Source organism: Suncus etruscus, chromosome 1, assembly GCF_024139225.1.
Source record: "Suncus etruscus isolate mSunEtr1 chromosome 1, mSunEtr1.pri.cur, whole genome shotgun sequence".
NCBI lineage: Eukaryota > Metazoa > Chordata > Mammalia > Eulipotyphla > Soricidae > Suncus > Suncus etruscus.
Genome location: NC_064848.1, coordinates 83,421,715 through 83,493,803, shown reverse-complemented (window position 1 = coordinate 83,493,803; position 72,089 = coordinate 83,421,715).

The following is a 72,089-nucleotide window of genomic DNA, read 5'->3' as shown; positions in this document are numbered from 1 at the left end:
AAATGAGGTCTTTGTGATATTCCTAAAAAGATGTTTGGGTACACCCATCAGATAAGGGGCTAATATCCAAAATATACAGGGCACTGACAGAACTTTACAAGGAAAAAAAAATCTAATCCCATCAAAAAAATGGGGAGAAGAAATGAACAGACACTTGGATAAAAAAAAGAAATACAAATGCCAAAAGGCACATGAAAAAATGCTCCTTGTCACTAATTATCAAGGAGATGAAAATTGAAACAACAATGAGATACCACCTCACACCACAGAGATTGGCACACATCACAAAGAATGAGAACAATCAGTGCTGGCGGGGATGTGGAGAGAAAGGAACTCTTATCCACTGCTGGTGGGAATGCCATCTAGTCCAACCTCTATGGAAAGCAATATAGAGATTCCTCCAAAATCTGGAAATTGAGCTCCCATTCGACTCAGCTATTCCACTCCTAGGGATATACCCTAAGAACACAAGAATACAATACAAAAATCCCTTCCTCACACCTATATTTATTGCAGCACTATTCACAATAGCCAGGCTCTGGAAACAACCAAGATGCCCTTCAACAGACGAATGGCTAAAGAAACTGTGGTACATATACACAATGGAATATTATGCAGCCTTCAGGAGAGATGAAGTCATGAAATTTTCCTATACATGGATGTACATGGAATCTATAATGCTGAGTGAAATAAGTCAGAGGGAGAGAGAGAGACGCAGAATAGTCTCACTCATCTATGAGTTTTAAGAAAAATAAAAGTCATTTTTGCAACAATCCTCAGACCAATCTCAGAAAAAACAATCAGGTATCTTAAAGATGTAAGAGTCTTTTAAGTATCAAGGAGCTGTCAAGTTTATGGTATAGATAGGTATAAAGTTTTCAAAGTCTTATTTTTTCTTGAAAGCTCAGATTCTATAATGAACAGCAAGTTGTTCTGGAAGTGAAAGATTTGCTTTTATAATAAAAAAAAATAAAGTTCAGGCCAGAGAGATAGCACAGTGGCATTTGCCTTGTAATCAGCCCACCCAGGACTTAAGGTGGTTGGTTGGAATCCCAGCGTCCCATATGGTCCCCTGTGCCTACCAGGAGCAACTTCTGAGCAGATAGCCAGGAGTAACCCCTGAGCACAGCCGGGTGTGTTATATGACAGTTCCAGTGACTGGTTCCTTGGGGAGCAGAAACTTGCAAGTGCTACAAGGCTGGGACTGTTGATTTTGCTTGATTTGTTTTTATTTCTTTAATTTTATTTTATTGAAACAGTTATGATCTATAGAGTCCTTCATAATTGAATTTCAGATATACAAATGAGTTAGGGTCCTTCCCATCACTAGTGTCAACCTACTTCCACCAATGGACCCAGAGTACATCCTATACTACCACCCTTTGCCCGCTGGCTTTTCAATGTAACAGGCCCATTTAAATTTAGGTTGTGAATGATTTGTTTTTATTTTTATAACAAAACCTAAACTTGAAATTACATGTAGGTGTAACATTGAAAAAATCTCAATCTAAATTTAAAGTTTGTAAAGGTAAAATATTTACAAAGAATGTATTAATATAGTGGGAATAATTTTGATTTTGTTATGAGAGAAGAACAGGGCACAAATTGTATACCTATGTAAGCATTTTCAAATGAAAACTGAAATATGAGGGTGGAATATAGAAGATAAAATTTATGCAATGCATTCTTTTTCTAGTTCGTTACATTAAATGAATAATTTTTCATAGCATGTAAACAAAACATTGACATATGGACCTGAAACAGGAGAACTAGAAGGCAGTCCTATTCCCCTGATGCTCTGGATTTGTTCAAGGACAGGCCAGATCAGCACCCATGCTCCTTAACTCAGGGGTCTCAAACTCGTGGCCCGCAGGCCATTTGCGGCCCTCCTTACAACATGTTGTGGCCCGCAGCCGGCCTGCAAATATCGCAGTATTCGCGATTATTTGCTTACCGAATAATCGCAATAAAAATCGCATTAGTAAGAAAAAAAATCGCATTAAACATTCGCATACCCTGAGCAGTTCCATTCGGGGTATGCAAATGTTTAATGCGATTTTTTTTGCGATTTTTCCCCTTACTAATGCTATTTTTTTTATTGCGAATATTCGGTAAGCGAAATCCCTTATGCGGCCCTGCTTCACCCCATCTTTGCCTCCTGCGGCCCCCCCGGTAAATTGAGTTTGAGACCCTGCCTTAACTATTACACAATATTGCAGTCACAGTTTTGATCTGTGGACTAGAAATGAAAATTTTATTTCCATCCTAAACATGGTCAGAGCTCTCTGTGTTCTAATCATTCCTTACCCCCGACTTCTCTTACTCTTGACAATTGTAATGCATTGCTTTCTCTACAAGGACATGTCCAAGTCTTACTCTTAGGTACTTGTGAATATGCTTTTATTTGGAAGTAGGGACTTTGCAGATAGTATTACATTAAGAATCTCAAAATGAGATCATCCTGGTGTCCTCATAGAAAATAGAGAAAGAGATCTGAGATATAGAAACATAGAGAAGACTATGCTAATCAGGAAAGACTGCAACCATAATTCTAGGAATCCTAGAAGCCACCAGAAACTGGAAGAGGCAAGGAAGGATTTGTCTTCTTGAACTTATAGGGGGTATATGGTTTTGCCAACACATTAACTTAGGAATTCTGACATTCAGAGCTATGAGAGAAAAAACTTTGTTGTTTTAAGCCCTAAATGTTGTGGTAATTTGTTAGTACTGCATGAAGAAACTGATACAAGAGAATAATGCTGATGGGGAAGCAAGCCTTTGAGCATTGAGTCACTCTTCTCATTAAATAAACATTTGCTGAGCTCCTATGATTTGTTAAGTTCTGTTTGGGACCTTATGGCTGAATATGAGCATGTGGCAATAGAGAAAGTTTGATAGAAACATAGGAAATGTGCTTTAAATGGCATCATTCTCCAGAAAAGAGAGTACAGCACATAGTATTTAATTATAAAAAAAATAATAATAAAGGCTGGACGAGACAGCATTCCCACCAGCAGTGAATGAGAGTTGCTTTCTCTCCACATCCCTGCCAGCACTGATTGTTCTTGTTCTTTGTGATGCTAGTTTCTGTGGCATGAGATGGAACCTCATTGTTGTTTTGCATTGCATCTCCTGATGATTAGTGATGTGGAGCATTTTTTTCATGTGCCCTTTGGCCATTTGTATTTCTTTTTTTTTTTGAGGAAGTGTCAGATCATTTCTTCTCCCCATTTTTTGATGGGGTTAGATGATTTTTTTTCTTGTTAAGTACTGTCAGTATCTTGCCATCTAATCCAGCCTTTTTGTAAAACAATATGAGATTCCTCAAAAAACTGGAAGGTGAGCTACCCTATGATCCAGCTATACCACTCCTAGGAATATACCCTAGAACAGTGTTTTTTATCTTTTTTGTGCAAAGACACACTTTTTTCATGAAAAAAAATCATGAGGCATACCACCATTAGAAAATGTTCAAAAATTTAACTCTGTGCCTATATTGTCTATATATAAAGTAGTTCTCTTGAATAGGAATCAAACACAAAGAAATTATTTTATAATTATAAATATATATAATAATTGTAAATATTTATAAATAAACAAAATTATAATTGTTTATAATTGTTTATATTTCTGTGCACTTACTCAGTGAACAGAAAACTGGGCCTGTTTGGCTGAACACAAAGCTGATATTCTGGCAGGAATCAAAGAAAGACACACGTAGATCTTCGTCAACAGCTCTCAGTCTCTCTCTGTCTTTAGTTTTTATAGAAATCAGACTTGAAAAGCTCATCTCACACAGATATGTAGTGGAAAATGGGAACAATGTCAAATAGCTTTTTTTTTTTACCAGAACTGGGAAGTTTTTTTGCAGTATCCAACCAAAAACTATCCAAAGGTAGATCAGCAAATCTTAGCTTGAAACCACGATTTTTGTCTCAGTTCAGTTAGTTCCTCTTGCTCCTATAAAGTCATGTCCTTTTCACCAATTGATGCTGAGCTATAAGGCATTCAGTGGAGACTGAAGAGAAATAAAATGACAACTTCTCAAGAGTTTTTAAATGTTTAACTATTATCTCACACAGTGCAGCAGTGTGAACACCTTGCCATTGTTTGGTGAGTGTGAACATTTCAAGATTGCCACTTTCCATATGTTGATGCTAGAGTTGCACCTTTGAACGGAATTCATTTATTTTATCTGTACTTGTAAGCAGGTTTTCATTTCTGTCTTGTATTTGTGTGTTCAGTTCATTAGAATGATGAAAAATATCGGCCAGGTATGCAGCCTTCCATACCACTTATCATTTGCAAGCAACTTTGTGTAATCTGATCTTTCATTGGTCAGAAACACTTTAAGTTCCTTATACACATGAACCAAGACCTTGCCACGCCACAACCACTGGACCTCTGTTTGAAACAGCAAGGTTTTATGTTTCGCTCCCATCTCCTCACACAAAGCTGCAAACAGGCAACTTTTCACAGGTCATGACTTTACAAAGTTTAGCATGTGTAAAACATCATCCAACAAAGGAACTAGTTCTGCTGGTAAAGTCTTGGCTACGAGGGCCTCGTGGTGCAAAACATAATTCATAACAATCACATCTGGATTTTTTTTCCTTCACTCTGCTTACAAAGCCCTTTGGTGTCCCTCACCATGGCTGCAGCTCCATCGGTGCATACACTTGTGTAGTTTTCCCCATTCAGTCCTCCTTATTCAAGGTATTCTGATGTGACCCGAAAAATTATTTCTCTTGTTGTTTTTTCTGGCGATTTTTTTTAAAGTTTTCTCTAATTGCATCACCATCCAAAAAACACACATTGGCCTAGAGTTGAGCATGTCCACTGATATCAGTAGATAGTCAAGTTACAATGCAAATTTCTCACTGATATGGATCTTTTTCAAAACCATACTTTCGATGTCTGCAGTTATATCATTAATATGTCTGAAACTTGTGTTGTGTGAGAGAGGGACTTTGGCTATTTCCTTAGCTGCTTCAGGTCTGAGCATCTCTTCTACAATAGCTGTGCAGGTGGGAAGTATTAATGTCTCTGCCACAGTGTGCGACCTTTTTTAACTTGGCTATAAGTTCAACAACTTGATGGTTAGTTTTAAGAGCTCTTTCATTTACCTTTGTGGTTTTTCTCATGATAGTTGCCTGTTTCTTTGTGTTTTCACGCAGGCAAACAAAAAGGTCTGCATTCTTGTTTTGAGGTAAAGGATGTTTCATTTGGAGATAGTGTTTAAGTTTACTTGGGACCATAGCACTGTTAGATAGCTTTTCACCACACACCATGCACAGTGGAGTTGGTTTCTTTGCATCTCCAGTGAAAGTAAATTCAAATGAAATATAGCTTGTGCTATATTGCCTTGTGTCAGAGAATTTGCTTGAGCTAACCATCTTTGTTTTCTTTTTATTGTTTGTTTGTTTTTTGGGGGGAGGGTCACACCCGGCAGCGCTCAGGGGTTGCTTCTGGCTCCATGCTCAGAAATCACTCCTTGGGGGACCATATGGGATGCCGGGATTCGAATCAATGACCTTCTGCATGAAAGGCAAACGTCTTTCCTCCATGCTATCTCTCAGGCCCCTCTTCTTTGCTTTCGTTTGATCCCCACTCATACTTGGGCTATCATCTGGCTCCGAATTTTGTTCAGAGTCCAGGTCTTTCCTTTTCAAAATCTTATTCATCACTGCAGTATCTGCTCCTGTCTCACTGTCACTTAGTACTTAATGTGCTTGTCTCCTCCAGATAGCCGCTGTCCAACACACTCAGCACTCTTCTGTGCATGTCCTCATCCAGATCCATCAGTAAGTGCTCTTCTGCTCATGTCTCCTCCAGATCCATTCCTCAGCTCTCTTCTGTGCTCCATCTTCGAAAATCATCCAGAGTCCAGATCCATAGGCACTCTTCTGTGCATCTGCGATCTACTGCGATGTCTCCTCCTGTCAATGTAACAGTGATACTGGAGCCATTTATAATCTATAAATCATTAAAATCTAATGATTAGACTATATGATTAGAATATAAATCATTAGAATATAATGATTAAAATCTAGTTATTGGTCTATTGTGAGTCTAAGCGTATGTTATGGATGAAATTAGAATTTTTCCTACGGCACACCAGACAATATCTCACAGCACACTAGTGTGTCACAGCACAGTGGTTAAAAAACGCTGCCCTAAAAACACAAAAACACAATAAAAATGCCTTCTGCAAACCTATATCTAATTATTTATATTATTTACAATAGCCAGAATCTGGAAACAACTTAGATGCCTTTCAACAGATAAATAGCTAAAGAAACTGTGGAATATTATGCAGCCGTCAGGAGAGATGAAGTCATGAAATTTTTCTATACATGGATAGACATGGAAACTATTATGTTGAATGAAATAAGTCAGAGAGATAAATATAAATACAGAATGATCTCACTCACCTATGAGATTTAAGAAAAATAAAAGATACTATGTTAATAACAAATAATAATACAGTATGTTAATAATACCCAGAGACAAGAGAGATGAGGGCTGGAAGGATTGGTCCACAATATGAAGCTTACCACAAAGAGTGGTGAGTGAAGTTAGAGAAATAACTACACTAACAACTATCATGACAATGGTAATGAGTAAGAGAAGTAGAATGCCTATCTCGAATACAGGTAGGGGTTGGAGAAGGAGAGATATGGGGGCATTGGTGGTGGGAATGTTGCACTAGTGAAGGGGGTGTTCTTTTTTGACTAAAACCCAACCACAAACATGTTTGTAATCATGGTGCTTAAACAGATATTATTAAAAATTAATAATAGTAAATCTAATATTTTAGGTATTTTATAAATTATTTTTAATAATAAGGTATAAATAATTTATACATTACATTTCATTTTTCTCCAATGAAAGTGAAGAAAGTATTGTTATTATCCCTAATTTAGAAAGTTGTATTTGTATTTTATATATTAAAATTTTTTTTAAATTAAAGTTATTTTATTTAGTCACCAAGAAATTACAAAGTTACTCATGATTGGGTTTCAGGCATACAATATTTCAATATGAATCTCTTCACAGTGTCACTTCCTTCCAACAATAGCACACCCCGTGCCATTTGCTTCCAACTTACTAGTCTAATTCTATAAAAAGCACTTTTAAAAAAATATATAAATTTTTACATTGTAGTTTTCAATACTGTTACTGATAGGGTTTATAAGTAACACTTTACCCCTTTCAGCACCACCTCCTTCTCCTGGTTGAATGCTTTCCTCTACCAATGATGTTGCCTATTTCCTTTTTTATTCCCCAACCTTCTCAAATGGCATGTTTCCTACTGAATTTTGGTTCTCAAGTTCTTTGTTTCCATGGTCTTTGGGTGCAAATACTAAAGTTATTGCAGCATCAACTTAATGAAATCTGCCTAAATCATTTTGCTATGTCATTTTTTCTTAGTGATCAATTTTATTGTGAAATCATGGTTACAATAGTATTAATATTATTGTTTTATGCTTATAATGCTGTTACTGCACCACACCCATAGTCAGCATGACAACATCCTTCACAATTGTCCCAAGGTTCCTTCTTCCTTTTCCCCACCCTAATTTGGCAACCTAAATTCTCAGTGCTATTGGCAATGTCTTGGTTTGCTTTTATTGGCTATTGCTTATTCCCTTGTTTTTCTTCCTTATACATGAGATCATCTAGTATTTGTCTAACTCCTTTTGACACATTTAACATTACACCCTCTAATTCTATCCAAATTGAAGCAAAATGCAGGATTTCATTTTTTCTCATTGCTAATTACTATTCCTTTGAGTTCACCATATCTTGAGGTACAACAGAGTGATACAAGTTGCCTTTGGATCACAGAATCAGGGCATCCATGTAACTATTTTAATAAGTAAATTATATAGTAATGCTTGTATAAAATTCAAGTAACCATACACAAGCTTCTTTTCTGAACACTTAGACTCCAATAAAATTTATTGATAGATTAAGATACTTTTGCATAATACAACTGGTTTTATCAGTAACATTAAATTAAAAACAGGTCTTAATTTTCCAATTGGTTAACTTTTCTAAATTCCATGCACATATTATATGGCACACTTAGTAATGTTAGAGAGGCAAAACAAATTATGGTGGACTTACAGATATTGATATTTATTTATAAATATCCAAAACATATATTTTCACAATTTTGGATGCTGAAAGTCCAAGATTAAGATGTCAGAGGATCTTATTCTACTGAGGTCTCTCTCTTCTTACCTTTCAGGTAACTGTTATCATTTTTTGTTGTCACATGGTTTTCTCTTATATTTTGAGGATACCATTCCTGTTGACTTATAGCCCAATACGAAGATCTTGTTTAATCTTAAGACCTCATTAAATCTTTTTTAAGTGGGATGATATTCTTTTTATTTTCAGACTTATTTAATAAATGCTAACTTTAAGGTTCAAAGTTCAGTGCTTTACTTAAGAACTAAAATTCTTAAGATCCAATTTTCTTTTTTTCTAAATAATATCTTTATTTAAGCACCTAGATTGCAGGCAAGCATGATGATTATAGCTGGGTTTCAGTCATATAAGGAACACCCCCTTCACCAGTGCAACATTACCATCACCAATATCCCCTATCTCCCTCCCCCTCTTCCCCTGCCTGTATTTGAGACAGGCATTCTACTTCTCTTATTCATTGACATTGTCACAATAGTTGTCAGTGTATTTATTTCTCTAATTGCACTCACCATTCTTTGTGGTGAGCTTCATATCATGAGCCAGTCCTTCCAACCCTCATCTCTATTGTCTCTGGATATTTTTACAATAATGTCTTTTATTTTTCTTAAAACCCATAGATGAGGGCCAGAGCTATAATGCAGTTGCAAGCTATTTGCCTTGCACGTGGCTGATTTAGGAGGGACCTAGGTTTGATCCCTGGCATCTCATATGGTCCTCCAAGCCAGGAGCGATTTCTGGATTTCTGAGCTCATAGTCGAGAGTAACCTCTGAGCATCACCAGGCATGGCCCCAAAACCAAAAAAAAAAAACCCAAACAACAAAAAAAACCCAAAACAAAACAAAAACAAAAACAAAAAAACAAAAACAAAATCAAAACCAAAAACCCCCTTAGATGAGTGAGACTATTCTGTATCTATCTCCCTCCTCTCTCCCTCTGACTTATTTTCCTCAACATAATAGATTCCATGTATATCCATGTATAGGAAAATTTCATGGCTTCATCTCTTATGATGGCTGCATGATATTCCATTGTGTATATGTACTATGGTTTCTTTAGCCATTCTTCTGTTGAAGGGCATCTTGGTTGTTTCCAGAGTCTGGCTATTGAAAATAGTGCTGCAATGAATATAGGTGTGAGGAAGGCATTGGTATATCCCTAGGAGTAGTATAGTTGGATTATATAGGAGTTCAATTTTCTTTTCTTTTTCTTTTCTTTTTTTTTTTTTTTTTTTTAGGAATGGCCATATTGTTTTCCAGAAAGGCTGGACTAAATGGCATTCAACCAGCAGTGAGTGAGAGTTCCTTTCTTTTCACATCCCCACTAGCACTGATTGTTCTGGTTCTTTGTGATGTGTGCCAGTCTCTGTGACATAAGATGATATGACATTTTGTATTTTGATTTGCATCTCCCTGATGATTAGTGATCTGGAGCATTTTTTCATGTGCCTTTTGGCCATTTGTATTTCTTCTTTGAGGAAGTGTCAGTTCATTTCTTCTCCCAATTTTCTGATGGGGTTAGATATTTTTTTCTTGTTAAGTTCTGTCAGTAACTTGTATATCTTAGATATTAGCCCCTTATTTGGTGGGTATTAGGTGAATAGTTTCTCCCATTCTGTGGATTGCTTTTGTATTCTAGGCACTATTTCCTTTGAAGTGCAGAAGCTTCTAGTTTAATATATTCCCATCTGTTTATCTCTGCTTCCACTTGTTTGGAGAGTGCTGTTTCTTCCTTGAAGATGTCTTTAGTTTCAATGTCATGGAGTGTTAATCAATATACCTTATGGTTTTGGATCTGATATCCAGGTCCTTAATCCATTTGGATTTGACCTTTGTGCATGGTATTAGCTGGAGGTCTGAGTTCTTTTTTTTTGTAAGTGGCTGACCAGTTGTCCCAACACCACTTGTTGAAGAGGCTTTCCTTGCTCCATTTTGCATTTCTTGCCCCTTTATCAAAGATTAGTTGATTGCATGTTTAGGGGGACATTCTCTGAATACTCAAATTTATTGTACTGATCTGAGGGTTTGCCTTTATTCCAATGCCATACTGATTAATTACTATAACTTTGAAATACAATTTAAAGTTGGAGAAATTGATTCCTCCCATATTCCTTTTCCAAAGGATTGCTCTAGTGGGTGTTTATTGTTCTAAATAAATTTCAGGAGTGTTTGATCCACTTCTTTGAAGAATGTCATAGGTATCCATAGAGGGATTGCATTAAATCTGTACAATGCTTTGGGGAGTATTGCCATTTCAGTGATGTTAATTCTCCCAATCCATGAGTAGTGTATGTGTCTCCATTTCCTTGTGTCCTCTTTTATTTCTTAAAGAAAGGTTTTGAAGTTTTCTTTATATAAGAACCTCATTCAATCTTATTATCTTATTATAGACTCAGTCTGTGAGACAATTACGTCTGTAAGTACTAGAGGTTAGATCTTATACATATGCTTAATCTTAACTGCATAACAGCATTCAAAGTCATGAAATTTAGAGCTGTTCATTCAATAGAAAGACATCTATTCAGATAATGGGATTCAATTGTTTAGATATTTGTATAATCAAAACAGAGCCAAAAGTGACTTCACTGCAGAACACTTAGGGAAGTTACCTCCCTCATCCCAATTATATGGCCAATTTCTCAGGGCTAAATAGAGATTTCAGTCATCCTTTGGCTTTACTGCTGGTTATGTGACATCTACTGGTGTTTAATATTTGAAATATTCTCTTATGAGAACATGGGTGGGTGGAGGTTGAAACTGTTTGTTTAGATTCAAGTACACAGAAAGGCTGAGTGAAAATGTGTGATCTCAGAGGGTGTATTGGAAGCATCAGGAAATTTTCATGTCAATTTTATGAAACTTCCAGAACTATGCCCCTTTTCCCACAAATGCTTTTTTATCCCTGAGATAGATCAACATATAATAATCAGTTTGACATCACAAAAATATTTTTTCTTGATCTTAGTCATCTTTATATATAATACACAGTCCATTTATTAGAAGAATTGCTATTAATATGTTTATTCCTTAGTCCCTCCTTCCCTTCCTACCTCCTTTCCTTCATTTCTTCCTCCCTCCTTCCCTTCATTTATTCCCTCCTTCCTCCTTCCATCTCTTTCCTTCCTTCCTTTTTTCTTTCCTTTCTTCCTCCCTCCCTCCCTTCCTTGTTTTCTTCCTCTCCCTCCCTCCCTTACTTTCTTCCTCCTTTCCTTCCTTCCTTCTTTCCTTCCTCCTTTCCTTCCTTCTTTCCTTTCATCCTTCCTCCTTTCCTTCCTTCCTCCTTCCCTTCCTTCTTTCCTTCCTTCTTCCTTTCCTTCCTCATTCTCTTCCATCCTTCTTTCCTTCCTTCTTCCTCCCTCCTTTCTTTCCTTCCTTCTTTCCTTCTATCTTTCCTCCTTTCCTTCCTTCATCCTTCCTTCCTCCTTTTCTTCCATCCTCCTTCCTCCTTTTTTCTTCCTCCTTTCCTTCCATCCTCGTTTTCTTCCTTCCTTCCTCCTTTCCTTCCTTTCTTTTTTCCTTCCTCCTTTCCTTCCTTCCTCCTTTTCTTCCTTTCTTCCTTCTTTCCTTCCTTCATCCTTTTCTTTCTTCCTTCTTCCTTTCCTTCCTTCCTTCCTTCCTTCCTTCTTCCTTTCCTTTCTTTCATCTTCCTTTCCTTTCCTTCCTTCCTTCCTTCCTTCCTTCCTTCCTTCCTTCCTTCCTTCCTTCCTTCCTTCCTTCCTTCCTTCCTTCCTTCCTTCCTTCCTTCCTCCCTCCTCCCTCCCTCCCTCCACTATTCAGGAGGCCACTGACAATTGTCAGCTAACTGAACCTGTGGTTCAATTTGATGCTTGGAACTCTGAAGTGTCAGAATTAATGAATTAACTGTATAACCTTGGGAGTGCTGGGAATCTTTAGAACTTGCTGCACAAGTAAAGTTTGAGGGATCATGTGGTACTGAGAGTCAAATTCAAGTCAGGTACATGCTAGCTTTGCACCCTAACTGCTACACTCTTTATCAAACTGTGTGTATGTATGTATGTATGTATGTATGTATGTATGTATGTATGTATATACATATATATTTCTAATAAAAGTTACTGAAATCTTTTATAACTATCTTTCTAATAAAACACTTTAATTCTGTTTTGTTTGAATAATTTTATCTCTTGGGCCTGGGAAATAGCTCAATATTTTCAAATATATAATTGGCATGTGGGAGGTCCCTACTTCTTTTTTTCAATGTATATCTTTATTTAAGCACCATAATTATAAACATGTTTGTAGTTGAGTTTCAGTTATTAAAAAAAAAAAAACACCACCTTTCACCAGTGCAACATTCCCACCACCAATGCCTCCCAACTCCTTCATCCCCAACTGCTGCCTGTATTCGACACAGGCATTCTATTTATCTCACTCGCTACCATTATCATGATAGTTGTCAGTGTAATTATTTCTTTAACTGCACTCACCACTCTTTTTTTTTTTAATTTTTATTTTTAATTATGAGAACAAGGGTGCAAAGAAAGAGGACAAGGTAAAGTTACAGTGGAAGGACAATCACCCATAACATAATTCTCAGAAGTCCCCTTGCTGATATCTTAACTTTGAAATTTCAGCCAAAGAACATTAAGATAAATAAGACAGAATCCATGTACAATTACTTTGTTCCTCAAGTCCCCAGATTGTAACCCATTATAATATTTCTTAACAGTACACAAGGCAATCTAAAGCCATAAAACTTACGTAACTCCTTAAACATTACAGGCATAGTATTTTCTTACATTTCCATATACATGCATATTAGCTTAAGTTAACCTCAAATTTTAAGTGAGTTCTTTTTAAGGATTAGAGTCAAAGGAGCACAGTAAAAATGGTGTTAGAGTGGCAATTGTTGTTTGCATAGGCCCACCAAAATATGAGGGACATGGAAAGAAATAACGTTGGCCTAAGTACAAAGAGACCAGACCCCTGAAGTTTCTTGGCACAAGACGAAGTCTAGGCTCCAGGCAAGCTAGATCGTCCAATCCAATACATTGTCTGTAGTGCCAACACACTTTTATTTTTCACACAGTCTCTGTTGTTGGTATCATGTTTCTGTATTAAAGATCCTGGAATCTGCATATCTTACATTGAAGTCAGGATGTGGAGCATCCTCTCCTTTCACCTCACAATCAAAGGGCAATGCAGGGAGCCCTGTCCTGTAAGCAGGTCGTTGTTGTTGTTAAGTCTTCTCAGTGTTAAGGGAAGTCTCTTTTGAGCAGGTCGAAGTCTGAGCAGTGTAGGTCTTCCGTGGTAGAGGATTGCTTCCAGGTGATGTTATAGACCAGCCTGGATGTTTCGTGGATGGCTTTCCTGGTTCAGGGGAGAATGGAATATGCCCTTTCTTCTGAGGTCTGTGCCAGGTCGTTATGTCAATGTTCAGGGTGTAAGGTCCCTTTGCACTACAAGATTTGTGTGTTCCAATCTCTATTAGATAGGATCTTATATGTATTTATACTATTTTCCCATTTTAATGTGCCTATGCAAATAAGAAGCAATGCCACATGGTGTTATTGGCGCATATGGGGGCCATAAGAACAATTACAATGATTCCCAAGACATGGTTCAATCATAAGCATTAAACTGGGGGACTCTTCCACCAAAATTCCTTGTTAAACAGCTCAAAAAGAGAAGATAAAAAGTGGTTAGAATCATCACTGTATAAGACAACATTTAGTAAGAATTATAGATGTCAGAGAAAAAACACAAAATATTCTAAAGAAATACGTGTCCATTTTATGTATCTTGAAACAGTTTGGGGTTGTCACACACAATGCACAGCTTTGGACTGTGATTAGGATTGTACACTACTGAAGTTAAAAAGAGTAAACTAGGTTAGTGATGTTTGAGAGGGGGTTAGAGAGTTAAGGAGTAAAAAAGGGCTTTGTAGGGGTATGGGAAAGGGGAGAATACAAAATAAACATTCTGTATACGGAAAACATAACATAAGAATAAGGAATATTCTGATTACATGAAGTACATGAAGTAGTTCTTGGATGCCTAGGGAGGAATTTCTCACCCCCTCCCCCCAGGGCCCGATTAACCAGGCGTGGCCCTGAAGACCCGCCTGGTGTGGGGGGAATCTTGTTCCCCTGGACTAAGTGGTCAGCCCAGGGGTCCTATGGCTAGCTGTCCTGCCCAGAGCCCCCAACATACCAGGCAAACACACCAAGAAATCCTGGCATTCGGAGTGTTCTGAGCCCAGCCAAGCCTCTGTAGTCTTTGGATGCCTAGGAAGGAATCTCTCACCCCCTCCTCCCAGGGCCCGATTAACCAGGCGTGGCCCTGAAGACCCGCCTGGTGTGGGGGAAATCATGCTCGCCTGGACAAAGTGGTCAGCCCAGGGGTCCTATGGCTAGCTGTCCTGCCCAGAGCCCCCAACATACCAGGCAAACACACCAAGAAATCCTGGCATTCGGGCACTCACCACTCTTAAGCTTCATATCATGAGGTCTCTACTTCTGAGAGTAGCCCTGAGCACCACCAGGTGTGGTCAAAGAACATGTAAAATAGAATAAAATATTCACAGTTTTTCTCTATGGTAAAATTCTTTGCTTCTGTCTTCAAACAATGATGTGTTATGGTGTATGCAATGGTGTGTGTGTGTGTGTGTGTGTGTGTGTGTGAGAGAGAGAGAGAGAGAGAGAGAGAGAGAGAGAGAGAGAGAGAGAGAGAGAGAGATGGGGCACACATGTATATTGACATATGTGTATATTGCCTGGAATTTTCTCATGAACTCTAGGAGGTTATCTCTGGATCTTGTCGTTGATCACCATAAAAGATTTTTTTGGGTTCTTGGGCCCCACACCTGACAGTGATCAGGGGTTCTTCCTGGCTCTGTGCTAAGAAATCACTCCTGGCAGTCTCAGGTACCAAATGGGATACCAGGGATTGAACCCAGGTCTGTCCTGGGTCTACTACATGCAAACAAATTGCCCTACCGCTGTGCTATTGTTTTGGTCCTGACCCTAAAGGAATTTTAACTCAGTATGTGCAAAAATGTGTGCTTAGTATCACTCATTCAGTGTTTCTCAAATGTTCTTATGTCATGGAGGTTTATGTTCCTACATTCTGTCTTAATTAAAAATTAACTCAGTTCATTAAAGAAAGAAGTTAGACTTAAAGCTTGACTTTTTAGTATTACCACTTATTTAGTATCTTAAATTTAGTTTAAAATATTTATAAATTATAAACAGTTGTTTTTATAACATAACTTGATATTAATTGACTCAAGTTCATGAACTTATCTGCAACTAGTTCTTACACACTCCTATTTCTATTTAAAGTTCACATTTTCTACGATGTTTTCTTTGGGACTTCTCTTTCAGACTTAGTACTCTTTCTTCTGGTCATAGTATGCTATTAAAGACCTTCATACATGTAAGTGAATTGGACTAGTATCTTTGTCTTGTGCATTTGATTCCCACTTTCTTATCCTCAAGAAGAACTTTATGCAGTTTCAAGGTGCTCTGGCATCTACTTAGTGTATACCAGAGAGTTGGCCCTTTAAGTTTGTAGGATGAAATAAAAGTGGAATGCTTTGGAAGGTTTAAAACTTGCTGAAGTTATAAAGAACCTTCATTGACCATCCTCATGTCTCTTCTAGTCTGTTCTTCCTCTCCTATTCTCCCTTCTCATACCCAATTTGGTAATTGATTCTGTTATCCAAAGCTAAGGGGTTGCCTTTGTTCAGTACTGTTTACTCTCTTTGATTTTGACATTCCACATCTGAGTAAGATCATCCAGTAGATATCCTTATCCTTGTGACTTATTTTACATAACATTTGTTCAATTCCAATTCCAGTTCAAATTCCAGTTCCACCCACATTGCAGCAAACTCTATGATTTCCTTCTTTTTTGAGTCTGGCATAGTATGTGTACAAATACCACAACTTCTTGTTTGGAAATTTGGGTTGTTTCCATATTCTGGCTATGGTAGAAAGCACTGATTGCAATGAACATTGGCTGTGCACACATCTTTAGTATAATGTTTTTGTGCATTTTTTTTCTCACTTATATTTATTTATTTTTGGTTTGGGGTCTCACCTGGTGACGATCAGAGGATACTCCTGGCTCTGCACTCAGAACTTGCTCCTGGCAGGCACGGGGGACCATATGGGATGCCAGGATTTGAACCACCGTCTGTCCTGGATCAGCTGCATGGAAGGCAAATACCCTACCGTTGTCTTCTCTCTTAAATTGTCCTATTTTCTTCTTTAAAATAGTGACCAGGTCTAACTAAACAATGGAGCCACCAAGGTCCAGAGACAGAAAACTACTGTGAAAGAGATAAATCTCTTTAGATCTTAACAGTTCTCTCTGGGTAGTTTCCCCATCCCATTATGGTTATCACTTTCTTATTACTTGTGATCTTAACTCTAACCCATCATAAGTAAGATTTACAACATTTATCTATAGCATTGACTTTAGTTTCATATAATTATTACTTTAAGCTATTTGAGTATCCAAAATGCAATTACTATTAATGATACTATAGTTAGAATTTTTTTTTCTGTTTGCACTTTGACTCCACTTCAGCATAACTTTATTTCTTGATAAAATAGATCCTTAGATTGGATAAGATAAGCTGCCTACTGACTTCTCAGGACACTTGCTAGGAGTAAGTGTTTTCTTTTTTTTTTAATTTTTTTTATTTTTATTTTTTTATTTAAACACCTTGATTACATACATGATTGTTTTTGGGTTTCAGTCATGTAAAGAACACCACCCATCACCAGTGCAACATTCCCATCACCAATGTCCAAGTCTCCCTCCTACCCACCCAACCCCCGCCTGTACTCTAAACAGGCTCTCCATTTCCCTCATACATTCTCATTATAAGGAAAGTTCAAAATGTAGTTATTTCTCTAACTAAACTCATCACTCTTTGTGGTGAGCTTCCTATGGTGAGCTGGAACATCCAGCTCTTTTCACTTTTGTGTCTGGAAATTATTATTGCAAGAATGTCTTTCATTTCTCTTAAAACCCATAGATGAGTGAGACCATTCTGCGTTTTTCTCTCTCTCTCTGACTTATTTCACTCAGCATAATAGATTCCGTATACATCCATGTATAGGAAAATTTCATGACTTCATCTCTCCTGACAGCTGCATAATATTCCATTGTGTATATGTACCACAGTTTCTTTAGCCATTCATCTGTTGAAGGGCATCTTGGTTGTTTCCAGAGTCTTGCTATGGTAAATAGTGCTGCAATGAATATAGGTGTAAGGAAGGGGTTTTTGTACTGTATTTTTGTGTTCCTAGGGTATATTCCTAGGAGTGGTATAGCTGGATCATATGGGAGCTCGATTTCCAGTTTTTGGAGGAATCTCCATATCGCTTTCCATAAAGGTTGAACTAGACGGCATTCCCACCAGCAGTGGATAAGAGTTCCTTTCTCTCCACATCCCCGCCAACACTGTTTGTTCTCATTCTTTGTGATGTGTGCCATTCTCTGTGGTGTGAGGTGGTATCTCATCGTTGTTTTGATTTGCATCTCCCTGATGATTAGTGATGTGGAGCATTTTTTCATGTGTCTTTTGGCCATTTGTATTTCTTCTTTGTCAAAGTGTCTGTTCATTTCTTCTCCCCATTTTTTGATGGGATTAGATGTTTTTTTCTTGTAAAGTTCTGTCAGTGCCTTGTATATTTTGGAGATTAGCCCCTTATCTGATGGGTATTGGGTGAATAGTTTCTCCCACTCAGTGGGTGGCTCTTGTATCCTGGGCACTATTTCCTTTGAGGTGCAGAAACTTCTCAGCTTAATATATTCCCATCTGTTAATCTCTGCTTTCACTTGCTTGGAGAGTGCAGTTTCCTCCTTGAAGATGCCTGTAATGTCCTGGAGTGTCTTGCCTATGTGCTGTTCTATATATCTTATGGTTTTGGGGCTGATATCGAGGTCTTTAATCCATTTGGATTTTACCTTCGTGCATGATGATAGCTGGGGGTCTACGTTCAATTTTTTGCAAGCGGCTATCCAATTGTGCCAACACCACTTGTTGAAGAGGCTTTCCCTGCTCCATTTAGGATTTCCTGCTCCTTTATCGAAAATTAGGTGGTTGTATGTCTGGGGAACATTTTCTGAGTATTCAAGTCTATTCCACTGGTCTGAGGGCCTGTCCTTATTCCAATACCATGCTGTTTTGATAACTATTGCTTTGTAGTACAGTTTAAAGTTGGGGAAAGTAATTCCTCCCATATTCTTTTTCCCAATGATTGCTTTAGCTATTCGAGGGTGTTTATTGTTCCAAATGAATTTCAAAAGTGCCTGATCCACTTCTTTGAAGAATGTCATGGGTATCTTTAGAGGGATAGCATTAAATCTGTATAATGCCTTGGGGAGTATTGCCATTTTGATGATGTTAATCCTGCCAATCCACGAGCAGGGTATGCGTTTCCATTTCCGCGTGTCCTCTTTATTTCTTGGAGCAGTTTTTATAGTTTTCTTTGTATAGGTCCTTCACATTTTTAGTCAAGTTGATTCCAAGATATTTGAGTTTGTGTGGCACTATTGTGAATGGGATTGTTTTCTTAATGTCCATTTCTTCCTTATTGCTATTGGTGTATAGAAAGGCCATTGATTTTTGTGTGTTAATTTTGTAGCCTGCCACCTTGCTATATGAGTCTATTGTTTCTAGAAGCTTTTTGGTGGAGTCTTTAGGGTTTTCTAAGTAGAGTATCATGTCATCTGCAAACAGTGAGAGCTTGACTTCTTCCTTTCCTATCTGAATTCCCTTGATATCTTTTTCTTGCCTAATCGCTATAGCAAGTACTTCCAGTGCTATGTTGAATAGGAGTGGTGAGAGAGGACAGCCTTGTCTTGTACCAGAATTTAGAGGGAAGGCTTTTAGTTTTTCTCCGTTGAGGATAATATTTGCCATTGGCTTGTGGTAGATGGCTTCAACTAGATTGAGAAAGGTTCCTTCCATTCCCATCTTGCTGAGAGTTTTGATCAAGAATGGGTGTTGGACCTTATCAAATGCTTTCTCTGCATCTATTGATATGATCATGTGGTTTTTATTTTTCTTGTTATTGATGTTGTGTATGATGTTGATGGATTTACGGATGTTAAACCAGCCTTGCATTCCTGGGATGAAACCTACTTGATCGTAGTGGATGATCTTCTTAATGAGGCATTGAATCCTATTTGCCAGGATTTTGTTGAAGATCTTTGCATCGGCATTCATCAGCGATATTGGTCTGTAATTTTTTTTTTTGTAGCATCTCTGTCTGGTTTAGGTATCAAGGTGATGTTGGCTTCATAAAAGCTATTTGGAAGTGTTTCTGTTTGTTCAATTTCATGAAAGAGTCTTGCCAGGATTGGTAGTAGTTCCTCTTGGAAAGTTTGAAAGAATTCATTAGTGAATCCATCTGGGCCTGGGCTTTTGTTTTTCGGCAGACCTTTGATTACCGTTTTGATTTCATCAATGGTGATGGGGGTGTTTAGATATGCTACATCCTCTTCCTTCAACCGTGGAAGATTATAAGAGTCCAAGAATTTATCCATTTCTTCCAGGTTCTCATTTTTAGTGGCGTAGAGTTTCTCAAAGTAGTTTCTGATTACCCTTTGAATCTCTGTCATATCAGTAGTGATCTCTCCTTTTTCATTCCTAATACGAGTTATCAAGTTTCTCTCTCTCTCTTTCTTTGTTAGGTTTGCCAGTGGTCTATCAATCTTGTTTATTTTTTCAAAGAACCAACTTCTGCTTTCGTTGATCTTTCGGATTGTTTTTTGGGTTTCCACTTCATTGATTTCTGCTCTCAGCTTTGTTATTTCCTTCTGTCTTCCTATTTTTGGGTCCTTTTGTTGAGCACTTTCTAGTTCTATTAGCTGTGTCATTAAGCTACTCAGGTAAGCTCCTTCTTCCTTCCTGATGTGTGCTTGCAAAGCTATAAATTTTCCTCTCAGTACTGCTTTTGCTGTGTCCCATAAGTTCTGATAGTTTGTGTCTTTATTGTCATTTGTTTTCAGGAACCTTTTGATTTCCTCCTTGATTTCATCTCGGACCCACTGGTTATTGAGTATGAGGCTGTTTAACTTCCAGGTGTTAATGTTTTTCTTCTGAGTCCCTTTGGAATTCACAAATAATTTCAGAGCCTTGTGGTCAGCAAAGGTAGTCTGCAAAATTTCTATCCTCTTGATATTATGGAGATATGTTTTATGTGCCAGCATGTAGTCTATCCTGGAGAATGTCCCATGTACATTGGAGAAGAATGTGTATCCAGGTTTCTGGGGGTGGAGTGTCCTATATATATCCACTAGGCCTCTTTCTTCCATTTCTCTCCTCAGGTCTAGTATATTCTTGTTGGGTTTCAGTCTGGTTGACCTATCCAGTGTTGACAAAGCCGTGTTAAGGTCCCCCACAATTATTGTGTTGTTATTGATATTATTTTTCAGATTTGTCAACAGTTGTATTAAATATTTTGCTGGCCCCTCATTTGGTGCATATATGTTTAGGAGAGTGAATTCTTCCTGCTCTATATACCCCTTGATTAATATAAAATGTCCATCTTTGTCCCTTACAACCTTCCTGAGTATAAAGTTTGCATTATCTGATATTAGTATGGCCACTCCAGCTTTTTTATGGGTGTTGTTTGCTTGGATGATTTTTCTCCAGCCTTTTATTTTGAGTCTATGTTTGTTCTGACTATTCAGGTGTGTTTCTTGTAGGCAGCAGAAGGTTGGATTGAGTTTTTTGATCCATTTAGCCACTCTGTGTCTCTTGACTGGTGCATTTAGACCATTGACGTTGAGAGAAAGAATTGTCCTGGGATTTAATGCCATCTTTATATTGAAATTTGGTGTCTTTTGGTTAGTCTTGTCTTAAATTAGGTCTTTCAGTTTTTCTCTTAAGACTGGTTTTGTGTCTGTAAAGTTTCTGAGCTGCTTTTTGTCAGTGAAACCATGTATTCTTCCGTCAAACCGGAAAGTGAGTTTTGCTGGGTATAGTATTCTGGGTGAAGCATTCATTTCATTCAGTCTTGTCACAATATCCCACCACTGCTTTCTGGCATTGAGTGTTTCTGGTGACAGGTCTGCTGTAAATCTCAAGGATGCTTGCTTGAATGTAATTTCCCCTTTTGATCTTGCTGTTTTCAGAATTCTGTCTCTATCTGTGGGATTTGTCATTGTGACTAGGATGTGTCTTGGGGTGGTTTTTCTGGGGACTCTTTTGGTTGGTACTCTTCGAGCATGCAGGATTTGATCACCTATATTCTTTAGCTCTGGAAGTTTCTCTTTAATGATGTTCTTGACCATTGATTCTTCCTGGGAATTTTCTTCCTGGGTCTCTGGGACGCCAATGATTCTTAAGTTGTTTCTGTTGATCTTATCATAGACTTCTATTTTCATCTGTTCCCATTCTTTGACTAATTTTTCCGTTGTCTGCTCATTTGCTTTAAGTTTTTTGTCCAATCTCTCCTGCTGTATGGAATTGTTATGTATCTCATCTTCCACAGCACCAAGTCTATTCTCAGCTTCTGATACCCTGTCCCAGAGCTTATCCATTTTGTCATTCACTTCGTTTACTGACTTTTTCAGTCCTGTTAGTTGACATGTTATTTCAGTTTGGAGTTTTGTCATTTCTGCCTTCATATTTTCTTGGTTCTTATTAGTGTTCTATTCAACTCGATCCATGGTTTCTTGGAGTCTGTTGAGCACCTTCCATATTGCTAGTCTAAAGTCCTTATCTGAGAGGTTGATTAGTTGTTCAGTCATTATCTGGTCCTCAGAATTGTCATCTTCATTCTCTATGTCTGATGCTGGCCTGCGTTGTTTCCCCATTGTCACACTTGTATTGTGGGTTTTTCTACGTGTTGTGGTGGTATTCATTGTCTATATGATGTAGGCAGCACACTCCTCTGGCTCCTCCCTTTCTGGATGGGCTGACTTGCCTCTAAGGGAGGGGAGTCCTCCGTGGATGAAGCCTCACACTGGGTCAAATCTTAGGCCCGAGCATGCAACAGAGAAGACAGTCCAGAGAGAAATGCTTGCTTCTCTGATATAGCACAGTTCTTATTGTGATTTTTTCTTATTGTTGCAATGGTGTTCTTTTCTTAGAAGGAGCGCACGGCCGCGTAGCGAAGCGGAGCGGCCGTGCTCTGATGGAGCCTCTTTTGCCCCACTCCCAAGAGTTTCACACAAGAGGACAGTAGACAGATATTTACAGTTCACACTCACAGTTGGGCCCCTCTGCGCAGGCTTAGATTCGTGTCTTTTCCCCGCCTGATGTCCCAAGCAGGGAATCCAGCTTCTGCAGCAGTCTGCCGGCCGGTTTTTATGTTCTGAAGTCCCGCCCTGGAAATGGCCTCCGGGATAGGGAGAGCAGATTTCTGGAGTTCTTTTGCCCCACTCCCAAGAGTTTCACACAAGAGGACAGTAGACAGATATTTACAGTTCACACTCACAGTTGGGCCCCTCTGCGCAGGCTTAGATTCGTGTCTTTTCCCCGCCTGATGTCCCAAGCAGGGAATCCAGCTTCTGCAGCAGTCTGCCGGCCGGTTTTTATGTTCTGAAGTCCCGCCCTGGAAATGGCCTCCGGGATAGGGAGAGCAGATTTCTGGAGTTCTTTTGCCCCACTCCCAAGAGTTTCACACAAGAGGACAGTAGACAGATATTTACAGTTCACACTCACAGTTGGGCCCCTCTGCGCAGGCTTAGATTCGTGTCTTTTCCCCGCCTGATGTCCCAAGCAGGGAATCCAGCTCAGTAAGTGTTTTCTTATGGGAGTTCTCTGGCTAGAGATTTAGACACCTTTGGCAGAGATTTTAGGATGATTAAGTAGCAAAGTAACAACTTCTCCAGCAGAGAGTGTGACACAAACACTCCAATTAGCAGGAGTAGAAGCTATTAGACCAAGGGTCTGTTGTGGACTGCAAACAAAACAAAACAAAACAAAACAAAACAAAACACCCCTATCTTGGCAATTACTCTCAGGTATTTACTTAACACCCTTGAGCCAGGACAAAGAGTAAGATCCTTCAAGGGAGCAAATATCTAAAAAAAAAAAAAAAAAAAATGCGGACAGCTAATCAAGGAGGAAAATCAGAATCCTGCTGGGATTTCATTTCCTTAGGTACCCTAAGTTTACACTGATTTGCCAACTCTGCTGATGTCATCTTAGAGACCTACTCTGGGTTCAACTCCCTCCCTGCAGTAGAGAACAGTGCGACCATGAAGATAATTTCTGAAAACAGACACTCAAGAGTCTATGGTGATGAGATACATGACTCACATGTGGAACCTAAAAATGGGGGATTCACAGAAACTCAAGACTACTGGTTACCCAGGGTGGATGGATTTGGGGTTGAATACGGAGAGATGTTGATCATAAAAACAAAATTTCTCTTATAAGATGAATAAATTCCGGAGGTCTAATATACAATCTGGCAACTATATTTACCAATATCACATTGTGTGCTTGAACAGAGTAGAACTTAAAATAGTTTTGTGATGGAGGGATGCTTTCCAGTAGTTCTTAGGGGCCTGGAGCCCACATCCAACATTAGAGTCTGATTGTCCAGAAACACATATCTGCTTAGGTCTAACAGTACTGGGGACCATTGACCTCCCTTGGCATTACTTATGTGTGCGAGGTGTAGTGTGGGGAACCATGTGATGCAGGAGGTGGAATTCTGATTCTAGAGAATGCTAGGCATATGTTCCAATCCTTGTAGTTAATTAACTTCTCAGGTGATTCCAACATTTAGCAGAGTTTTGAACCAATACTTGAAAGGGTTAATACATTCATCTTTTTTTAAATCTGCAATGTACTTTTTTTTGTTTTTTGTTTTTTGGGGGGCCACACCCAGTGACGCTCAGGGGTTACTCCTGGCTATGTGCTCAGACATAGCTCCTGGCTTGGGGGCCCATATGGAACGCAGAAGGATCAAACAGAGGTCCGTCCTAGGCTAGCGTCAGCAAGGCAGATGCCTTACTACTCTGCGCCACCGCTCCAACCCCTGCAATGTACTTTTTATAATTAAATTTTTATTGAGCCACCATGATTTTTACAAAATTATTCATAGTTGAACTTAAGGTATAATTTTTTCCAATCTCATCACTAGTGACACTTTCCTCCACCAGTGTCCCCAGTTTTCATCCCATATCTCACTCTGCCTCCTTGACAGGCACATTTTTAAGTGTGGCTATTTGGATCTCGTGCTTTCAGTTTTGTTGGTCCTATGGTTCAGAGGTGTAGTTAAACAGAAAACTGACACCACTAGAATGTCTAAGGCACTTTCCTCTGTTCTTGTTATCTTCTTCTTTTTTTTTTTTTGCCTTTTTTAGGGGGGTGCGCCACACCTTGTGATGCTCAGGGTTTACTCCTGGCTGTGTGCTCAGAAATCACTTCTGGCTTAGGGGACCATATGGTTTGCCCGAATTATAATCTGGGTTTGTCCTGTGTTGGCTGCATGCAAGGCAAACGCCCTACCACTGTGCTCTGGCCCCATGGTTTTGTTATCCTTCTGTCTCTTCTTATTCCCCTAGTCACACCTGCCAAGTTTCTTTCTTTCTTTCAAAATCAATCTTTCTCTTTCTTTCTTTCTTTCTTTCTTTCTTTCTTTCTTTCTTTCTTTCTTTCTTTCTTTCTTTCTTTCTCTTTCTTCTTTTTCTTTCTTTCTTTCTTTCTTCTTTTCTTTCTTTCTTTCTTTCTTCTTTCTTTCTTCTTCTCTCTCTCTTCTTCTTTCTTTCTTTCTTTCTTTCTTTCTTCTCTTCTCTTCTTTCTTTCTTTTCTTTCTTTCTTTCTTTCTTTCTTTCTTTCTTTCTTTCTTTCTTTCTTTCTTTCTTTCTTTCTTCTTTCTTTCTTTCTTTCTTTCTTTCTTCTTTCTTTCTTTCTCTCTCTCTCTCTTTCTTTCTTTCCTTTCTTTCTTTCTCTCCTTCTTTTCTTCCTTCCTTTCCTTCCTTTCTTCCTTCCTTCCTTCCTTCCTTCCTTCCTTCCTTCCTTCCTTCCTTCCTTCCTTCCTTCCTTCCTTCCTTCCTCCTTCCTTCCTTCCTTCCTTCCTTCCTTCCTTCCTTCCTTCCTTCCTTCCTTCCTTCCTCCTTCCTTCCTTCCTTCCTTCCTTCCTTCCTTCCTTCTTGCTTTGGCATAGGACATCATGGTTATCTGGGCCAGGAATCAAATCCAGGTTGGCTATGTGCAAGGCAAGCACCCTGCCTGCTCTATTATCATTCAACTCCCCTTTTGTTTCTTTTCTTCCTATCTTCAGTTCTGTAGTCAAGGTTCCTGGTAATCTAGGCTTCCCGCTTTGGTGCCTTGTTTTTCCTTGTTCTGTTATTCTAAATACCACAGATAAGTGAGCTATCTGATATTTGTCTTTCTTCTTCTGATGTACTTTGCTCAACATGATATCTTCCAGTTCCATTCAAGTTTCAGAAGATTGCTTGATCTTATCCTTCCTTACAACTGGATAGTATTCCACATGCATATGTATACCATACATTTATTATCCACTCATCTGTTGTTGGACACCTAGGTTAATTTTATATCCTAGCTATAGTGATAAGTGCATTTAATAATGGTGTGCATAGAGACAGGATGTTTTTAACTACATTGAATCCTCAAAGTGCAAGAGTGGTACATCTCTTCAGTTATGTAAAGATTTAGTCTCACTAAATTTTCTACATGTCTTAAATTTGTCTGTCTTGGTTTATGAGGCAAGTATTTTTCCATAAGACCCCCCACCATATATTTCCCTGTCTGTCCCCTTTCTGGTTACCCCCTCATGATGAATATTCACTTGCTTCTGCCATGTCCTGGTTCTAAACATGACTGAAGTGAGCTTCACACCAGATTAACCTCTCCCATATGGACTCAGCTCACTTTATAAATAAAACATGAAATACAAATATAGTAAAATATGCCAGGATATCCTTTAAAAACTAATAATTTGCTGCTCACTAAAGCAAAAGGCTTACTGACAATGTCTAAAAGAAGTGTCTGGGAGAACTTCTCGCACCTCTCTCAATGCTCTTGATTATTAACTGCCAGAACAATCCCTTCTGGCTTGAAGCACTCCCATTTGATGACATGAAAGAAATGCTGTGCAGAACACTTTGAAACACATTGTGCTTTATGATTCACCCCATAGGAACAGAGATTTCATCCTATTTGGTGATCTATCAGAAATTTGAGTCGTAGGAATTAAGTCTGAAACATAAATTCATTTACTAACTTTTTGTTTGTTTGTTTTTGTTTTGGGGTCACACTCGGCAGCGCTCAGGAGTTACTCCTGGCTCCACGCTCAGAAGTCGCTCCTGGCAGGCTCAGGGGACCATATGAGATGTCAGGATTTGAACCAATGACCTTCTGCATGAAAGGCAAAACGCCTTACCTCTATGCTATCTCTCCGGCCCCGGCTTATAATATTTTCAGTGTGTGTTCTTCAGCTAGTCTCCTAGCAAGAACACTGACAAGAGTAGCAAGTTTTCTGGAGAATTATCTTTAATGAAGACAGATATAAGGATTGTTGATTGAGGGATGGGGGAGGATTGTAACTGCTTATGAAACATCTTTTTTTCATGCAGAGAATGACATATAAAGAACTTATAAATTCAAAGAATCTGGTCTTACTTTAGAAAATATTACTTCATTCCTTCTATTAGGGCACTTGAAGACAGAGAGATAGTCTCCTGAGAGCTGGTCTACTAAATTGAGTTTGTTAAGGGTGAGAACTTGGGGAGTGGGTAGGGAGGGGACCTCAAGGTAGTGATGGAGGATTCACTGACACTTTGGTGATGCAGTATGGTTAACAACATTATATACCTGAACATTACTATTAATAGTATTTTAAATCAAGGTGCAAAAATTAAAAAAAAATGATGGGATCTTTACCATGATTCCCATGTTGTTGTGTCTTCTTCATTAGTTGTAATAGTCCAAGCTACTCCATCCAGGTGGAGCTACTCATGGTTCTGCATAATTTACCCTCCAGGTGTTTCTGCATGGACAGAACAATGTCTGTGCAGTCTTTCATTCCCCCTTCTGACTCCCTTGTATGTTTCCCCTTCTCCATTTCTAATTTGTGAACATTATACTATTTGATTTAAATAGAAATAGCTTTGTGAACTAACACGGCACCCTACTCCAAGTTGCCTCATTGATAATCTTAAGTATAGATCTAAAAGCAGCAATCTGGAATTTCGCACAAAGGTGATGCTGTTGCTTCTCTTTGATGAGTTTACAATCTAAGATTTATTTGGGGAGGGACCTGGACAATATTGATTGTTGAGAGTTCTTTAACTTTATTAAGATCACATTCTCATTGATTCTTTTCAAACACTAAGTATCTATTAAATGCCCCTATGTGGGAGGCACAGAGGAAGATGCAACCCAGAAGTTGCTGTCCTTAACCTTTCTTGAGAGAGAAGGCATATACATTTAGTGATGAATGAGATTACTTAGGAAGGGGCGATGAGTGAAACTACTGAGGAAATTGGTGTCTATGGCCCCTTCTTGGAAGTATGAGATATACAAAGCATGTCCAAAAGTTTCTGTAGATAAAAAAGTGGGTTACACATAAATATGATTAAATGTTAGTCTTGATAGAGTGAAAAAAAGGATTTTCTCAAGCTTCCATTTTATACTTCCATAAAATACATGTATTTTTTACTGTTTTGAAAGAGGTTAGAAATCCAAGATCAAGATGCCAGTAGATTTAGTATCTGGTGAGGGGTCACTATGTGCTTCATGGATGGTTGTTTACTTGCTATGTCTTCCCAGAGTAAAAACAGAGAATTCAGTTTCTTATGCTGTTCTAGAGGAACTAACCACAATCTCTCTTTCATGTAGACTCCACTCCTGTGACAGAAGCACTCCCCTGTCTCCACCAAATAACACCACAATGGGAATTTGGGAAATAAAAGATTGATTTGGGGGAACATAATTATTTTCCTCTCTCTTTTCTCTCTCAACTGCCCTTTCCATAATTATGATAACATATAGGACTGATGATGTCATATAACAAGTCCTTAAGGCTCTGCTCACTGTTTTATTACTACTCCTCTCTTTGTTCACTATGGACAATTTCTTCTATTTGTCTATCTTCAAATCAGAGTACCTTCCCACTGTTATCTTCATTGATCTGTTACATTCACCTAGTGATATCTTTCTCATAAATTTTTTCTAAATTTTTCAGTTACTCTTGCTGATATTTTTTATTAATTGTAAACACATTTAATTTTACTTCACAATGATAGTATTTTGAAGTTACCCCAGTTAATTATAGTATATGATTATCATCATGGAATTGATTTGGTTGTATTCCCTTTTTTGACTCAATGTTCCATTTCCTTGATTTTCCTGGTAGGATGGGAAATTGTGGGCTGTGTCTTAGATGATATCTGTGTTAATGTGGGATTTTGATCTTTTTCTCTGTGGCATTTTTCTTTGCTTTTGCAGATAATTTTAAAAGCAAGGTATATAAATAGCTGTTAATTTCTTGGGCAGTATCTCTGTCACGCTTGATATCTTTTGTAATTATATGGTGGCCCTGGAATCTGTTCTGCATACATCACAGAAGCCAGTCTGTGATGTGGCTTTCAATTTAGGGACCTTTGACTTTTCCTCCCAGAATTTCCTTACTTTTGACAGTGGACAGTTTCCTGGTCTTCAAATGTCCAGTTTTTTCAGGCTGAGAATAATCGCATTTCCCCCACAATTGTCCCATCTGCCACTTTATACCTTATGTACCCTAAATTAAATTTAGATTAAAATCAATGTGTTGCATCAAATAATTAAGGATGGGGCTGGATGGCGATGGATGGTGAAGGATTTCTTTCTGCCACTCCAGGCCATGTGGCTCTGCAACCCCATTTAGCCGGCGGGTCCCAGGCCCAGGTGAACGGCGTAATGAAAACTCACTCACATGCAGGCATCAGGAACCATCAGCTTTATTCATGCCCTATTCACCACATGTGTGTGGCCTATCTCATAACCTTTTAAGCACTAGTTATTGTTGGCCCTGCATCTAAACCTCTTTCAGCCATCTTTCCTTGGGCTCCATGCTGGTCCAAGACCAGAAACAGAAACCCCAAAGCCAGCGAGCTCAGCAGGGCCGAAAAGGCAAAGACCCTTAATCCCCTGGCTTCCGGGTTTATCTACCTATTCCAAGACCCCTCCCAGGAATGGGCCGGGTCTTGCAGGTAAGGTCACACCTATTATCTGGTTCCCAAGACCCCTCCCAGAAATGGGTGGGTCTCAGATAGGTACCCTACACAATGGAGATGGGAAAACTTTGTGATGCTCCTTGCCTCTCTTTTGTGAAACCCTCACCAAAGTCTCTCTATCTCTATACACTTTGCAATGTTCCTTTTCATAGTATCTTTTTTTTTTTTTACAATGGTTTCTTCAGAGCAGAGGCATCATTAAACAGAAACTTAACTTGTACAACCAGAAGAATTTTTCCAACTTCCATTCAAAGAAATAAAAAGAAAAATCCTTTATATTTATGGATATATTTGCCATTATACGCTCAGATATGCCATGTTTACTTGAAAAATTTGTCCTTCTTTCCTCCCTTTCTTTTGTCATTTTGTGAGGACCTAGATTCATTCACACACTTCATTGCAGTGCTCATACAACTGGGTGTTGCTTTCTTACTGAGGCTAAACACTCTTTTAGTCATGGTGCTCATAGCACTAATGCATGGTAGTGCTTGCTACCCATTGCTCTCGTGATCATACACATAGCTTTAGTTTTGGCTTGAGCACATCTGGTGTTAGTGCACTGGAAGTCATTTACATTTTCAAGAATCACAGGTATTAGAGCTCAAGCAGCAAAGCTGCCATGATCACATTTGTTACATATGACAATACTGGGGATGGAACTCATGACCTCATGCTTACCATGCAAGTGCTTTTACCACTTAGCTGTCTCCCAGCCCAACAGCATGTTTACTGTTACTGCCCTTTATATTTTGTTGTCTTTTGTATTTGTAAAACCACCCCATGCACCCGTATCTCCAAACTCAGGTTGGAGTCTAAAACAATCCAGACCAGGGTGAAGATGAAACACATAGAGTTTGGCAGTCTTCTACCTCATATTTCCAGTAAGCTGCCTGTCAGACCTGTTTTTTTATTGAGTATGGAGACCACCCCCAGGTGGAGCAGTAAGGATATAGTATGGGTAGATAGCTCAGGGTATCCTGAGCCTGTCCCACCCAGGTTTACATATAAGACAATCTTTGCTTTGGGTAAAATAAAGGGTAATTTAACAGTATTTATGTCAAAAATTATCATATTAAGAGCTTGAAAAAGCATACCCTTATAGCCATTAACATGTACTTCTGAATGCCCACACTAAGAAAATGGACAATAGTAAATATTTATTTGATATTTACCGTTTTTCCAGCTTATAATACGACCAGGCGTATAAGACGACCCCCTAATTTTGCAGTTAAAACATAGGTTTAGGCCTATATTCGCTGTATTAGACAAAATGTTCCTGTGCTGCATGTGTTCCTGTGTTCATGTACCACAGTGAGCCAATCACAGCAAGCAAAGATTCAAAGGTTATACTGTAATAGACTTCCTCTCTGACTTTGGCCAATCTGAGCAGGCTTTTTACAGTGTAGATTCCGGTACAGAACATTGTCTAATTTGCATGCATAAAAAGCCTGCTTGGATTGGCTGAGTTAGAGAGGCAGTCCGAGCAGCCTTGCAGTGATTGGTGCAGGATCGAGTTGGAAAATTCGTTTTGTGGCAATATTCAAACAATTTTCGTTTAGCGGCATATTGAAACATTTTTCAGGATATACTCGGCATATAAGACGACCCCCGATTTTCGGTTGACTTTTTTTGTTTCAAAAGTCATCTTATACGCCGGGAAATATGGTAATTGCCAGCTAAAAGAATAAAACCTGTAATCTTGAAACTTTGAGACATATCTTCTCTGATGGCCTTCTCAGATTGTGATTTGCAGAATGCCAGGAAGAAGTGTGCTGGTATTTGTGCAAAATGAAACTCCTGATAAATTTTGACTGGAAGTGATGAATAGAACCAAAGGATAAAACATTGGTGAACCTTTATTTGAATATGCAATGAACCATACTTAAATATGCAATAATGAATTACTTGAAGAACAAACAACTCTGGAGAGAGTTCATGGGTGGTTAAAGTGAAATAGGAGTGGAATGCTAAAATGTTTTGTGATGCAGACTCATAAATCTAAAAACCCTTAATAAAAATGGAACCATGAGGCCACAGGTACTTAGTACAAAGATGCTAGAACCTGCAAGTTTGATATGGATACAAGATTCTAGAAAGAACCCAAAACCACCACTTTTGGACTGGGCACTGGTGTGTTTATTATCAGGACAGCCAGTTTTGTCAAGTATCATACTGAATGTCAAATAAGAATGTGCTTCTCAGGCCTCAGAAGAATGGGCATCCTCCATTCACGCCGGAACCAGGCAAGCTATCTACGAAACATCCAAGGTCTTTTATAGCAACAGCTGGAAGCAGTCCTCTACCAGGAAAGACTCTACCAAGGGTCTGACATCGACCTCCTAAAAAGAGACTTCCGTTTACACTGAGAAGACTTGACAACAACAATGACCTGCTCTACAGGACATGGTTCTCTCTATTGCCCCATAAGTGTGAGGTGAAATGAGCAGGATGCTCCGCACCCATCCTGACTACAATATGGGATATGCAGACTCCAGGATCTTTAATACAGAAGCATGATACCAACAACAACAGAGACTAAGTGAGGAATGGAGGTGTATTGCCACTACAGAGGATGACTTGAATTGGACAAACTAGTGTGCCTGGAGCCGTAGAGTCAGTCCTGTGCCAGGAAACTTCAGGGGTAGGGTCATCCTTGTATTTAGACCATAAATTTGCCTTTCCAGATCCCTTATGTTTTGGTGGGCCTATGCAAACAAATGCCCCTTAATACCGTTTTTTACTATGTTCCCTTGACTCCAATCCTTAAGAAGAACAACCCACTAAAACTTTTGAGGCTAACTTAAACTAGTAAGCTTGTGCATTGGAACTAGAGAAATGTACTTTGCCCTCAAATGTTTAAGGAGTTACATAAGTCTAATGTCTTTAGATTATATTGTGTGCTGCTAAGAAATAGTATGTACTACAACTGGGGATTTGAGGGACAAAGTAATTGTATTGTACATGAGTTCAGTTTTGTTTTTCTTAATGTTCTTTGGCTGAAAGTTCAAGGCTGGGATATCATCGATGGGACTACCGAGAATTCTGTTTATGGGTGATTGGGCTTCCACTGTAACTTTACCCTGTCCTCTTTCTTTGCATCTTTGTTGTCATAATTAAAATAATAATAAAAAAATTAAAAAAAAAAAAAAGAATGTGCTTCTCCATTAATCCAGCATAGTCGCCTTTGGACGGACATAAGAAATCAGGATTTGACTAGGAAATCACTATGTGACCACTCATTGTTATTCATAACAAAAGAGATGAGTGAAAAGGAAGCTGCCTTTTGAAAATTGCCATGGACATGGCCAGGCAGTCAATAGAAAGTGAGAATCAAAAGAGGTTGTCCATTATTCCAGTCTAATTTTTTGTGATCACTTGAAATAAGGAAATTGTAGTTCTTTCACTCAATCATATTTTAATTGAAAATGTGCTTTTTAGATGCTAATCAAGAAAGTTGAGATTTTATCTTTAAGAAGTGATGATATGATTCTGGACATTAGTTTTGCTCACACTATTTGTGTAGTACATCTCATATCCATTGGTTATTTGATGAATTGCTAAAAACAATTGGTAGGTCCAACAAGAGTGATGGCATCTAGTCTTTAGTTTACTTAAGGAATTTTCCCTTTACAGGCTCCAGGAGAAATCTGTAGAGTCTATTTTTGATAACTGACATTTCAATTTTTTAGCCTCTTTTCATTATATCAAGAAAGCTGACAATCTGGATGGAGAGGAGGAATAAATAACAGAAAAGTCAACTGCTATGTAATTTTGAACTTGAAGAGTAAGCACGTTATTTCTGCTTAATATTTCAATGGAGAAAGTCAATTTCCAGCCCTTAAACAACTGTTTTTCTCTCTATAATGAAAAATTAACAGTAAATGTTCATAGTAGACTTAGTATCCTGGAACTAAATAAATAATGCTGAAAGAAGAAAGATAAGAAAAGAAAAGAAAACAGGGGATAAGGATCTGACTCAGTGATAAGAGCACATGCCTCATACATTGTGTGATGTCTTGAGTTTTATTCCTGGCACTAAAAAATAAAGATATATTTGTTATAATTAATTTGAAATTAATTAAAAATTATTTTGTATTCTCAAGTGGTACTCAGGAGACATAAGAACCCTACTGGTCATTCTTGACCAATTTACCATCAGTTCACAGTGGGACCCCAAGGATGTAGTAGTGTTTTGACTCTGTTTAAAATCATTTAAAAAAACTGCCTAGATGGAGAGATAGTACAGAGGTTTCATCCTTGGCTCTGTGTTTGATCCTCCCACCCCTACTCCTGCATCTCCAGGAGTAACCCCTGAGCACAAAGCCAGGAGTGATCCTTGAGCATTGCTAAGTGTGATGCCCAAACCAAATAACATCTCTTTGAAACTGAACATAGAATCAGATGTCAAAGTACTTGAATTTCCATGGGAGAGGATTTAATTTTTGAATCAATAATATGCATGTTAGGATGACAAAGGGAGCATTGAATTCTGAGGCAGGAAGCTAAGAAATATTTACTATGTCAGGGTCCAGAGAAATAGTACAGGTAGAGTGTAGGGAGTGGGTGTAGGGTGTAGCGTATTTGCCTTGCACACCAGGTTTGATCCCCTGCATTCCATATGGTCCCCTGAGCCTGCCAGGAGTGATTCTTGATTGCAGAGCCAGGAGTAATCCCTGAGCATCACCAGGTGTGGTCCAAAGAAATAAAACAAAACAAAAACAAAGATAAGTATTTACTATGTCTATTTCATTAATAATGATAATGATGATGATGATGATGATGATAAACAGAGAAGTGTGATGATCTAGCTAATGTCTCAGTATATCTAGTTAATGAATTACAACTGAAATCCTGATCCAGATGACCTAAAGTAATAGTGCCAATGGTATACCATTTTAAGTATAAAAATTTATATTTAGGACAGTGGGTAAAATGAACCTGACAGGAGTCTATAGTTAATCCCATGACAATATACTTCAAGGGCGGAGAAACCCTGTATCTCTTAGCTGAGGGAATTCCTTTTCAAATGACCCCATTATTTATTGTGCCTGTGCAGGAGGGAAGAAGAAAAAAAAAAAGGCAAAAAAAGCACAAAACAATTTTCTTTTTTAGTTATTTATCTAGTTTTTGTTGATTTCTTTGTTTTGGTGTGGTTATTAAAGTTGTTGTCTCCATTTATATTTGGTTTTTTTTCTTCTTTTATTTTCTTCCTTTATGTGCTCTGTCATGTTTTTTATCTCAAGACCATGGCCTTTATGTGGTGCTTATCTTTATTGTTGGAGTGCTCACTGGATATTTTACTTGACACTGCTTTTTGTACTGTTGTGGTGTTTCACCCTCTTTTTCCCCTTCATCTCTCAAACCTAGGATGAGAGTCTCCAGAAGGACTCTGCCCATTTTCGGTGTATTTGACTTTTCCCCCCAGTTTAGTACCTTTCTCTTCTTTAAACAAAATCACATAACTTGAGCTATCTAGTCCCGCCTCCCAACTAGAGTGGGAAATAAGGGAGATACCAAGACCAAACAGGTATAGGACCTCTAAGTAGTAAGGTAGGCACAGAGAGAACCACTTATTCTAGCAGCCCCGGGGGTAAGGGAGGAGGATATGGGAGGTAGGACGGGAGCAGAGGACAATTCGGTGATGGAAACGCCCCTGTTTTTATGTTAACATGTACCTAAAATATTATCGTCAATGATATGTAAGCCAGTATGATTAAAATAAATATTATATTAAAATGTATATTTAGGACAGTGGGTAGAAATACAATTTATATTTAGCAAATCTAATTATATTATAGTTATATAATATATCATATTTATGATTTAATACAATTTATATTTAGCATATCTAATCATAAACATTATATTAATATAATATCACTAATTATAATTCAATAAGCCAATGTATTAAGCAAGAGTTGATTGGCCCCATTTTACAGATAAGGAAACTGTTCTTAGAAAAATAAAGTAACTGGTTCAAAAACAAAATGTGCAGAATTTACACTATTCACACATCATGTTCTTTAATTCCATAGAAAGAATTATTCCAATATTTATTTAGTGACTTAGTCCAGCATCTGTGTTTTCTCTTCATTCTCTTACCTGCTAGAGAATAGATTCCAGAACTTCATTGAGAACCATTTGGTTTTTGTTTCTTAATTTTACAGCTGAGTTCCTTTCACTGGGAGTCACAAACCACATAATGAAAGATAAAATAATGTGTTTATTTTATTCCTTTCTTGGTGAAAGGTCTTGGCTCAAAGGATAAGTTAGCTTTGTTTGGCAACTTGAAATAATCAGATATTGATTACTTAAATAATTTAAATCTCTATCATGTTAATCTTGTCATGCAGAATTAAGGTTGGTCATAGGTCAGAGAACCCAAAGGAGAAGATTGCAATACTTGCTTTTCTTAATTGTAAAGAAAACAATTAGAAGACAGTATCTCAGAAAAAACAAACAAACCAACAACCCACACACAAGGGTTTTGGAATCTGGATGGCCTGAATTAAATCCCACCTCAGCTACTTGAGTCACTTAAGACTTGACTTTTCAGTTATAAAATGTTGTTAATAATATACTTGGAAAGTCATTGTAAGAATTGAGACTGTATGGGGCTGGAGTAATAGTACAGTGGTAGAGCATTTGCCTTGCACACAGCTGACCCAGGACAGCCCCCGGTTCGATCCCCGGAATTCCATATGGTCCCCTGAGCTGGCCTGAAGCAATTTCTGAGTGCAGAGCCAGGAGTAGCCCCTGAACATACCGCTGGATGTGAACACCCCCTATTTTTTGGTGCCCCAGAAATGAATTGGGACTGTAGAAAATAAGGTACTTTCTTTGTATGCAGCTGATCTGGTTTGAATATCTGACAACACATATTGATCCCAAGCTGGCCATGGTTCACTGCTGAGCACACAGTTTGGAATAACCCCTCAGCATAGCCAGGCGTGACCCCCTCCCCAAACCAACCAAACCAAAATAAAAGTGAAATGAAAGAAGTTTCCTCATGAAACACGATTACAAAGGTGAAGCTCAGTAGCCAATATTACCAGGATCATTGTTATTGTTGCTTTTCCTTGCTGCTAGGGTGCCCTGTGAACACCAATATTTTTTATCTTGATCATATTCTTTTCCCAGGTTTATTAAAATGCAACATAAAGAATCCAGGTCTAAATCCTGGGAGGCTAGTTAGGCTCACCAAAAGTCATAAAAGGCTTTGAAATTTTTGTATTGAGCAAAGGTTAAAGGGACAAAGGACACACAATGCCTGAGTTGTTACCTGACTGTATGCCCTTGAACACTTCTAAATTTTGATTTCAATGTCTATAAAATGAATATTATCATAACTGTTCAAAAATAAAAGTAGACCATCTACATGGAATACTCAGTGACTAATATCTTAGTAGAACTCACAAAGTGCTATTTTTAGTCCTCAAACTGAAAAACTGTGAATGACATAGAGAATAGAGACAACTTTGAGTTCTTCATTAACTCTGCATTTAATCCATGCTACATAGTGTTTCCCAACTGTATGGCAGCTGAACTAGGACACACCCCTTGAATAGTCCCACAGAAATAATTGTTGAACCTGGAAACGCCCCCTGGAAATTTCCCCTGTCATGCCTGGTATAAAAGGAAAAACTTGGACCTTTGTTGGGGCAGGGGCTGGGATAGTGACCAGAGCAGTGCCTGCTGGTCTGTGGTTGCGGGTTGGGCAGAGATAAAGCATCTGAGAGATGCTGCCTGCTTTGTATCTATTCCTTTTCTTTCTTCTTTGAACTCAGGCCCTCTCCGGCCACTTCTGGCTGGTGAATTTCCATCAAAATATACTCTGACTGAAGAGATAGCATGGAGGTAGGGCGTTTTCCTTGCATGCAGAAGGACAGTGGTTCTAATCCTGGCATCCCAAATGGTCCCCTGAGCCTTCCAGGAACGATTTCTGAGCTTAGAGCCAGGAACAACCCCTGAGCACTGCCGAGTGTAACCCAAAAACCAAATATATATATACTTGGTTTCAATTTTTCTCTTCTCTTTCTCTCAGGCCCTACTGGGCGGTTGCCACATGTTGGCATCCCTGGGTGGGCGCGAGGCTCCACCTGATAACTGGGGTGGGTACACAGACCCCCTAGAAGTCTTGTAGTACCTGGCCCTTCACAGCCTGAGGCCACAGCAAATTTGAATATCTATGCCTTTGTCTTTTTTTTTTCTTTTTAAGTCTTATCAGAGCTGAAGTTCTCTCTCTCTCTCTTTCTCTCTGTGTCTATCTGTCTGTCTGTCTCTCTCCCTCCTCTTTCTCTGAGTCTCCTCACTGTAGAGAAGGCTACTGCATTTGTGGTAGAAAAATGCAACAGGTGAATTTAATGCAGTACAGAATGTTGCTGAACTGAGGCTGCAGCCCCTCTAAATGAAATATGAGAAAAGCTAGTAATCTAGAAAATGCTGCCAGCAGAGAAGTTAATAGGCATAGCGTGTAGATCAGAAGAATCTGGTGAACTGTCATTATTGCAATGGGAGCAGGGAGGAGGCAAAGGGTGGATAAAACCGTGAAGGTAACTAGGTGGATTTGGGGAAAAATTGTAGCATATTTCTAGGTTCAAGAATGGTGATTTAGCTGCTTTTCTGCGTGAGGCAGCCAAGAAGACAACATCGAACATAATCTCTTCAGGGCCCAACATCCAGTAAGTGTCCCCACCCAATAACGGTGGAATCAGAGGAGTGCATCTTCACCCATGGAACCCACTGCAATAGTAAAACCACACTACAAGCGTGGCAATGGGGAAACAATGCAGGACAATCCCATATATAGAGAATGAAGATGGCAGCTCTGATGACCTGAAAAGTTCCAACCAGCTAGGTATCCTCTCAAATAAGGTGTTTAGAGAAGAAATATGGAGAATGTTCATGAAGCTCAAAGAAAGCATAGATCAAATTGAATGGAACACAACTAAGAATCAGGAGAATATGAAGATAAAAAACAAAAAACTTCAAACTAAAATAACAGGTCTAAAAAACTCGGTGGATAAAATGAAAACCTCAATGGAAAGCCTCTCCAACGAAGTAACAGCAACTGAGAACAGGGTCAGTGAGCTGGAGGATGAGATGCAGAACAACTCTATACAGCAGAAGAGATTGGAAAAAAAACCTTAAAGCAAATGATCAGACAATGGATAAACTACTCAAAGAATGTGAACAGATGAAAATAGAAATCTTTGATAAATTCAACAGAAACAACATAGGAATCTTTGGAGTCCCAGAAACCTAAAAAGAGACTAATAATAAGAGGAGTTGGAGGAAGAATGAGAAGAGGAAGAGGAGGAAGAAGAGGAAGAAGAAGAAAAAGAAGAGAAGCAAAAAAAGAGAAAAGAGGAGGAGGATAGGGATGTGGTTGAATTTGTAGAGCAGATGACTTATAGGTGACAATGCCTAGATTTGATCCCAGATGATCTTGTGTTCATTCTCTAATATTCTCACAGCTTGTATGAATTTGTGTATATCTGTATGTATAAAAAATGTGATATACTTATGTATGCTCACATCTAATAACGTGATTGTTAAAAATAAAAAATAAAAAATATCACTCCTGGCAGGCTCAGGGAACCATATGAGATGCCGGGGATTGAACCTGGGTCTGTCTAAGGTCATTCAATTGCAAAGCAAATGCCCTACTGCTGTGCTAACGCTCTGGCATCTCCTATTAAAAGTTTTAAGAAAAAGGGAGAAACAAAGTAAAGTATAAGTTTGGTATTGGAGGTGAAAATCTACCCAAGTACAAGGAGACCTAAATAAGAGAAGCCAGGTTTGTGGATGAGAAGTCAAATTACTAAGGAACATTGACTCTTTCCAAGTTAATCTAAAGATTTTATGTGTTCCCAATTAAAATCCCAACTTTGTTTTAAAATATTTTGACAAAACAATTCCAAAAGTTTTCTGCAAAGGCTAAGGAAAAAAGTAGAAGCAAATTAATGGCTTTACTAGTTGTTAAAATATTATAAAACTAATCAGTGTAGTATTGATATAAAATAAATGAGCAAGTCTATGCAGCTTAATATAACAAAGGAAGGAGTTTGTACTTATAGAAAATTAGCATCTCATCATAAATCAGAGAAAAAGATAGAAACACTCAATAAACAATAAACAATAAGCACTATGCCCTTCTTTAAGCTATTTGGGAAATAATCTGTTCAATCTTTATGCTATTATCCAAATTTAAAAAAAAAGAAATCAATAGATGAACAACAACAGCAAAAATAAAGAATGGTGAGGTAGATAAAAGGATTTGTGGAGATTAGATTAGAGAATATATTCAATCCAGTGGGATTCCAAAAAAGGAAATGGAAGAATCAAAAAAGGTTCTGCCATCCAGAGATATCAAAGGAAATTTGATTTCTGGAGCAACTCCTCTAATCTAATTAATGTCACGTATAGACCATCTTTTTTTTTTTTTTTTGGTGGTGGGGGGTCACACCTGGCAGTGCTCAGGGGTTACTTCTGGCTCTACACTAAGAAATCGCTCCTATCAGGCTTGGGGGACCATATGGGATACCGGGATTCGAACCACTGACCTTCTTAACTCCATGCTAACTCTCCGGCCCCACTTATAGACCATCTTACTTAATTCTCACTGCAACTTTGTGGATACTATTACTAATCCATCTTGATTGATAGATGCTCAATAGCTTTTCTAAAGTAGCACAATTAGTCAGTATTAGAGGGAGTTATCTATATCATTCAGGCTTATGGAGTTACCTTGCTTCTAAAAATAAGTGGAATCACTTCATGGACAATGACAAAAATTTTATATAAAAAAATAAGAGAAGATGCATTATAACCAAACACCAGATAATGAAGAAAATACATACATAGTTGACTAATAGAAATGGAGAATGTAAATTTGATACAAGTGCAATTATTGGTAAGGCCAACTTGGAAACAACAGTTGACTGTTAGACATTATAATGAGGATTATATGCATAAAAGTAATTTTGAAAAAATTTAATTACACCTTTACTAGCCTTTTCTGTGTGTACTGGTATCTTTATATTTGTTATTAATTAATCTTTATTCCCTTTCCTTTTTTCTTAGGACCTAAAGTGGCATAAACTTAGTAGCAGTTCTTGGCTATGCACTTGCTAGAGGTTTCACTCATTCTTTGTGGTGCTGCCCATACACATTCTGGTTACAGTGTCCTCACTGGAACTGCCAATCTGGTTGCAGTTTCACACATATTTTGTGGAAGGTCAAAGATATCATAGTCTGTTATGGTGCTAGAAACTAATCAGCAGAGCTGCTAGGATTGCACTCAAACATTATAACTTCCCAAGTAATCACTGGCTCACTAGCTTCAGGCTTGATGGATGTGTTTTGTCACTAAGCTATTCCTAGGCTTCTAAAATAGTTCTAAATATTTATGATAAAGACATCTAATATACTCAGAATATTAATAAACAACTTTACATAAAAATGGAGATATAAGAATAGGCACTTCCTTAAAGAAGGCTAACCAGTAGGTATATGTAAAAGTATTGATCATCAGTTGTCATCAGGGAAGTGCAAATCAAATGAAAATTAGGTATCATTTGTCACCAAAGAGAATGGCCAGTATCAAATAGAACAGGATCTGTAAGTGCTTTTAAGAATGTAGTGAAGGGAACCTGTATTGACTTCGTGTAACATCATTTGGTTCAGCCTTTAGTGAAAAAAGCATAGATACCTCAAAAAATTAAAAATGTAAGCACTATGACCCAGATATTCCACTTCTTGATATCTATCCCAAAACACACAAATAATTAGCTTGAAAGATATATGGACACCTATATTTATTTCAGCACTATTTATAAAAGTTAAATATAGAAACCACCCAAATATCTGAAAAGAGAAGAATGGGAAAAGAGCTTGTGATAGATAGATAGATAGATAGATAGATAGATAGATAGATAGATAGATAGATAGACAGACAGACAGACAGACAGACAGACAGACAGACAGACAGACAGACAGATAGATAGATAGATAGATAGATAGATAGATAGATAGGTAGGTAGGTAGGTAGAGAGAAAAAGCCATTTTTCATTTGCACTCATAAAATTCTTATCAATAAGAATAATTTTGCTTCAAGTTTCCTGAATTCTCTGAGCAATATGCAATATATGTTGATTCTTTTCTAAGAAAAATATGTATATATTTACACATATATACATATGTATATGTATATATACAGATTTTAGGATGACTTATCTATTGCTTTTTGCTATAATGTATATGGAACCAAAAATAATAGAATGGAACTTAGTTAAGCAAATTAAATCTGATAAGAAAAACAAGTATAGGGAAATATCAATCATATGTAATTCATAGGAAAAAAAAGCAAGAGGATGGACAGTATCAAATTATAACAAACCCTTGACCTTTGATTGCAAAACTAGAATTACCAAGGAGAAGGAAAAGGAGAAAAACTTTAAGTGACAGAAGAACAGTAGAGGATCTTGAGTAACTTTAGTGCTGTGTAGAGGTGCATTAATTTTATCCACCAAAACATAAATGTTATCATCATTGTAATTATGCTACCTTAACTGTAGTTGAAACAAAAAGTTTTAAATATAAAGTTTACCCTTCTTTACCCCCAGCCCTCCATCAATCTGAGTCTTCCCTACTGTACTCAAATTTGCAAAAGTCCCAGGCCTAACGAATTCTTTCTGGAACTTTTGAAGAAAAACTCATGTGATTCAAGGATAATTTCAGAGAATTTTTGACCAAATCATTAAGAGTTCCTATTGACCACATATAATGGCCTTTAAAAGCTCGGATTCTTTCCTCTACTTTAATCATGAGCTGCCTAAAGGTATGTTAGCCATCCAGACTTATGTAGAGATAAACTCCTAACTCAACAAATCCATCACAATGAGAGATCTGGCCCCAGCATTCAGGCTCACTGGCTACCTTTTCTCTAGAAAGTTAAGGTGTTTTTTTTTAAAAAGACCTTTAAGACTTTTGCTTTTAACTAATTCCCTCTCTAAATGATAACTGGTCTAATAAAGTGATTGCAGGAGAGGCCTAAGGCAAGAACAGCCCTCTAAGTCATCACTCTGTAACCAGCCTCTAAGGAACTCCTACACAGATTTCTGAAAATTCCTGGAGACCCCTGGCTGTAATCATTTTTCACTTGCTTCACAGAATTCTTTTTTTTTTTAATAAATCTTTATTTAAGCACCATGATTACAAGCATGTTTATAGTTGGGTTTCAGTCATAAACAGAACACACATCCCTTCACCAGTGCAACATTCCTACCTCCAATGTCCTCTCCCACCTGTATTAGCAACATGCATTCTACTTGCTTCACAAAATTCTTATCAATGAATATAACTTTGCTTTAATGGTCCTGTATTCTCTGGGCATTATATAATCTGTAACTTTGTAGAAAGCCAACTACTCATTGTGCCTACCACCCAGTTCATATCTCCCATTTTTGTAGACCTTTGCCAGGACTAGCTATCCCTTGTATTCTCCTCAAATTGGATGTTGCTTTAGCTTTCCACCTCTCTTTAAAAATGCTTAAACCGGGGCCGGAGAGATAGCATGGAGGTAAAGCATTTGCCTTTCATGCAGGAGGTCATCGGTTCGAATCCCGGCATCCCATATGGTCCCCCGTGCCTGCCAGGAGCAATTTCTGAGCCTGGAGCCAGGAATAACCCCTGAGCACTGCCGGGTGTGACCCAAAAACCAAAAAAAAAAAAAAAAAAAAAAAAAAAAAAAATGCTTAAACCAACAAGTATCTAACTGTTCTCTGAAAGATTTCTCTCTCTCTCTCTGAGATGATTTGCAGTCACCATTTGTTTCAGGATGAAAAACACTTTTCTAGGTGCTTTCTTTCTTAATTTTGTTTTTGTTTTGTTTTGTTTTGGGGCCACACCCGGCAGCACTCAGGAGTTACTCCTGGCTCTGCGCTCAGAAATTGCTCAGGCACAGGGGACCATATGTGATGCTGGGATTTCTACCATCGTCCCTTCTGGGTCAGCTGCATGCAAGGCAAAGGCTCTACCACCATGCTATCTTTCGGGCCCATCTTTTTTTTTTTTGTCATCCCTAAAGAGGTTTTTATTCTATTACTAATATCACTCGACATTTTCTACAGTTTTTCACTTCTTCCTTGCTTTTGCGTGTTATCCTACAATTCCAACCGCTTCCTGGATTTAGTGTAAGGGAGAGTATAGGGTAGGGATCTTTGCATATTATTGCTCACATTTTGAGGGGGCCACACCCAGTGACACTCAGGGGTTACTCCTGGCTATGCACTCAGAAATCACTCCTGGCTCAGGGGACCATATGGGACATCAGGGATTGAACCGAGGTACATCTTGGGCAGCTGCATGCAAGGCAAATGCCCTACCACTGTGCTATCCCTCTCACATAGCTCTTTTTTCCTAATACTTAATTTCTGTTAAACTAAAAAAAATTAGTTGTTCCAACAACATCTCCTTGCAGAAAGATTTTAATATGTTGTGTTTTTTTTTAGCTTGAAGCAAATAACTGTTTTTTAATAACTAATGCTTATCTTGGAGGATTTGCATTCAAGAGAATAAAGCCAGAAAGGACAAATTTAACATATATTCCCTTCAGCAAAAGATCTTTAAGAATTAGGTGGAAAGGAGCTGGAGAGATAGCATGGAGGTAGGGTGTTTGCCTTGCATGCAGAAGGACAGTGGTTCGAATCCCGGCATTCCATATGGTCCCCTGAGCTTGCCAGGAGCGATTTCTGAGCATAGAACCAGGAGGAACCTCTGAGTGTTGTCGGGTGTGACCCAAAAACCAAAAACCAAAAAAAAAAAAAAAAAAAGAATTAAGCAGATACCCAAGAACAGGTTTGTTATGAGGTTAGTTTTTGCTAACTGTTTTTTTTTGGGGGGAGATGGGGGAGAAGAATGAGTTTTTGGCTTATATAGCTTACTCAAAAAATATAGCAAGATTCTAGTATTCTGGTGTGCATGGTGCTGAGCTGGTTTCTTTTTAGCCAAAGACAGCTCCTCTGAAAACATTTTGACTGTGTTCCCTAGTGAGCAAGAAAAGGAAGTGAGTAAGAGAAAAAACTGATGAGGAGAAATAGTGACAGGTTCCAGATTTCTTTAGCTTTCCTTTCCTTTTTTCAGCTCAGGGTGGGACAGGGAGAAAGAATTACTTTAGAAGTCTATAAGCATTATTGACTAAGGGCCACAGGGATGAAACCTTAAAATAAGTCCAAGTAATCTAAAGTAGACATCTTCCATTTGTGGAAAGTATTGGTGGGTTGTAAGATTTTTTTTCAATTACCTGAGGCTTTATTTTATTGCCCTCTCCTACCAGTTTTTAAACCCTCAATCTACTAGTCAGTTAACTTCAAAGTGAATTTTTTTTTTTTTTTTTGGTTTTTGGGCCACACCCGGTAACGCTCAGGGGTTACTCCTGGCTATGCGCTCAGAAGTCGCTCCTGGCTTGGGGGACCATATGGGACGCCGGGGGATCGAACCGCGGTCCGTCTCCTAGGCTAGCGCAGGTAAGGCAGGCACCTTACCTCCAGCGCCACCGCCCGGCCCCTAAAGTGAAATTTTTTAATACAAAAATAGAAATAGCAGAGCAGCACAGCTAAGACCCACCTGAGTAATTTATAACTTTCATATATATTCTATAAGTTTGGGGAAAATAGAATCTGAAATTGTGGAGATATAGATAACTAGTATGAAAGTATGTTTAATAGAAGAAAAGGTTACCACCTTTGAAATTTGCTACGTAAGGAGAGGAAGACTGCCATTTTCATCTCAGATTCTGACATCCATTCACTGGCCAGCCATTTGGTTGGAAGTTATTTCTCCCTCAAACTCAGCTTCCAACTGTTGCTAGCTACTATTGCTATGTTCTCTATCTCTCGCTTCCTCTTTCTCTCTCTCTCTCCTGCTTTCTCTCTCTCTGTGTGTCTGTGGGGAAGGGAGGAGTAGCAAACAGCACTTTGCTATGAGAAGATCATAGCAAACATTTTAGTTTGAATTGGAGAAGAGAGAGGTCATGTGGGTTCCAGGAACTGAAATTCTGTGTTATTCCAATAAAAGGTTGACTTCATCGTGGGTAGAATTGCATCTTTTCAGATCTTATTTCCTTTTGGAAAAATGCTAGCCTTGTAAATATGATTTAGTCTGCACTATGGAAATATTTTGTGATTCTTATGAAGTATATGGATGAATGTTTTCAGTGCTATGCACAGGCTGAATATGTGTACATATGCATGCTGCATATATTGCTTATAAAATGTATAGTACATCTCGAATGCTATTATACATGGTGCATGTTATAGCTATTGTACATCTTATATGTCATGTGTAGTACATTATATATTTTCACTTGAATGCAACATATTTAATGAAAATCAGTTGTCAACTAGATCGTGAGGGGGGGGTCAGTGACTTATTTTAACATTTTCTGAAAAGACCTCAATTTAATAAAGGCCACAATTTCAGGAGCTCAGAGCATTAAAAAAAAGGAGGAGTAGGAAATTCCCAAGTGGTAGGGAAGAGAACTTGAATGGTAGACATAGCTTAATAGAATGTGGGAACATCAAAACACTGACATAAGAAGACAGAAATTTAATTTTAAGAAAATAAAGATATAAGAAGGAGGGACTGACAATAATTAGAAGAAATTTAGCGAATGTGTGTAGTGAGTTATGTTATTGGCATAAGCAAATAGATATATAAAATTATATGGGTATAAAACCAATCCTTGGTTTTTAGCCAAATGGATTCTAGAAGGGAAAAGAATGTTCACCAAATACTATTTGCCAAATTTGGATTTATAACCCTGGCAAAATTAACCTCTCTGAGCTCCAATTTCTTCATATATTTTATTGGGCTGAGGGTAGATAAGAGGGTATAAAAGAGGCAAGTTATTGTAGTTTTCACTCTATAAGATGTACCTGATCATAAGACACACATAGTTTTTAGATGCTCTCCTCCCCTGCACTCAGGCTTCAGCTCCAGGCAGCATTCACCTTTGGGGGAAAAAGTGCATCTTATGATAAGAAAAATATGGTGGGGCCGGGCGGTGGCGCTAAAGGTAAGGTGCCTGCCTTGCCTGCGCTAGCCTTGGACAGACCGCGGTTCAATCCCCCGGTGTCCCATATGGTCCCCCAAGCCAGGAGCAACTTCTGAGCACATAGCCAGGAGTAACCTCTGAGCGTTACCGGGTGTGGCCCAAAAACCAAAAAAAAAAGAAAAAAAAAAAAGAAAAATATGGTACATATTGACTTTGATATCATTTATCCTATAATTTCCTGAAGTAATTATCTGAACATTAGTAAGATACATGATTGAATTTCAAAGTGATTGCTATTCCCAGGACATAGAAATTTTAAAAAATAGGTAGTCTTTGTATACACTTGCTAATCACTTAAGTCCCCTGCCCTGTCTCAGTCACTCTAGTTTTCAAAGGGTACTGGCCTGAGCTCTTTCTCTGTCACCATTTTTTTTTCTGTGGAGAATGTGCAAGGATGATGACATCTGTAAAATGACATAGTAAAATGAAGAGCCAATTGACTTGTGGTTTTAAGAAAAAATTGAGTCACTCTTGCCCAGAGGAATCTGCCCTGGAAGCAGATAGGGAGATTTGTAAATGTACAGAGGAGGCCTGGTATTCTGCTATTCTGCCTGGTGCTGCAGGCCTGGTGGCCAGGCTGGAAAGGAACATGGTGAGTGAGGTATTTTCTGACAGTCACTGGGAGAACTGATGTCATTTTTATCTATATTTCACAACAAGGTGCTAAGCCTCGCTCTTGATCCTCTCAGAATTGACTGAACCATATGCATGAGCTTAGAAATGGAAAACTAAAAGCAGAACATGAAGAATATGTTCCATTATAAGCTCAGGAGGGAGGTGAGAAGTTTAAGCAAATGAAAAACAGAATCAACATCAGTAATTGGACAGAAAGATTCGTAGAAATGCCATTTACCAACTACTATTGTTCTGTGGGGACTAAAGAAAATCCTATATGATATAAGGAAGCTCAGGAGTAATTTTCCTTCATTTGCTAAAATGCAGGCTTTCAAGCCTTTGACCGAGTCTTCTGTGCTAGGAAAAGAGTTTTCATAGAGAGTAAGAGAACATACCCTGCCATAGGGACACAAGCTGGTATAATCAGAGGAAGGAAAAGACCATATTATTTAGGATAAACAAGAAAGAGGGAACAATGTAATTGGTTCCTGATGTTCCACATAACACAGAACAGAGCTCTTAAAAATCTAGTGGCTTATTTTCATTTGTGAATAGATTTGATTTTTTTAAAAATGGGTTTTCCATCTGTAGTGGGGGAATGAATTCCAGTCAAGAAACTTCTATGCCAGTTGCTTTGATCTGGTGTTCACCTTTCAAGGCTGTAAAAAGGTCTTTTTTCCCTCTTTTTATGTAAAAGTACTTCAGCGAATATTTAATATGAAAGAGATGTTTATCAGGCCTGAGATGGGCATATTGAAGCTATTCAGAGGGTGGCACTTTCTTTCCTGTTCTTCTTTTTCTTATCTTTTTTTTTTTAATGTTCTACCAGCGTAAGCTCCTTGACTCTATTTCCCATTGTGAGTTTATACTGCTGAGGGGGGGTCAGGATAGCAATTAATAAAGTTATTATAAATATAAGTGAGAAGAGGAACGACTAGACAGAGGGTTGCTGTGTAAGGAAGAAATATGCATTAAATTCAACTGCAAAACTCTGTCAGCAGTCTATGATTATTTCAGAGAGCTGACAATTTCAGTGCTGTCTACTTAGCAGATCTTGATGCAAAGTCCAGACTTAAAGGCGGTATTTGAAGATAATTTTCAGTGGGTGCTGCCACTACTCTTTTTTTCCTTCCTATTTTGAGGAAAGCTATTTGTCTATAAATGATTTAAATTCACCAAAACTAGGTCTCTTGGGGGGGAAACTTTAACTAATAAAATTGAATTTGTTGGTTAGAAAATAAACAAAAATTTTTCCAAGTCAAAGAAGTATCCAGTTTCTGGATCTAAAGCTTAGACATCTGACATGCTTCTAGAGTAAAATAACATTTTTCAGTCCTTTTTTTCCACATACCAGTTTTTGTTTTTATGAACTGTGATACTCACCAGTTAACTTGCATTTAATTAGTGTTGTTTTTTTATGTGGTGAACATGGCTATTAGCATTGCCAGCATTTAAAGCAATACTCAGCTAGCCAGGATATCTCTACTTTAAGGATTTTTGGATGGACCTTTATTAGCAAAATAAGACAAAGTAAGATAAATATTTGCATACTAAAAATAAATTTATTGTTAGTATTATTGTTGTTGTTATTATTATTATTTTGGTTTTGAGAGAATACCTGATAGTGCTCAGGGACTATGTATACCTGGCTCTGTGATTGGAATTTCTTTTAGTGGTGCCCAGTGATGTCCATGTGGGGACTAAACACAGGATGTAAAATATGTTCTAAGCCCATTACACTATCTCTCCAGCCCCAAATTAATCCATTATTTGACCCACAAAATGTTATTAATATAAATTTTCTTTTAAATCAGACTTTGGTTATATAATTTAAGTATACTTTATACTAACTAGAATTTAATTAATATATGCACTTTAGCAATGTTAATTACAATTTAAAAAAAGTATAATTCTAAGCAATTTATTTTTAGATTTTTGTTATAAATGAAACAACTACAAGACTTTACCTATGGTATCCCCTTCTATAGTTAACACGCTTTGAAGAGATTCGTGCTGTCTGAAACACAGACCATCACAGTCACAGAAATAATTAAGCCCCTCCCCATTGTTTTTGCCGAAAAGATACAGGATGGATGCTTCTTAAAAAATAATCAGTTAGTAATTTGTGGTGAGGATAAAGAAGGCAGGACAATGTCAACTTTTAAATATCCATTTATCACACATTCCAGATCATGGAAAAGAAATGCTGGAGCAATAGGTCAGCTCTTTTAATGTTTCTCCTTGAATCAAAGAGGGAGGGGGCTTTATGGATCCCAGCTGTGCTTACTTTTGGATTTCCTGGCTCTTTAGCATTCTGTAGTCTGTAGTCTACATTTTCAAAGCTTAAATGGGAGTTTTGGTTCAGCAGCTCTAGCCCAAGTTGGCTTTTGAATGTTGAGGGTATTGCTGTGATGATGTGCTTAAACATCAGGACAAGGTGGAAGAAGAGTGCGGTAAGAGAAAACAGGGATTGGCTGGGGAGAATAGGGAAAGGAGAGAAAAATTATAAAAATGAAGAATGAGTGGAAGGAAGATGAAAAATCAGAAAGTATACCAGTGCTTTTAAGAAAAGAAGTAAGTAAAAAGTCAAGGTTTAAAACCTTACCTGTGTTCCTGCTTTACTTTTACTTTACTTTTAGTGTGCCTTATGACTGTCCAGAAAGATTGTAGAATGATGAATTTTGAGAAGCAATCAGTTTCTGACTTGTCTATGGGGTCTGAAATCTAAATTAAAAAAAAAAAAGTAAAACTATACTAGTTGTAATAATGTTGAAAGGCTGTTTTTTCCCCAGGCACTTGTGTTTCCGACACAGCCTAAAGGCAGGGTAGGTGCCCATAATGAAGAAGGAAGATAAATAAAGATTTCAGAGGGAACTCGAGGTACATAGTGGAGAAATGCATAATGAACAAAACCAAGTGATGCTGATAAGTTAAGAAGAAGCTAAATGGGGGTAAAAAAAAAAAGTAAGGGAGACATTAAGAGATTCTGCTTTAGTTTAAAGCATCTTGATATATCTGTTGGGATGCAGTGAAGACAGAAAAAGGGGACAAATATTGCTGCCGAGGCATCATTAACCTAAAATTAATGCCTAGAGTCTCTGATCCCTTGATCAGTCCTATTGCCCAACATTATTTCTCTTTTAGATATATTGCCTGCATAACAGGGAAATAACAAGAAAGTATGTTCAGAATAAATGACAGATTGAATTCATTGACCTTATTCCCAGAAGTTCCACCTTTTGTGAGAGAGGAAGATGGAATTTCAACATAGCTGAAAAGGCAGTCTGATGCAGAAGAGATAGCATCACAAAGTACCAATAGTAGAATGGAAGCCTATCATTTCCCATCTTAGAAAAGAAAGCTTCAGAACTTCAAAGTTCACATACCCACTTTAAGAGTTTAGAGTTCAAAATGGCATATGGTTAGCCACTGGTGATTACAAAATTTCTATGTGTGAGGGACTGGGAGGCTGTGATGGGCTTGGAAGCAAGCCTGGAGTAGGTTTGCAGAGCCACTTTACATATATTTAGTTGAGAAAGTCAACTGTTTATCTCAAAAGTAAGGGGTGTTGGAGATTATCTGGTGGTGGGAAGGGGTGACAAGAACTACCCCAGTTTCTCTTTTTGGTGTGCTTGTTCTGAGGCTACTACTCCCCCAGGCATCTCACAGAGTCTTACTGACATCAATTCAACCACAGGGAAAAGTAAATATATGAATCTTGTGTGTGTGTGTGTGTGTGTGTGTGTGTGTGTGTGTGTGTGTGTGTGAAGCAAATCTATTTTATTTAAACTTATTTACACCCCAGGGGAAAATGTCACTAATTTTAGGGCTCTTAGTTTCTCTGATGTCCTTTCTAGATTTTTAGATTTCTAGATTTTTACCCCAAAAAGATGAATTGAGATTACTTGGACTGACTTCTTCTGATTTTTCCTTTTTTTTTCCAAACTCCACTGGCAAAAAGAGGATGGATTTTCATTCCTTTCTGTGTAGTAGGTTTTACTGAGTCCTCACTACTTACTGCTGTGGCAGAATTTTATAATCAAGTGAGTGATTATGTGAGAACAAAAATAAAACCAAACCTGCCACATGCATACCTTATTTTTATTATTTATTGTATTTTTATCTCTTATCTATTAAATCAGGACTCCTGTCTTTTATTTTACATAGAACCTTGAAACATGGTTTACTTATTTTACCACATATTCCTGCAATTTTCTATAAAACTAAGAGGAAAAAAATAAAGAAAGATTGGGGCCAGGGACCAAGTGGTCTTGGGTACATTGGTAGGGGAATAGATAAGGACTAACTAAATATCCAAGCCAAACTCAACGATAATAGAATCAAGGGACCTAAACTTTAAACACTCTAAACTTAAAGAGGCCTGTTACACTGGCAGTCCAGGGGGCAAAGGATGGTGGGATAGTAATCACACTGGGGCCATTGTTCATTGAGGGGAAGTCTACAATAGTGGTGGGAAAGGCCATGACACACTGTATATATAAAATTCAACTATGAAGGACTCTGTAGATTATAATTGTTTCAATTTAAAAAAATAATCTAAAAAATCCTCTCTCTCTAAGTGAAGCTCTTTGACAGTCAGGAACCAAATGTGGACTGCTCTCTTTGTATCTTTACTTCTTGGGGGGGTGGGGTTTGGACCACACGTGGTGACACTTTGGGGTTATTCCTGGCTCTTTGCTCAGAAATTGCTCCTGGCTTGGGGAACCATATGAGATGAGGGATCGAACCACAGTCTGTCCTACATCAGCTGCATGCAAGGCAAATGCCCTACTGCTGGTCCACTGCTCCAGCCCCTCTCTTTGTCTCTTGACAATTCCTAGAGTTTGCTCTCAGCTTGTTTATTGGATGTTACTCACAATGATACTCATGAACCATATGGTGCTGGGGATTTCTGCAAAGGGAAGTTTGTGCTTGGCCCATTAAGTTATTTCTCAGGCCCTGTCGACTGTTTAACTCATCTTACATTCTTGCTGTTAACAGTTTTGATTATTCCTGAAGATCATCACAGTTGGGTGAATATAAAACTGTGACAAAAATAGTTCAAAAAGTATTATTACCTTAAACGTTATTTTTCTAGTTCATTAAAAAAAAGGTGTCTATTTGATTATAGACATTTAGAACTATGGGACTGAATAAGAGAAGCAACCCAACTCTATAATCTGAGGAGAATGTCACTTTGTTTTTCTTCTACCTGGAATGATCATCTAACCCTGCCATGCCCCGCTTGTTTTTCTATAGGTCTCTGTGAAAATGCTATTGCTACAAATCTCATTTCTGACAGCTTTATTCAAAACAAGTGCTCCTCTTTCAAAATTGTAGTCTGAAAAACCTTCTCAAATGATCTTCATGAATACTTCCTTCCTGACATACTATTTGCTAATTGATTAGTTTCTTCTCCACCAGAATTTAAACACACACACACACACACACACACACACACACACACACACACACACATATCTTTATTTAAACAGCTTGATTACAAATATGATTGTAGTTCGGTTTCAGTCATGCAAAGAACACCCCCCTTCACCAGTGCAACATTCCCATCACCAATGTCCCAGATCTCCCTCCTCCCCACCCAACCCCCGCCTGTACTCTAGACAGGCTTCTACTTCCCTCGTTCATTCACATTGTTATGACAGATCTCAATGTAGTTATTTCTCTAACAATACTCATCACTCTTTGTGGTGAGCTTCATGTAGTGAGCTGGACCTTCCAGCCCTCCTCTCTTTTGTCTCTGAGAATTACTGCAAAAATGTCTTTTATTTTTCTTAAAACCCATACATGTTGGGCCTGAAGAGATAGCACAGCAGCGTTTGCCTTGCAAGCAGTCGATCTAGGACCAAAGGTGGTTGGTTCAAATCCTGGTGTCCCATATGGTCCCCAGTGCCTGCCAGGAGCTATTTCTGAGCAGACAGCCAGGAGTAACCCCTGAGCACTGCTGGGTGTGACCCAAAAAAACAAACAAACAAAAAACCCCCAAAAATCTGCATTTCTCTCTCTCTCTCTCTCTCTCTCTCTCTCTCTCTCTCTCTCTCTCTCTCTCTCTCTCTCTCTCTCTCGCTGACTTATTTTACTCAGCATTATAGATTCCATGTATAGGAAAATTTCACGACTTCATCTCTCCTGATGGCTGCATAATATTCCATTGTGTATATGTACCACAGTTTCTTTAGCTATTCATCTGTTGAAGAGCATCTTGGCTGTTTCCAGAGTCTGGCTATTATAAATAGCACTGCAACGAATATAGATGTGAGGAAGGGATTTTTTGTGTTGTATTTTTATGTTCCTAGGGTATATTCCTAGGAGTGGTAGAGCTGGATCATATGGGAGCTCAATTTTTAGTTTTTGGAGGAATCTCCACATCGCTCTCCATAAAGGTTGGACTAAACGGCATTCCCACCAGCAGTGAATAAGAGTTTCTTTCTCTCCACATCCCTGACAGCACTGCTTATTGCCATTCTTTGTGATGTGCGCCAATCTCTGTGGTGTGAGATGGTACCTCATAGTTGTTCTGATTTGTATCTCTCTGATGATTAATGATTTTTTCATGTGCCTTTTTGCCATTTGTATTTCTTCTTTGACAAAGTGTCTGTTCATTTCTTCTCCCCATTTTTTGATGGGGTTAGATGTTTTTTCTTGTAAAGTTCTGTCAGTGCCTTGCATATTTTGGATATTAGCCCCTTATCTAATGGGGATTAGGCAAATAGTTTCTCCCATTCAGTGGGTGGCTTTGTTTTCTTAATAAATCTTTATTTAAGCACCATGATTACAAGCATGTTTGTAGTTGGGGTTTAGTCAGGGGAGACTATGCTTTGTTTCCATCTTCCTACAGTCTGAAATATTTTCTGCATTCATTAAAGATATACTCCTTGGCATCTTCATTAATATATACTTCAGTAAAGTGTACTTCTGCCTTGAACATGATTTGGATGATTATTAAATGAAATAGCAGATCATTTTGAACCCCTAAAAACACTTTGATGTAGTTAATTTGAAATTGTGATTTATTCTTTTCAGTTGAACCGATCAGCAATATTATTGAAAATGAGAGAAACGGAGCCTCCTTCCAATGTGATCAGGGCAACACTGTCTCAGGCTCTGGGAAACTGTACAGTAGATGGACACAAGGGTTGGCAGAGTGCATGATGTGGGTATGGAGGACAGAAATGCAGTTCAAACAATTTCCTTTTCAACATATGATACCAAAATTGCACATATCTTTTTCACTTCCATTGGTAAGAAGCCCATGAATCTGCTGCCTACAAATCTGACTTGAGGAATGGAGTCTCTGTTAAATAGTCATGTGCCCAGCAAAATTCAACAGTTAGAGAAGAGAAAAAAGATTGCTGTTGACCATTAGTGGCCTGCTATATTGAACTACTGCATACCAGAAAAAATATCTTGAAACATATGGCTGAAGAATGTCTTCTCTAGGGGCCGGGGCAGTGGCACAAACAATAGGGCATTTGCCTTGCATGCGCTAACCTAGGACAGACCACAGTTCTATCCCCCAGCATCTCATATGGTCCCCCAAGCCAGAAGCAACTTCTGAGTGCATAGCCAAGAGTAACCCCTGAGTGTCATTGGGTGTGGTCCCAAAACAAAACAAAACAAAGAATGCTTCCTCGAAGAACCCAAAACTTCTAATTTGATGATAACCAAAAGCTAAGTTTCTGAACTTTGTCACATTAACAGAAATAAACAATTTTTGCTATAACTATTGACTTCAACTATTGGGCCAGAGAGGTAGTATGGGACGGGTTAGAGCACTGCTGACCCTGGTTCTACAGACCCTGGCTCTACTTTGGGATCAATATGGTCCACTAAATACTTCCAGGAATGACCCCTGAGCAAAGAGGCAGGAGTAAGCCCTGATAACTATCATGTATGGCCCCCCCTCCCCACAAATAAAAACTTCAGCAATTGTTAAACTTGCTTTTTATCCTCCACCTGACCAAAGATTCTTTGCCAAAGCACTACAATATTTTATTTTGTATATTTAGGAGAAAAATCCATACCTTTTCATTTAATGTTCTGAAAAGTTAGTTGTGTTCAGAGATAACCTCAAATTCCTGACCCTTTTTTGGTTTTGGTTTTCTTCAGAACCTTCTTCAGGTGATGTATCTTCTCCATTCACCTTCAGTGGAACACAAGTCATACTCTCCTCTAAGGAAACAGAGGCTTAGGGTTCTCTTTCTGCCAGAAAATTTTGAGTTCATAGAGAAATTTTAGAAAGCTTAAACATTAAAGATTTATATACTTATATAATAGTTCAAGGAATAGATTATTGGTGTAACTGAAACAGGGCTTCAAATTATGGCCTCAGGAAAATATCTCACTCCCTCTCTGTCTCTCACTGCTACATTTCTCAGTCTTGGCTTAACCGTCTGACAAATTCTCATCCAGAATTTCAGTTCTGTAACATCTATTTGAAACAAAAATAATGTACTCTTTATTTTTTAAGTAAAAACAGATTTTATTTGGATGTATTGAGGAAGGGGAGGGAAAGGAAAAGAGAAAGGTAGAGAGAGACAGAGAGTCAGAGAGAAAAACATGAGTAATGTGCTCGAGAGAACACAGAATTCTCCAAAGGCTGAGAGAGCCTTGGCACACAGCCCAGCATAAAAGTAGGAAAGTCTCCATCAAAAAATAGGGAAAAGAGGAGCAGAGAGATAGCATGGAGGCAGGGTGTTTGTCTTGCTTGCAGAAGAATGGTCAGTAGAATCCTACTGTCCCATATGGTCCCCTGAGCCTGCCAGGAGTAATTTCTGAGCATATAGCCAGGAGTAACCCCTGAGTGCTGCTGGGTGTGACCCAAAAACCAAAAAAAAAAAAATGGGGAGAAGAAATGAACAGACACTTCTTCAAAGAAGAAATACAAATGGGCAAAAGGTACATGGAAAATGCTCCACATCACTAATCATCAGGGAGATGCAAATCAAAACAACAATGAGGTACCATCTCACACCACAGAGACTGACACACATCACAAAGAACAAGAACATTCAGTGCTGAGGAAGGGGGGAATGTGGGGAGAAAGGAACTTCACTGCTGGTGGGAATGTCTTCTAGTCTTTATGAAAAACAATATAGAGATTCCTCAAACAACTAGAACTTGAACTCCCCTATGATCCAGCTATATCTCTCCTAGGTATATATCCTAGGAACACAAAACCACAATACAAAAATGCCTTCCTTACACCTATATTCATCGCAACACTATTTACAATAGCTAGACTCTGGAAACAACCAAGATGCCCTTCAACAGATGAGTGGCTAAAGAAACTGTGGTACATATACACAATGGAATATTATGTAACCATCAGGAGAGATGAAGTCATGAAATTTTCCTATACATGGATGTACATGGACTCTATTATGCTGAGTGAAATAAGGCAGAGGGGGAGAGATAGACACAGAATAGTCTCACTCACTTATGAATTTTAAGAAAAATTAAAGACATTATGGTAATAATGCCCAGAGACAATAGAGATGAAGGCCGAAGGACCAGTTCACAATTTGAATCTCATCACAAAGAGTGGTGAGTGCATTTAAGGAACTAACTACACTAACAACTAGCATGACAATGTTAATGAGTGAGAGAAGTAGAATGCTTGTCTCAAATACAGGCAGGGTGGGGGGCATTGCTGGTGGGAATGTTGCACTGGTGAAGGGGGTGTTGTGTTTATGACTGAAACCCAACTAAAATCATGCTTGCAATCATGGTGCTTAAATAAAGATTTTATATAAAAATAAAGTAGGAAAATATTTCAAGAAGGGAGATGCAGGCTACATGTGCTTGCATGTCCTGTACCTAGGCCTAATGTACTTTTTTTTTAATTAACTCAATTAAAAATTATCAAGTAAAATTATCAATTTTTAAAATTTTCATCATTGTCTCTGACAGAATGACAAGATCAGGGGGCTGGAGAGATAGTACAGCAGGTAGGTGCTTGCTTTGCATGTGGCTGACCCAGGTTCCATCCCTGGCATCTCATATGACCTCTTGAGCACTGTTAGGATTTGTTCCTTAATTACTGAGTGCAGAACCAGGTGTAACCCTTGAACACTGGGTGTTCCCTCAAAAGAATAGCTAGATCATCTTAGTATTAATCAATGTCACTGATGCTCTTGAAAGCTTTGAGTGGATTAAAAAATATCATAGAAAAAAGTTGAAATCAACACTTAACAGTAGGAAGGGATGTGAGAGTGTAACTGACAAAAATTTGCATAGTACTGGTTTACAAAATATTAACAAAATGATAAAATATTAATTAAATATTATTGATGTCAATGAATACCAACAACAATTGCCCACTATCCATCCATTTATCAATGGAGTTGACAAGTCTAGACTTAGGTGACTTTTAAATACTTGCCTTTAGAAAAGGATAAGTTTTTTAAAACTGTATTAAATCTCACTGCCATCAAGAGGTATTTGGAAACTACAACTTTAAGTAAAATAATGAAAGAAGTCCATCTTTGTCATTGACTTCACCATTGATACGGGTTTTCCTCATCAGCATTACAACATTTGAGGTTAAATCAAAGGACTTACTTATGTGGCACATAGTTTTCCAGATCTTGTTTCAGAGTCACATCCTAATGTTTATGGTTATCATACTTTCATGACCTTTCTCTCCTTCAGGAATAGTCATTTGTCTGATCACCTTGATCTATATAACACAAGTTAAATCACAGTAGTTACTATTTGCTGGGATTACTTCTGGCTCTGCACTCAGAAATCGCTCCTAATAGGCATGGGGGACCATATGGGATACTGGGATTCAAACTACCATTGGTCCTGGATCAGTTGCTTGCAAGACACTCTACTGTTGTGCTATTTCTCAGGCCCCCACCCTCTGATAGTTTTTACCAGACTAACACTTGGGTAAAATAATACTAATACAACACTTCTATTACTCCCTACATACTTGATCTGATGTAAATTACTTGATTTCATTATTTTATTAATCTAGAAAGTAGAAATAATAATAAAATTCATGCTGTGATTAATGGGATAATATATAAATGTTCAGAAAATTAAAATTATGAAAGTAAGGTAAGTATTCTTATTGAAAACTTTGCTATTATAAAAACTTTGTTATTATAGTTTAGGATTTTATGAATATTCATATATTCAGTAAACAAAATTAATAAAATATTATCTAATAGCAATTTCCTTAAACAAACAACCAAAGCATAAACCCACATTTTGTTTTTATGAATCCTGCCTAAATTATCCACATCTGAGTAGGAAAGTGGGAATGACATACTAATGGAAAAACAGGCTAATAAGCTGACCTTAGTTTCACATTCGAGAGGCAGAATAATTTATGAGAAAGTTCTCTAGGCTTCTAAATGCTGCAATCAAATCACTATATGGAGAAAGCTACAAAATCAAATTCCAAACAATGAAAACATCAGTTTCTTAATGGAACAGTTCCAACCATCTGGCATTCATATGTTGTTTGTAGGATGGTTATTATACAGACATAATGACCCAATCCCACCTCTAGGCAAGACATTTTCATGAAGAAAGTTTACTCTGGACATTTGTAACTGGTTAATATTACCCGTTTTTTTTTTAAATAAAAGTTTCACGGTTAACATTTCAATGTAGAAATTTTTTTAAGAGAAAACAGAAAGGAGTTTAAAGTATATTTGTAGACATGAGAAATGAGAAGATTTCAACGTTTCACAAGTTTTTTCTTCAAAATAATTATTTCAGATGCCCTACTAATTTGTTGGGTACAATTTTAATGATAAGTAGTTACTTGTGGGGGCTGGAGAGGTGGCGCTAGAGGTAAGGTGTCTGCCTGCAAGTGCTAGCCAAAGAAGGACCGAAGTTCGATCCCCTGGCATCCCATATGGTCCCCTCAAGCCAGGGGCAATTTCTGAACCCTTAGCCAGGAGTAACCCCTGAGCATCAAACGGGTGTGGTCCAAAAAAAGTAGTTACTTGTTATAACATATTCATATTAAACCTAGATAATTATTTTATACTTTAAAATTTTTTGAATAAAATTGAATGCAAAAAGAGCAAGTATTTTTGAGCTTTCAATTTTGTTAGTGTGTTAACTTACACTTTTATTATGGAACTTGACATACAGTTGAAGGATCATTCATTTACTTAAAACTATATACAAACAATAAAATAGAAGAGAGAGAAATCTGAAATATAATCCATTTACAATGATATCTCAAAAAAAAAAAAAAAAGAATCAAGTACCTGAGAATCAACTTAACAAAAGAGGGAAATGAATCACACAAAACAAACGATAAATCAGAATGTAAAGAAATAAAAGAAGGAACAAGAAGGGGCCAGAGAGATGGCGCAGAGGTAGAGCATTTGCCTTGCATGTGGTTGACCCAGGACAAACTACAATTCGATACCCCACTCAGTCTCATGTGGTGCCCCAAGCCAGGAGTGATTTCTGAGCGTATAGTCAGGAGTAACCCCTGAGTGAAACAGGATGTGGCCCAAGAAAAAACAAATAGGTGGAAGCACATCCTGTGCTTAAGGTTCAAAAGACCAACATTGTCAAATTTACAATACGAACCAAATACTCTATAGATTCAATGTAGACCGTACAAAATTACTCGTGACGTTTTACAAAGAGATTGACAAATAATTTTGAAAATTTATATAAAGTAATAAATCACTGACTAGCCTAGGAAAAGAGGTTGAGGCTTTTCTTTCTACAATTTTAACTGTACTACAAAGCTACAGTAATCAAGATAGACTCTCAAACCAATGAGATAGAATTGAGAGCTTAGAGACAGATCTGCAAGTATATGCATGGTTAATCTTCAATAAAGAAGCATAAATATGAAGTAGAGCAAGAAAGGTAAAGCATTTGCGGTGCATGTGCCTAACCCAACTTGGTACTACATATGTTTCCCCAAGAACCACCATGAGTGATTCATGGGTGCAGAGGTAGGAATAAAGCATAGGTACAGCCAGATATGGCCCCAGACAGAACGAAACAAAACAAAACAAAAGACACACCCATAGACTTGAAGAAAATATTTGTGCACCATTCATCTGTGAGAGCTAAAATCCAACATATATAAAGAATGAGTAAAACTTAAAAAAAAAAGTAGACCCCATCAAAAAATGGAAAGAGAACAATAAAAACTCCACAAAGAAGACGAACATATGACCAACAAGTATATAAAAAATTGCTCTGCATCATTTATCATTAAGGAAATGCAGATTAAGCTAACAAAGAGGTCTCTTTCATACCAGTGAAACTAGTGCACATTACACACACACACACAAAAAAACAGTTTTGGCAAGGATGTGAGGGGAAAATGAACCCTCTTTCATAGTAAGTGTCAATGTTAACTGGTTCAAACTTTTTGGAAAATGATATGAATAATTCTTTAAAAACTAGAAAAACTGGGGCCAGCAAGGTGGCACTAGAGGTAAGGTGTCTTCCTTGCAAGCACTAGCCAAGGAACGACTACGGTTCAATCCCCCGGCATCCCATATGGTCCCCCCAAGCTAGGGGCAATTTCTGAGCGCTTAGCCAGGAGTAACTCCTGAGCATCAAATGGGTATGGCCCGAAAAAAATAAAAACCAAAAAGAAAAAAAAAAAAGAAAAATTAAGAATTGAGCTTTTATATTCCAATTCTTTTTATTTACCATACTTATCCTAAATCTCTAGCCTGAGAAAACATCTGTCATCTTATGTTCATTGCAGCACTATTTGCAATCTAAAAACACCCCAATTGTTTCCTATAATAAAATGCTACTTGGCTGAGAGAAAAGACAAAAGTATGCAATTTGCTGCCACATGGAGGGACCTGAAGAATATCATGCTGAGAGAAATTAGCCAGTAGGAAAGGGACATATGCAGAACAATCTCTAATACATATGTAGGACTTAAATATAATGATAAATGCTCAAAGGTAAAAGAACCTGAGAACTGGTATACAGAACTGAGCTTACCATAGTGGGAAAAAGAAGGAGAAACTGGAAAATGGAGGGAAGTGGACCCTCTAGTAGAGAGAGTGGTTTTGGAATCTTAATGGATTAAATTCTATCATTAGCAGTATAGCAGTATTGTAAATCACATTTCCTCAAATAATTAAAAAAATAATCTGATATATATTTAGTTTAGATACTAAAGTAGGCACACCCATTCAATAGAGCGTAAAATAATAGTTTCTATCAAGTGGGAACAGGGATGTCATGTAAAGGATAAATTTATATATTCAAGGTATGATAAATTTTTAAAAAATTTATTGACCAAAATTAAAAAAAAGATGGAGGACATAAAGATGTGAAAGAAAAATTAAAATTCAATGTAAATCAAATTAATGTTGAAGTGATTCAATAAAAATAGGATGGGTAATATCAATAATTTAGATTCCATTCTTCATAAACTCCCCTAAGACATGGGGTAGGGATCAGGCAAAAAGAAACATAACAAAATAGTAAATGAATGGAAAATAGAGAACAACAGAAAGCCCAAGTATGGGTAAGACAGTTCCTGAAGGAGACAAAGAAATGAGCAAAGGCAACAGTTAGATATATACTAGGTATACTAGGAAATAAACTTGTTATTAAAGACTAATACGATGATTTACAAACCTATTACCTTTTTAAAAATTTTTTTTGTTTTAAATAGCTCGAAATTCAATTTTTTATTTTTAATTTTTAATTATGAGAACAAAGATGCAAAGAAAGAGGACAAGGTAAAGTTACAGTGGAAGGACAATCACCCATAAACAGAATTCTCAGAAATCCCCTTGCTGATATCTGAACTTTGAACTTTCAGCCAAAGAACATTAAGAAAAATAAAACAGAACCCATGTACAATTACTTTGTCCCACAAGTCCCCAGATTGTAATACATAATGTTTCTTAGCATCACACAAAGCAATCTAAAGACATAAAACTTATGTAACTCCTTAAACATTGAAGGCAAAGTACCTTTTTACATTTCCATGCACATGCATATTAGTTTAAGTTAACCTCAAAAGTTTAAGTAGGTTGTTTTTCTTAAGGATTAGAGTCAAAGGAGCACAGTAAAAATGGTGTTAGAGTGGCAATTATTGTTTGCATAGGCCCAACAAAATATGAGGGACATGGAAAGGAAAAGTCTTGGCCTAAATACAAGGAGACCCTACCCCTGAAGTTTCCTGGCATAAGACCAACTCTAGGCTCCAGACAAACTAGTTTGTCCAATCCAAGTCATTGTCTGTAGTGCCATTACACTTTTATTTTTCACAGTCTCTGTTGTTGGTATCATGTTTCTGTATTAAAGATCCTGGAATCTGCATATCCTACATTGCAGTCAGGATGGTGCAGAGCGTTCTCTCATTTCACCTCACAATTAAATGGCAATGCAGAGAGCCCTGTCCTGTAAGCAGGTCGTTGTTGTTGTCAAGTCTTCTTAGTGTTTTTGTTTTTGTGTTTTTTTTTCTTTTGGTTTTTGGGCCACACCCAGCGGTGCTCAGGGGTTACTCCTGGCTATCTGCTCAGAAATAGCTCCTGGCAGGCACGGGGGACCTTATGGGACACCGGGATTCGAACCAACCACCTTTGGTCCTGGATCGGCTGCTTGCAAGGCAAACGCCGCTGTGCTATTTCTCTGGGCCTGTCTTCTTAGTGTTAAGGGAAGTCTCTTTTGAGCAGGTCGATGTCATAGCAGTGATAGGGTCTTCCCTGGTAGAGGATTGCTTCTAGGTATTGTTATAAAAAACCTTGGATGTTCCGTAGATAGCTTCCCTGGTTCAGGGATGAATGGAGGATGCCCATTCTTCTGAGGCCTGTGCCTGGTCATTATATCAATGTTCAGGGTGTAAGGTCCCATTGCACTATAAGATTTGTGTGTTCCAATCTCTATTAGATAATAACTTATTTGTATGTTTAGTATTTTCCCATTTTAATGTGCCTATGCAAATAAGGAACAATGCCATGTGGCGTTATCGGCACATATGGGGGCCGTAAGAACAAGTCCAACAATCCCCATGACATGGTTCAATCATAAGCATTAAACTGAGGGACTCTTTCACCAAAATTCCTTATTGAATAGCTCACAAAGAGAAGAAAAGAGAAAAAGTGGGTAGAATCGTCACTGTAAAAGAATACTTAGTAAGAGTTATAGCTGTCAAAGAAAATACACATAAAATATTCAAAAGACATATGTGTCCATTTTATGTCTTTTGAAATAGTAGGGGTTGTTAAATCCAATGCATGACTTTGGTATGTGATTAGGATTGTGCAGTACTGAAGTTAAGAAGAGTAAATGTGGGGTACTGATGGTTGAGGGTGAGAAATTTAAGGAATAATAATGAGCTTTGTAGGGGTGTGCAAAAGGGCAGAATCTGTTGGGGCAGGAGGTCGGTCTTGGTGCCTAACAAGTTAAGAACTGAGTGTAAAGAGAGTTAATTAAGGGGAAGATAACGAATTCGGACTGGGAGATGAGGGAGTAGAATGGGCTCTGCTGTGGGGGAGGGGCAATATATCAGAGGGGCTATATACATTGTATAGATGAATTGTTTATGGATTAGGCTTCGCAGTCAGAGAGGACCACTGTATAGGAAGTCACGTCTACATCTACACTGATTTTGGAGACATATTTGAATGTTATCCTCCAAATCTAGAGCATTCCATTTTTTTCTTAGAAACAATCAAGAATTAAGAACATTTTTGGGTGAAGTTAAAAAGTATATATGTGGGGCTGGAGAGGTGGTGCTAGAGGTAAGGTGTCTGCCTTGCAAGTGCTAGTCAAGGAAGGACCGTGGTTCGATCCTCTGACGTCCCATATGGTCCACCCAAGCCAGGGGTGATTTCTGAGTGCTTAGCCAGAAGCAACCCCTGAGCATCAAACGGGTATACCCCCAAAAACCAAAAAAAAAAAAAAAAAAAAAAAAAAAAAAGTATATATGTCGTGCAGGCGCATTTGCACCTGCATGCTTTTGAAAATGAATACTAGTAAGAAAAGAACCCCTGAATGGGGTCCAGTAATGATACGACAGGAGTTTGTTTCTCAAACCCTCCCCCCAGGGCCTGATTTACCAGACCTGGCCCTGAAGACCAGTCTGGCATGGGGGGATCTCAGTCCCCTGGACTAAGTGGTCAGCCCAGGGGGCCTATGGCTAGCTGTCCTGCCCAGAGCCCCCAACATACCAGTAGAAGACACCCAGAAGTCCTGGCCTTAGAGTCTTCTGAGTTTAGCCCCTGCCTCTGTAGTTTGTGTATGCATAGGGGAGGGGTTTCTTTCCTCCCCCCCTCCCCTCAGGGCCCAATTTATCAGGTCTGGTCCTGAAGACCAGCCTGGCATGGGGGGATCTCAGTCCCCTGGACTAAGTGGTCAGCCCAGGGGGCCTATGGCTAGCTGTCCTGCCCAGAGCCCCCAACATACCAGTGAAAGACACCCAGAAGTCCTGGCATGTCCTATTACCTTTTTACTGTAGATTTTTACCATAGATTTTTAAAATTTACCTTATTTTGAAGAAAATAACATTTAACATCAATAAAATCTTGTTGAAAAGTGTATAGATTAGTCTCAGTTGTACAATAGTTGATAATAATTTAAAATTTATTTTAAAGGGGAAGTATACAATTAATTATTCAATGCCAGAAACCAGAGTAAACCCAAATAAATAGGATTTAGTGTTAAAGAAAACAGTGAATGAAAACAATTAATAGGATATAAAAAATGAATGGCACTGATAAATATATCCCAGATTTATGTTTTGATAAAGTATAAAATATATTTAGCAAAGCAAATAATTAAAAGTAAAATATTAATTAACAGTACTATGATTAACAAAAAAAAGTAAATAGCAAACAGATTTTATACAATTTGAAATCCCTCACAAAAAGACTAATCACATCACATGACAATTATTTAAAGGCAAATAATAAGATAAAAAGGACATATATTTATTTCAGGTTTGATTCCCTGGGGGGGGGGAAATCAATGCTATGTTGAATTAGGAGTGTAAAGGATTTACTGGGAAGTAACATCTATGAGGGGGAAAAAACAACAGAAAAGCACTGTAGGTCAGGGGAAGTCATCAGAACATGATAAACCCAAAAGAGTCGTTGTGAAGCCATTTTGGATCTTAGGATAATGATAGCCAATTAGAGAAACCCCGCATCAGGCATAAATGTCTTGGCTCTTGGACCACCCTCCTGCTCAGTCAATAGCTAAAGTGATATCCTAAGAAATATGAGTCCTCAACTCAAAAGCTATAGAGGAGCCTGGTAAAGCTAATGGTTATAGAGTTCCCTGTGTTTAGCTAACTACCCTCTTTGCAGCTCGTCTGTGAGGTTTACTTGAAAGAGATCTGAGTGCAACCTTTCCATGACTACTATGCTGTTATTCTGGCATATGCAGAGAGCATAAGCATATGCATATACTCTCCTATGCATGGCATAACCTCCAGATATCTTGACATAATAGAACCTCCAGTTAGTTATATGGGATCTCTCTTTGAGGGAAACAGAAGAGGGAAATCTGTGGATTTCATTATAGCCTTGCTCACCATCATTAATTTTAGGTTAACACGGGTTGTTTATTGTTCCTTCCCAGGTTATACCCCCTGAATTGCCCGAGCTAATCTTGGTAATACACATCATGGTATGACCCACGCTCTCATTCTTCAGGAGTCTGTGTTCTTGGTCACAACTCTCTGGTTATTTGCTGTTATAATTAGGCAAGGGTGTAACAAGAGGTCTTCACCTGGGTCATATGAGAACCACGCACTACTTCCATTTAGCATTCATCTCTCCTTTTGATAACTATTAAATTATCAAAAGCGTCTGCATAGGGGAGTATGCGAGAGGACCATAAAGCTTACTGTTCAACATCTCTCACAGTAAATTAGATTTGCTGGTTGAATACTATATGGGTCTGTGCACGAAGCATTTTTAAAGCACTGGAGAGTGATACTGGCCACATTTTTGAGGCCAGAAATGAAAATGCGATGCTCAAAATTATGTTTACTTGTAAGGAATGAGCCACTAGCACATTCTAGGATGGAAAAGACCCAGTCTAGTCAATTTTCCAGTAAATGATGTATCAGTCTTTTTGATGAATAATACTGGGAACTCAGAGCTATGTCTATGCTTATGCTTATACGTAGAACTTTGAATTGGTTTCTATTGCTATATAATCACACTGAATCAGTCTTAGACGAGTCAGTTTGTAAAGATCCTATATTTGGGGATCTATTCATAGCCATCTCTGCCCATTGTAGTAACTTGATGTGTTCATTAGGCTGTGATCAGGCTGGCCCTGCTTTTCTGTTACAGAGATGAGTAGAGGGGCCGGAGAGATAGCGTGGAGGTAAGGCATTTTTGCCTTTCATGCAGGAGGTCATCAGTTCAAATCCCGGAGTCCCATATGGTCCCCCATGCCTGCCAGGAGCAATTTCTAAGCATGGAGCCAGGAATAACCCCTGAGCACTGCCGGGTGTGACCAAAAAAAAAAAAAACCCACCAAAAAAAAAAAAAGGAAAACAGAGATGAGTAGAATGCTATTGCTTCCTACCCCTTTACTAATTAGAAATAGGGAAGGAGAAAGATCATGTCTACCAAAGCTCCTCTTGCAATAGATTATGGCATTAAATGTAATTTTTGTTTGCCAAAACTTATCCATAATGGGCCAGAACCCTAATCATTAAGTTCAAATTTCTACAAGAATCTCCTTGGAAATAAGTCCAGTTATTGTTATTGCTAATTTTTAACAAACTTCAAAGTTCCATAAATATATACTTATTTATTCTTTTTACAGTTTATAGATTTTAAGATATTTTATTATAAATTGGACATAAATCAACTTTAGCAAATTCTGTAAATCATAATTGCTATTACTTCCTCCTGATCATAGTAATCTTCCCAAGTGTTTTATTTATTTTTTATTATTGTTTTTATTTGGGAGCCATATTTGGTGGTATCCAGTGATTATTCTGTTCTCCAGATGCATCAGACCTTTCTAAGGTGCTCACATACCCCAAGAGTAGATTTTGTTCTTCTTAGGTCTACACCAGTTATTCCTATAAATTTCTTTGTTCTAAAAGCATATAGATTTCTATAGATTTTCTTTTGTTTTTCTGTTTTGTCAAATCCTTACTTGTGCAATGAGCACACAGTATATGGTTATTTAATGATGAGACTACAAAAAATAGGAATACAAGAAAATATGAAAGAAAAACTCAAAATATAGTATGTCCAATAATTATTTTATCTACGAGAGACATATCATCTGTACATTATAAAATATTCCTGTGATTATATGGACTTAGAATATTAGTTATGAAATTTTCAATGGTTTATTCAAAATACTTTTTTTTAACCTTTTTTTTAGTGAGTTTCGGTTTTGCATAGGAGTAAAATCATTTCTCTTTTTGGGACTGTAGTATTTAATCATAACAGTTGTCCCCAGAAAATTAATGACTGCATATTATTTTATAATAAGTTTTAAATTCATTAATCAATCAATTAAATACTTAATTAGTTTTGGCCACATCCAGAGGTGCTCAGGTGTTACTCCTGATCCTGATCACCATTCAGGAGTCAATCCTGATGGTGCTTAATGGTGCTATGGAATGGTCATGAATTGAACCTAGATCGGCTATTTGCAAGACAAGTGCCCTACCATAACTCCAGCCCCTTATAATAGGTCTTCAGAATTTAAAATGTATATATATATATATATATATATATATATATATATATATATATATATATATATATATATATATATATATAAAACCCTGGGGCCCGGAGAGATAGCACAGCAGCGTTTGCCTTGCAAGCAGCCGATCCAGGATCAAAGGTGGTTGGTTCGAATCCTGATGTCCCATAAGGTCCCCCGTGCCTGCCAGGAGCTATTTCTGAGCAAATAGCCAGGAGTAACCCCTGAGCATCACTGGGTGTGACCCAAAAACAAACAAACAAACAAACAAAGAAAACACTTATAATAGGTTTTTAAAATTAAAACTAAAATTTAAAAAATTTCATGGATTGGGGTCGAAGAGATAGCATGGAGGTAAGGCGTTTGCCTTCCATGCAGAAGGATGGTGGTTCGAATCCCGGCATCCCATATGGTCTCCCGAGCCTGCTAGGAGCAATTTCTGAGTGTAAAGCCAGGAGTAACCCCTGAGTGCTGCTTGGTGTGACCCCAAAACCAAAAACCAAAAAAACAAAATTCATGGATAGATGAAAATGATTTCTCTTGCATTAAGATATTTATAAACAGTAAATCACACCAATCTTAAATGTTTGGCTTAATGAGTTATGTATACATGTATTACCACTACTGTAGGCAGGATAAAGGAAACTAACTCATTCCAGGAAATTGTTTTGTATACTTTTCCAGTCAATTCCCACTCTCTAGACTGGAAATCCCCAAATTTATTTGGTATTCCCCCTTTTCAGAAAAATTTTTATTCAGAGCTTCCCAGATAGTTCACCTTTTTAAGAGAAAAAAAATCAGGAATATTTAGTGCAAACTTGTACTCTTTTATGCCACTATATTTCAGCCTATATACATTAATTAACATAGTAATAAAAGGTATTGAAAGTCATCATTAAAAATGAAATCATAAAATTACTTATAAAAATCCATAATCATATTCACATCATACACAGAAAATTAAGACATTAAAGGATATCAAAGTATTAATTATGAATAGCACTAAAAATAATCCTAATGAGAAGGATGAACTTAGTATGCTGAACAGTGTTTAATGTTCAACTTTATTTTTGCCAGTAGAATTCTTAAAACACAACTGTTTACAGTTGGTGTCCCTTTAACAGACTTATGGCTGCAATGAATATTTCACTAAATATAATGAAAGAAATAAAATTAAAAAATGTTGTACTATATTTCACAACCCAGGACTAAGTGTAGATTCTTGTTTTTGCACCAGAACGGTTGTTAGCCATTTTGAATTTTAATTTGAATGTCTTATTTTATTGTTACTTTTATCAGATTTTTTTGAATTTTGGAGATTCTTTTGTGTTCATACTTGAAAAAGAATTGCAAACCTGAGCAAGTACTTGTTCAAATAAGAATGAACAAAAATTGGGCTCAGAGTGATAGCACAGTGGTAGAGCACTTACCTTGCACATTACCTTGCACAAGGCTGACTCAGGACAGACCTGGGTTCAATCCCCAGCATCCCATATGGTCCCCCAAGTCAGGAACTATTTCTGAGAGCATAGTCAGGAGTAATCCCTGAGCATCACAGGGTGTGGCACAAAAAACAAACAAACAAAAGAATGAACTAAATAAACATAACTAAAAAGAAATTAAATCACTGATTAAATTAAAATGGGAAGTCTAAGTGCTGACAATAGGACAATAAATCTTTATCAAGTTTTACTACTTATATGTTTGAAAACTGGCTGCCTTCTTACTCTGAATTTCATTTGTACAGATAAAGTTTTTCCACAACCTTGGAAATATTAAGTTTTGTTTTAATTACACGCATCTTATCATCTTGAAGCTGTAGATTTGTTTCATTAAATTTATTTACAAGTTTTTAAAATAGATGTATTATTTTTGTACTCAAATCAAGTTATCTTATAATGCATCCTTGTTTTTTTTTTAATAAACTCAAGCATTTAAGTCAAAGAGTTTATGAAATACATCTGGACAACTTTTGACAGCCAAAGAGCTTCTGTATGGAGCAGCAAGAGCTGAACTTTTCATAGTTTTTCATACAAAATTGTTTAAGCAAAGTCCTTCAATGAATTGCTTCTAATTTTGTTGATTGCTTTAATGACATTTTATAATAACCCATGTAGCCATTTACTCAGATTTTTGGCAATAACTAAATGTTGATAATAAGCAATATAGTGTACAGTGACTACATTAAAACTGGCTTTTGTTTGGTTTGTTTGTTTTTTAAAACTATTCAGGAAAGCCCCTGTGGTTTCCTATCATTGCTGAAACATCAACAGTAATGAACAACAAGGTAATAGGGGATTTATTTTCTTTAAAAAATCAGCCAATGCACAAACGATCAATTCTCAATTAGTATTAGTTTAAATTTTTAGCAAATAATATTTCTTGATTTTTTCACTTTTATGAATGTACACATTAGACTTTGTTTCCTGGCAAAGTTAATACAACATTTTGGCAAATCAGGCACATGGGTATTATATACTCACATATAAAAATGGTTTACAGTCACACCTGATGGTGCTCAGGGCTTACTCCTGGCTCTGCACTCAGGGATGACTCCTGACAGGGGAAACACAGTGTGTGTGTGTGTGTGTGTGTGTGTGTGTGTGTGTGTGTGTGTGTGTGTGTGTAACTGGGGTGAGGAATTAAACCAGGGCTTGACACCTGTGCAGCTTTTACCACTCAGTAGCATCCCAATTGAAATTTTGAGTAGACTGCATTGCTTATATCATCCTATCAACCTAAAATATGTATGAACATTCATTTAGGCCTTTTATATATGTAAATAAAGCATGTTTTACATATAGATACTGTACATTTCTGTTAGTCTTTTATTCATTATTTGCTGCTATTATGAATGAGAACTTAAATTTTTTGCATATATTGGTTCAACAAGTTGAACCCTCCTTTTGACCCAATATGTTATTAGATTTTTTTTTTTTTTTTTTTTGGTTTTTGGGTCACACCCGGCAGTGCTCAGGGGTTACTCCTGGCTGTCTGCTCAGAAATAGCTCTTGGCAGGCACGGGGGACCATATGGGACACCGGGATTCGAACCAACCACCTTCGGTCCTGGATCGGCTGCTTCCAAGGCAAACGCCGCTTCTAACTTTTTAAAAAAATTTTTTTAAATGTTTTTTTGGGTCACATCCGGCAGCACTCAGGGATTACTCCTAGCTCTGGGCTCAGAAATCGCCCCTGGCAGGCACGAGGGACCATATGGGATGCTGGGATTCGAACCACCGTCCTTCTGGATGTAAGACAAATGCCCTACCTCCATGCTATCTCTCTGGCCCCAGAATTTCTAGCTTTTATACATAACAATGAGATAGAAATATAAATGGGTAGGTTTTCCCATTTTTATTTTATTTATTTTTAAATAATTTATTTATTTAAACACCATAGCTTAAATAAATGTTTGAATTTGGGTATCAGTCATAGAAGGTACACCACCCTTCACCAATGCAATTTTCCCACCACTAGTGTCCACCATTTCCCTTCTTGCTCACTGGCTACCTTTCTCTAGGGCAGCCATTCTGCTTCTCTCACTAGCATTTGTCATGATAGCTGTGAGTGCAGTTAGTGTTTTAACTGCACTCACACCTCTCCATGGCAAGCTTAATATGGGCTGGTCCTCCTGGCCCTCATATCTATAGTTTCTTATATAATATTATAGAATATTAATATTATATATTATATATATTATATTCTTTTTTTTTTGGTTTTTCGGCCACACCTGTTTGATGCTCAGGGGTTACTCCTGGCTAAGTGCTCAGAAATTGCCCCTGGCTTGGGGGGACCATATGGGACGCCGGGGGATCGAACCGTGGTCCTTCCTTGGCTAGTGCTTGCAAGGCAGCCACCTTACCTCTAGCGCCACCTCGCTGGCCCCATATATATTATATTCTTATATAATATTATAACTATACTGTCTTTTTAAAAAATATCCTACAAATGAGTGAGACTATTTTATGTCTATTCTCCCTATGACACATTTCACTCAGCATAATAGTCTCCATGTCTATCTATATATAGGCAAATTTTATTACTTCATTTTATTAAAAGTTGCATAGTATTCCATTGTGTATAGATATCACATTTTCGTTAGTCACTCATTTGTTGTCAGGCCTCTGGGTTGTTTCCCAATTCTGGCTATTGAATGAACATAGGCATTTAGAGGGCATTTTTGTATTGTGTTTTTTGTGTTCCTAGGGGTCTATTCCTAAGAGTGGTACTGCTGGATACCTGGAAGTTCACTTTCCAGTTTT